The sequence below is a fragment of the Eucalyptus grandis genome, chromosome 7 (genome assembly GCF_016545825.1).
Source record: "Eucalyptus grandis isolate ANBG69807.140 chromosome 7, ASM1654582v1, whole genome shotgun sequence".
Taxonomy (NCBI): Eukaryota; Viridiplantae; Streptophyta; class Magnoliopsida; order Myrtales; family Myrtaceae; genus Eucalyptus; species Eucalyptus grandis.
Genome location: NC_052618.1, coordinates 41,778,255 through 41,839,202, shown reverse-complemented (window position 1 = coordinate 41,839,202; position 60,948 = coordinate 41,778,255). Strand labels below are relative to the sequence as shown.

Here is a 60,948-nt window from a genome sequence, read left to right as displayed (position 1 = left end):
ATACTAAATTAATTTTTAGACCACCAAAAAACCCTAAAAATAGTATATTTGTAACAAATTTACTCTCTATTAATTTCTGTCAAATTTTACCATTAAATTTGCTAATGTGGATATTATGGTGATGTGGCAAGTCCACGTGAAAATCCATAGGTTTAATTCCACAAAAAAAATTCAAATTTGTCATAGTTGTACTTTAAATTTATTGCATGAGTGTCATTAAATTTGTCATGGATATACCGGTTTGAGATTTTTCGTAATATTTACCCTATAAACTTCCACGTGGACTTGCCACATCACCATAATATGTTACCATGTGTCATCTAGGTTAACAAATTTTACCTTTAAATTTGACAGAAACTAATGAAGGATAAATTATCACAGGTATACCGGTTTGAGATTTTTTATCTTCAAAAAATTAGTTTGGGATAAATTTATTGTAGGTGTATTAGTTTGGGATTTTTGATGGTAAAAAATTTAGTTTGCGGTAAATTTGTCAAAGATGTATAAGATTTCTAGTGGTCAAAGAACTAGTTTAGGTAAATTTGTCATAAATATACAAATTTGAAGTTTTTTTAGAATATTTACGCTAAATAAATAGACTTGATATGTATTGCAGACTAATGAAATTAATTAAAAAGTTCACTAACAAAGGGAGCTTTTGAGATAAATGGGATAACAAATAAATAAGTTGTTATAAAAATTAATAATAAAAAAAGAGACTTGTCAGTTTTATACTATATCAAATAATGTCTTTTTTTTTCTTACCACTAGCTAAATGATTTTACTTGAAGTATGTAAAACATTATGAGAATATTCAAGAATGCAATTTTCTTTAATATGCTAAATATAAAACATGTGAAATACTTAATTATGGTAACTATTGTAAATAATAAAAAGAATGAATTGAGCCATCACTTTAAATTGTAATTGTAGTAAGAAGGGCAGGTTTGTCTTTTTGATGTAAATGGGAGTGGATATAGTAATATATGGGGTGAAAATAGCGTTGTCCCGACAAAAAGGTCAAAAAAAAAAATTGAGTACTAATTATTTGTTTTCATATGGTTGATTCAACACACAAATTGATTGATCACTGAAAAGTATTTAAGAAAAACGCTTTGGATTTCGGTTAATCATTTGCTTTTATGGGTGAGGACATAATTTCTTTCAAAAAATTATAAAATATTTTTTAATAAATCATTATTTACATTAGTTAACCTTATATATGTAATTAATGAGTAACCGATTTTTGCCGTTTGAACTTTTAGTTAGTGAGGCCTTTTCCCTTTTATTAAATATGTGCTTATTCTATTTCTTGAAATATCTTATTGAATATTGTGGAGTGGTTATATTTATCGAAATTTTACAAATTTTAATTGTTTCAGGCTCTGATTGTTTCACTAAAAATTATTTTTTTAACATTTTCTTATAAATAATCATATCTCTCTCTCTCTCTCTCTCGGATGCGATCATCTCTCTCAACTTGATGTCGCTTGTCGTGTTGTGGACACCCATTGGGACGGAATTGAACTAGAGCTTGTGTGATGTTTCTGGCTCGTGGATGTCGGTGGATTTTAGCCTAAGTGGTGATATATTGTTGTTTTGTGGACGAGAGTCTACGGAGTCATGCCATTATTGGTAAAAAGGTGTAGACTTTGCAAGCGATGAATATTGTCATACCCCGGTTCTTATAAAAAAAAGGGGAGTGATAGAGCTGTCCTTCCACCTCAAACACAACTAATATCCCGTTGTCAATACATATCCATTTTTCTACTGAACAAGGTCCGAGTTCACTTATGTTCTCAATTCTAAAATCCACTATGCCTGATATATTCTTGTGCGCAATCAATTCAAATACATTGGTCTTAGTGATTCCAAACTTGAAGGGATTTCTATTTAACACGTGCAAGAATTCAATTAGAGTGACCTAAGACCAGTCAAACAAGAAAAATAAGGTGGAAAGGATGCGATTGAGATACCATGTAAGTCTGGACTCTGGATCTTTGGATAGACAATAAAAAGTTATTTAAAATCCATCAAATTGTAATTTCTTTGCACAAGCAACGTTGAAAGATTTGTGTAATTTGATGTTGCCGATAAATTGCATAAGTCATTATCCATCGAGAAATTAAAGTTGTAGATGCTCATTGTAGATGCTCATTCTTATTCTTCTTCTGTGGGCCCTCCTTTATCCCCTTGCGTGCAATTGTCAAGAACTCATTTTAGGGCTTGTGATGAATCTCCTCATCGTACTCGTTTTAACAAAGATACATTAAACGGATCATATGATATGTTGTGTCCTTTATCTTGAGCATCTCCAAACTCATCAATATTGTGGAAAAATCCCTCTCCTTCTAACATCCATCAAATAATTCACAAGTACATCATAGTTTTTGGGGACAATGCTCTATATAGAAAGCACACCTTTTTGATCTCCCTTCTAAATCGTCGACATAATTGAAAACTATCGTGGCCATCCATTCAACCCGATTCTTAAAATTCACAATCCCGACACTATTTTCTGAAAATAGGATCACATTTTTTAAAATATTGGGTCAATGGTTTCTCGTAGGTACAAAAATTGAGTCAATAAGACATTAGATGGAAAAGTTATGCTCGTCAAAGTTTCATCAAATTTGGATGCAAAAATATATAAATATCAATTTCAAAATTTTTCGAATTAGATGATGTGAAATACTTAACCTAGTTTTTCAATTATCTAAATTTACTTATGTTCAGTTAGCAAACTTGAAGATGTGATTACCTGGTTGAATGGCTTGTGCTTTTTATAGTAGCTGTAAGCAATTTAGTAATATAACTAGCTAATATGACTTGGTTTTGAGAATAATTTTTGTTAGCAAATATCCTAGAGAGCTGTCAGGGTACTGGTTAACTAAAAAATAGAAAGAACATTTTTTTCAAAATATTATGAGAATGAAAGAAATACGTGTTTTAATGACTTAACTTATTTTGATCGGTAAATTTTGAATTTCCAAAACACATTTAATAAGGCTTGACAAATGCTGCAGAGATACATTTTTACATTTTCCTTTGAAATTTTATCCACCAATTAAATCGCTCTCATGAGCTTTCCTATTAAACTAGAGCGGTTGCCAAAGATTAGCGATTAGTTGTACGATTGTTGCTAACTTCCAAAGTCGCAATTGCAATTTACGGATGTTGCTAACTTCCAAAGGGGCAGTTGTAATTTGTTTCTACGTACGAGACGGCACAGGTGAACAACTACAGTGAGGAGGATGAGAAGGAGTGGAAAGAGATTTGTGTTTGAGCATTTGTGCGTCCCTTGCGCAATTTATCTAGAAGTGCGCAATATTTTGCAAGAATAAATTGAATATATCATGTGGTAGAATTTTTGATCTTTTAGAGAGTGAATTATCCTCTATTTTTTTTTTAAATTTATCATCTAATTTCGAGGAATTTCCTTTTCTCAGGATGATAACTTTCCCTGAGTTCATATCTCTCTCTCTCCAGTGAAATACTAAAAACACGCTAGAAGATGTCTCGAAATCTTAAAATCACCAGAAAACTTACAATTTTATCTAAGATTAATACAATAAGAATTTTAAACTTATACACTTGTATCATATTTATCCTAAACTAATTTTTATTTAACAAAAACTCTCTAAGTAGTACATATATACCATATTTATTCCAAATTGATGTACTCTCGCTACATTTATCTCAAACAAATTTTTATATCACACAATATCTTAAATCGGTACACTTGTGCTACATTCACTCAAAAAAGTTTTAGGGTTGAGATTTTTGTGATAGAAAAAGAAATTTGAGGTAAATGTAACATAGGTGCACTAGTTTTCGGGGGTTTTTTTTTTTTTTTTTTAATATACTAACGTGGATAAATATGTCATGGGCATATTAATGTGAGATTTTGGATGGTAGTAGGCCTTTTGTTTTTTAAACCCAATCTAGATCTATCCCACTTCTCAGCTGAATTACTTATTCTGGATTTTTATCCCTGTTTGTCCCATCCGGGGACACCGGATAGTAGGAATTCTATTTGCATCATGCCTCTTATCCGGGTGTTAAATAAGGCCTAAGGAATCCGAACGAGAGAAATTACCAGTTGAGCAAAGCCTCAAGTCCAATCCTGACAATCCCATGTACTCTGAAGAACTGCAGCGCTTGAATCTGTGTGTGATTGCCCAACTTCACCAACTTGAGGGTATGTAGGAGCCCTTATCCCAGATTGCCCAACTTCACCAACTTGAGGGTATGTAGGAACCCTTATCCCAGATTGCCCAACCTAAAGATAAAACCAAACTCAGGCACGCCGTTGCAAGAGCTAGATGAGCCTATTCAACTCAACTCGTTGCCCCAGTTCCTAACGGAAACTAGGGCAATTGCAAGAGTATCGAGTTGGCCCTTTGAAGAAGCGGTAACATGTAAAATTACCAAATCACGACGTCATGACGTCAATTAATTCAATCAAGATTACATGAATAACAACGGTCAACTTAACATTTAAGCACGAGAGCAGAATCAATCATTAAGTTCTTGTTTTAAGATTAGGGTAAATAGTTATCTTACTTAGCATTAATTTAATTATGATTAAGTTATTTTTGAGAAGATGTTTCTTGATAATTAAGACCTTCCCTAGAGACAACCCAATTTCCAAGAAATTAACAAAAGAGCCTCGTGTTTACATAGGTAGTCATGTTATGAACTTCCTTAAAGTACGAGTTTTTCTCTTCGTATCCCCTTTCAAATTCTATAATTTACTCGATTTGACCTAGGAAGGAAGATCAAGAATGGTATGAGTCTTGGCGAGAAGTGTCCCGGAATACTTGTTAAGGATTTTTTGTTTGGAATAATTCAATTTTTAAACCATTAATCGTGCATAAAGTGCGAGAGGAGAATCGATGCCCTTGAGCAAATTGAGAAATCAGAATGAGAAGAGAATGCAATACTCGTTATTTTGGTTGATCTTCCAAGGACCAAAACCATCAAGAAGCGACCCACGCAACGTTCCAACTTCCAAGTATCCTGGGATAACCTTCACACGACAAAGAAAAAATGCCACGTGCGGTTGTAATTGAATTGTAACCCAAGAGACACCTCAAAGTAATCCTAAATAATTAGAACTTTTCCGTTGATTAAACAAAATCATCTCGAGTCATGGATTAATTCATCAATATTTTGAGTTAGGAAAGATACGGCACAAACCTTGATGAATGATAATATGAAATTTGAATCGTTTGTGTTCGGAATGTGATTTTCTTTTCACCTTACGGGGCCTTGAAATTCGAAAAGAATAGTCTTGTGAACGTGACATATAGTGCGACACGTGCATATTGGAGGGGTTTAATTGAATTCATCTCAAATCAAATTGCCAATTAGATGAGTGGCTAAAGGAGAAAACTGTATAATTGATGAACCCCTTTTTGTTTTCCCACTATCTGAATTGACTAATTACGTGGCAAAAAGATTCATTTGCGCGACTTGTTCCTCTGTTAAGTAATCTGCGTGCCATCGAAACCGATCGAGATACTTTTCACCAACGTGTAGCGAAATTCCCAATAGTGAAGGACAACGACTTATCACAAATTCAAATTTGGCCACGTCTTGAGCAATTACTTGACACAATCACCTTCGTGTCCCATTATTGGGTGACGACTTTTCTTTTAGAGATTTAGTCAAGGTCGGTTCAATCGAACGGGTGAAAGAGCAACCTACAGATCCAAGTCTAGACAACGCATATCACTCGTGATAAGTTCAAGCAATCATAATAAAAAAAGAAATTTAAAATCAGAACAATGGGAGCTCTAACGTAAAAGAAGCTTAAAAACATGTTAATATCAAAACGTACCAAAGTTATCAAAGTTATCGGTAGAATTTGTAAAACTCGTTGTATAAGACTGATCCCGCCTCTTCGTTCAACTTCGAAAAGTTGTGGAACTCTTTTTTCCCAACTCTCTCAGCAAATAATCTTTGACACAAGTATAGATTTTTGCTTCTATTTTACGTGTTAAACAATCTACAACCGCTAATTCGAAGTACCGCTAAGTTAAGCTACATACCACACGATCTAAATACCACTTCATGTATTTTTCAGTCACTTATTATACTATGATACAGAATGTTCAATCAAGGACAATAATCTAGAAAAATCTAGGTTAGTGAAGAAAATTATGGAAAGAGAGAGAGAGAGAGAGGCGGTGTTTCTCAATACTCCCCCTCACCGACTCCCCTCTCTTAACGTAGACCTTGCAACCATGCCAATGTCGCTTCTGAATTCTCTGGCTATCTTCCTCTATTTCATGCCTTGCGAAGCTTCTTCATATGCAGATGGCTTAGTGACTCTATCTTCAGTTGCTTCTACGGCTCAACTTTCCACTGGGCTTTGTAAATCTTGGATTTAGCAATGCCTCTTTTTCCTTTACCTCAGTCAACATACTCATGTGGTCAAAAGTCTTCTATCCATAATTTTCATTTCGTGCTTCAGTTGCTTTGGCTTCGTCTGCAACCATTTGATTCCTTTTCTTAATGTTCTAATGACACTTGTACCACAAGTGCTTTTTCTCTGGGCAATATTTCTTTTTCTCCATCTCAAGTTTCTTGTGTCTCCCATACTTGAATTCCTTGATCTTTCACAAAATATTGAGCTCATGTCTAAATTTCTTATGCTTTCTTTCCTTTGCCTAAAGCTCTTTCTCCTTCTTCCTAAGCATTTCATCCCTCTTCTTCAACATCTCTCCATCTTCACATTCTTGATTCTCAGCTTCTTCATCATCTCCTACATCTCTTGTAGTTTCTTCTCGCAATTACTTGTTGGCATTAGTACTTGCTTCTTCAAATTCTCTCTTGACTTGGTCTTCTTTGTGGATGTGACAAGGGCCATTAAATTATATTACTCAATGATATAGACGGTTTCGAGTTCTTCTCGTTCCTTTACTATAGTAGTAGCTTAGAACTCTCATTCTTCTTTGATTTTAGTCTCCTCATTGATAAAAGTTGCAGCATTTCCTTCCTCTCACCTGAACCAACAAACTCTAGCAATATGTTCTACCTTGCCACAGATGTAGTAGCATCATATGCTACGCCTTTTGTTGCTCTCATCTTCATCGTTATCCTCATTGCAATATCAACAAGCTCTCCCATAGTGAGCGCTTCACCATTCCCGTCGCCACTTCCATTTTCCACAAGTATTTGTTTTCCATCTTCAGTGCCAGCACCATTTCTCATTTGGCTCATGAAGTCTCTTATATTACTAAAGAATGCAATTTTATCATCCTTAGCCAAGACATTAGACATCTGTTGTTTCAAAGCCTCTCGATTGGCCAATTAGGGCCTGTTTGTTTGTATTTCTTTTTTTCTGTTTTTAAACACTTTTTCTGTTTTTTGTTCTCGGGAACAAAAAGGAACAAACGCGTTTGGGTGCGTTTTGTTCCTTTTTGTTCTTTTGTTCCAGCAAACAAAAGAACAGAAATAAGAAACAACAAAAAGTTGTTTCTTATTTCTAAAACAAAACTTAAAAACACTTTTATTTTTTCTTTTTTTCTTCTTCTTTTTCTTTCGCCGGTTGTCGGCCTCGGCCATGGCCGGCGACCGGCCGACGAGGACCGGCGGCCTCGCCCAGCCACGGCGAGGCCAAGCCTCGCCGGCCTCACCTTGGCTGGGCGAGGGTCGGCCGCGCCGGCTGGGCGAGCTCGATCTCGCCTAGATCCGGCGAGGCCGGTCGGCCATGGCCGAGGCCGGCGACTAGCCAAAAGAAGAAAAAAGAAAAAAAGGAAAAATAAGAAAAAAATAAAAAAAATAGAAAAAAATAAAAATATTAAAAAATAAAAGAAATAAAAAAGTTATACAAATTTACCAAACGTGTTTCCGTTTATTTTTGTTCGAACAAATTTACCAAACGCATTTTTTTGTTCAAAATTGTTCCCGGAACAGAAATACTTTTTCTATTTATGTTTCCTGAACAATTTTTAAACGTAAACACAAACAAACGCACCCTTATATTCTCTAACTTGATCAAAGTTCGTTCTTCACTACATCCATACTCATTTTTTGTCTCAGAGATGGCATTTTGAGAATCTAATTTTGTAATTTCTTCACACAAAGATCTAACTTCGACTATACTATCATATCTTGTTACAAGATTGAGAGGATCTCATTTTCTAACCTTTGTAGCTTGGCAACGCTCGTCCTTGCGAACAATACCGCCAAGTTATCCGATGCCTATTTTGGGGTTTTTATGCTTATGGTAACAACAAGAGCATAAGAGCCTCACCTGCTTTGATGTTTTATTTTCTTTACTTGTCATTGTTTGTGGTTAGTGTGGTGTTGCCGCCACCAACAATTTCTCATTATCCTATTACCATAATTGGAGTTGTTGAGCTTCTTGACATTGCCTGCCAAACTTGAAATGTCCATCATCGTGACTTGGTTGTAATGCTCGACATTAAACAAAGTAAGCTTGATCCCAAATAAACCGACTTTACAATCTTTGACTTGTAAACTAGTAGAACTCCAGCATACTCCGATCTTTTATCGTCTACTCACGTATAATGGTCCCTGACCATTGTCTTCGCATACTACGACTTTTGATTGCTTGGTTTACAGTCCCCAATTGCCTTGTTCCGATGCCACTTGTTGAGAATTGAGTGGATGCCTAATTAAAATAAGAGTTAATACCATGAAAAACCCAAAATCGGTGCATTTATGATAAATCTACCTTTCGTTAATTTTTGTGAAACCTTACAATTAAATTGCTAAGTTTGGTGACGCATGACAATTGATAGGAGTATTAATTTGGGATTTTACCCTTTGTTTGTCATAGGTCTACTCGTTTATGATTTTTCATGATATCAATCTAAATATACGTAGATTAATGAAGTATAAATCTATCATAGATGTACCAGTTTGGGGTTTCTAGTAATTAAAAAATTGTTTAAGTAAATTTATCAAAAATTCATTAGTTTGAGGTTTTTTACGATAAAAAAATTAGTTTGAAATAAATTATCACAAGTATACTGATTAGGGGGTTTCATTGTATTAACCCTTAAAATAAACGTTCTTAATATTATAAGAGGACCCAACACCACTCACACACTGCTCAACACTTCTCTTTATATGTTTCTATCTTTGGGCGTGTACACAAATGGAGAAGGCCAGCCCATTTACAGCCTTCATCCACCGATTCTCTAAGCAAATTATCTCTAACAGAAGTGGAAATTTTGCTTCTGTTGCAGTGCAGGGATATTTCTGTGCCGGTTCTTTCCTCTAACGCGGATTGTTTCTCTTGGTGTGGAAATTCTTCTGGCATTTTTTTGGTGGGCTCAGCTTGGGAGACCATTAGAAGTAAGAAGAACCGAGTATTGTGGGCTTCTTTTGTTTGGGATAATGCTCTAGCCCCCTAGATTTCAATTTCATCTTTGGCTTATCGTGAAGAATTGCTTGCCTACTCAGGTGTCTCTTCTCTCGTATGGAAGAATTGATCATGCCTTATGTGTGTTTTGTAATGTTACGCCAGATTCCATAGACCACCTTGATATTGCTAGTATAAACACCTAGAGGGGGGGTGAATAGGCGCACAAACAATTTGTCGATATACGGAAGCAATTCTTAACAAATTGAAATACGATCAAGGTAGGAAGAGAGAAATTGGAACACGTGGATTTATAGTGGTTCAGCTTTTCCAAGCCTACGTCCACTTTTCCGCACCGACAGCCCACCGGCCTGGATTTCACTATGATCAAAAGAGTAGTTACAGACGCCTTTGCCTTGATTCCACAGTGTAGATGTACCGCCACACCTCCTCAAGGTCTCTCACAAATATAGACTCTCTTTTGTATACAAGTATTCGCTCAAAGGATTTATCTAAACAAATAGGAGCTTCAGACTTTGAAATTTTTCTATCGCGCACTCCCTCGAACAACTAAGGACGTCTTCCTTATATACTCCTTTATGCCATCATACCGTTGGCACTTTCCAAAGGAATTCCTCCAATCTACCCGTTGGACGGAATCAATTAGGAAGATCGTTCGAGCTATTAAAGGAACGTGTTGATAGCCCATCAATCCCGTTCGCCCATACAATCGGGATCTCGGTTTCCATAAGCGTAACCTTCCAATAATATTTAGACAATCATCGAATCTTCAGTCATTGAATCAATCTTGATCAATCAAAGGATTACGATACGTCTTCTCCAAACCCACGAGATCTTCTCAGGATGATAAGGTTAAATCCCGAACAAAACATCTAGTTCGGGATAACCTTTCTTCAACGGATCGTAGACTGCCAATGAGGATAGACTTTGAGTCTTGAGTCAGGCTGTCCGAAAGTCTTCGGACTTTAACCAACGAGTCCGCCGACCTTCGGACTAGATCGATGGAAACGTTTTGTCAACTTCAAAACTCTTCACGAGGATTTCTCCAACAATCTCCCCCTTTTTGATGGTGACAAAACCTTCCTGCAGATTTGGATAACTTTGACCTACAAAACATTTCTCAACCACATATGCATATCTTATAGAAATAAATGGCTAATAGAATAACACTAGAATCTCGCAACCACGTAAAATAGGTTAGTCCAGTATATGATTAAGCCATTCATAAGATATCAATATTGATCAATAAAAGCAAGAAAGTCAAGTCCAAGTCTAGGTTCTTGTCCGGACACAAAACAAAGTCAAAGTCCGTCAAAAACAAAAGACAGTTAAACACAATCCAACAAACGGTTAAAAAAGATTGAAAGTTTTCAAATCATGCATCTCTCCCCCTTTTTGTCATCATTTAAAAGGATGAGATGAAATCAAGATTGCTTGGGAACGCGGACAAGCTGAAAATCTTCCATAGACCGAACAATACCTTCCAAACCTTTTAAAGTCTTCCTTCAAGTGTACAACCTCCTCACTCTTGGCATTGGCCCGATTCGAATAGAGAGGGCTTGCATCTTTTCATTTAATGAACAGGAAGAAGCTTGACCTTCATTCTTCAAGCTTTGAACTTCGCATCCCAAGGCATAAATCTGACCTTTCATCTCCGAGAGAATATCCATGATTCGCGAAAATCTGCTCCATTATCACCCGAGTACTTGCTTCGCTCGTTCGATGGAGTAAAAGCGATGATGGTGGATCAGCATAATCTCGCAGGATGGGCGATGAAGCTTCATGACCTTCTTCCGGAAATTGAGATGCATAAACATCTTCGGGTCCGGCAGCGAGCGATCGACTCCTTCACTTGCATCTAGATGTGAAGACGTCACTCCTTTCTCCCGATCTCCCCCGTTTCCATGCTTTATGTGTGGAGAAGAGATTTCCTCGTGTTCTCCTTCTTCTCTTCTTTCTTCTTCAGATCTTTCTTTCTCGCTTCTTGCTCGCTTCTCTTTCTCCTTCTTCCTTCTCCTCTCGCTTCTTTCGTCTTTTGTTCCGATTCTTTCGTAGAACAGACGACCTAAATTCCTCAAAGCCATTGCAGAGATTGTGATGTCTTCGTCATCATCTTCATCCTCAACAAGGAGAGCTCTTCTTTTCTTTTGATGAAGCGTGACCATGGGCTCCTTCCTTTTCTCTTAGCAGAAGAGAATTGATGAGATTTGGTAGGAGTCTTCCTTGAATTTCTCCAATTCCTTGCTCGGTTCCTTCGACGCATTTTGGTTACCATTTTCAGTCCTACCACCATATGATCGCATGATCGAACACAAAAGATTTGCGGAGGCTGAATATTCGATGATGTCCGAATAACTTCGTAATAAGGCTTGGGTAAGGAGTTGACCTCGTCCTTCATCACCGCTCTATACATATGAAACATAACAGTATGAGGGAGAGAAAACTTACCACAGAGGATGGCATACATCAACTTTGCCTCAGAACTTGACACATCAGTTTTGGAAGTTGATTTCGGCCGAAGGCAATTGATCACAATTTTATGAAGCAAAATGTTGAATGCATTCATCCGTGAGTAAGTGATCTTCTCATCGTTTCTCCCGTCCTTCACCAAGTTCAAGTGTAGCCCCAAGAATGGAAACTTTGATTGGTTGATATCCGCCTCTCAACTTCTAGCACATCTACCAAAGATATTCATATCCACAACATAATCTTGTTCTTTAACACGAAGGAGAATCTATTCGCATCCAAAAAGCTAAGATTTGAATAGAAATATGCAAATAATTCAAGTATAAGCCTCGTAGAGTCGAGCAAAACTTTTCAAGTTGAAGATAACCGAACTTTTCCCTCAAGTTCACTTTCAAAGATCCGTAAAATCAAAGTCCACACTTCTAGGGTTTATTACCCCACGCTTCAAAGAATTTCGAGTACGGATCCTTTTGTTCCTTTGATCTGAACAAATCTCCCCTTTTTTCCTTGAATTTCAGCCGCAATATCCATTTTCGGTTGAAATAGACCGAACAGCATTGTCATCATCATTCCCATCTACTGATTTGGCCCCGGCCACGAGGATCACTTGGGATATTCGCAAAGGGTTTCTCACCACCCCTTTACGAGCGATTCCCAAACTTTCCATTCTTTTCAAAAAGATATATTCGTTCCTATATCCTTTTTCTTTAACAAAATCATCAACATAGTTCAAAGGAGTACGAATTCCTTTTTAAAGCACGATATAGCTTATAGATAAAAGCGGGCTTTTGAACTCTTACTGGGTCCGCTCCTCGATGATTTCTTCCGATGCCGATCAACAACGCTTGAGGACTAGATGGTGGAGAATGACGCCGCGAGAATGTTGTGGGCTCGGTTGCCGATCCGGGAGTAACTTCATCTTCAGTAAGATCGAAGTGCGTAGGCCCCTCACTCATTCTCTCGTGGTCCCCCTCGCTTGCTATTCTTGACGACTTTCGTGAAGAAGACATCTTTAAAAGTGTTTGGAAGTTTCCTTGCTTGACTTTCCTTAAAAGATGACAACTTTTTGAAGATTTAGCGAAGAAGACAAACGGAATGGAGGATCGATGCTTTCTAGGGTTTTTGAGAGAGTAGAAAAGTGAAGAGAAATCGACAGTGCTCATTTCGGTTAAAAAGAAGAGTAAACAAACCGTCACAAAGGAAATAAAAATATGCCTTTTCAAAATAACCTGTCTTTATCCGCAAAAATAGTTATTTCAAAAATAACTTCCCTTTTGGAAATGAATCGATGCAATATTTATGTTAATTAAATATAGCAACAATTTAAACACAATCTGATGATCGTACATTTTCAAGATAAGATTGGAGAGAGAAAGACTTACGGTCAAGGTCGAGCCAAGACAAGTAGATAAAGTCTTGTAAGCTCGAGTCCGAAAGTCTTTAGACTTTGATATCCTCATACCTCAAAATGTTGAGTCCGGACCGTATAGACTCAAATTGATTTTTCTCCAAAGGCTTTGTGAATATATCCGCCGCTGATTCTTTGAGTCAACAAATTGAATTGAAACATCTCCATTTTGAACATGGTCTCTTATAAAGTGATGTCAAATCTCTATATGCTTTGCTCTTGAGTGGAGAATTGAATTTTTGGTAAGGTTGATAGCGCTGGTGTTGTCGCAATTAATCTTCGTGCATGAGTCTTCAATTTCAAAGTCTCTTAGCTGTTGTTTTATCCATAGAATTTGCGAACAGCAGCTTCCAAGAGCTACATACTCGCTTCGTTGTTGAAAGAGACACAAGTGCTTTGTTTCCTTGAAAACCAAGACACGGGCCCCGCTTCCAAGCAACCGGCAAGTTCTTGAAGTGCTCTTTCTATCAACTCGCAACCGGCCAAATCTGCGTCTCGAATATCCTAAGATTAAAGTCTCCCTTCTTAGGATACCAAAGACCGATGCTTGATGATGAAGCGACGTATTTAATGATGCGTTTGGCAGACGAGATGGGATTCTCTAGATCGATTGAAACCTAGCACAGATGCAAACACTCAACAAAATATCGTGTCTAGAGGCGGTAAGATAAAGAAGTGATCCAATAATGCTCCTGTACATGCTTTTGATCAACTTTCTTCCCTTCTTCATCTTTGTCTATCTTTAAAGAACTTGACATTGGAATGTCGACCTTTTGCAATTCTCCGGTCAAACCTTTTGACAAGATCATTCACATATTTTTCTTGATAAATAAAAGTTCCTTCCTTCAATTGTTTTATTTGAAGACCAAGAAAGAATGTTAATTCTCCCATCATACTCATTTCAAACTCATCCCGCATAGACTTAGAAAATTTCTTGCCTGAGATTCTCATTAGAGGATCCGAAAATAATGTCATCCACATATATTTGAACAAGTAAGAAACTTTTGTTTTCCTTCTTGATAAATAAGGTCGTATCTACTTTACCTTTGACAAAACCATTTTGAATTAAAAACTTACTCAATCTGTCGTACCAAGCCCGAGGTGCTTGCTTTAAACCATACAAAGTCTTTTCGGTCCGAAGACGAGTCGGCTTCTTTGGGTCTTCAAACCCGGCGGTTGTTCCACATAAACTTCCTCATGGATAAATCCATTTAGGAAGGCGCTTTTGACGTCCATTTGGAATAACCCGAAATTCTTATAACAAGCAAACGCAAGTAATAGTCGAATAGCTTCTAACCTTGCCACCGGAGCGTAAGTCTCATCATAGTCTATTCCTTCTTCTTGCGTATATCCCTTGGCCACGAGTCTTGCTTTATTTCGTACGACTTTTCCTTTCTCGTTCATCTTGTTTCGAAACCCATTTAGCTCCAATAACAGTTTTACCTTTAGGTTTGGATGTCAATTTCCGGACATCATTTATGCTGAACTGTTCGAGCTCTTCTTGCATAGCTTCAATCCAGCTTTCATCGATGAAGCTTCTTCTATGCTCTTTGGTTCAATTTCAGAAACGAGTGCCACAAAGACTAGACTCTTCTCGCCTTTTGGATCTGGTGCGATTCCTCTTTCCCGAATACATGGTGTGCATGAATCAGTCTTTTGGTATGGCAATGGGTAGTCCTCGAACAAGCTGTTTTGAAGAAATTTTGGCTAATTGCTTCATGTTGACATGACCAAGCTTTTGTGCCATAAGCTTGCTTCGTCTTGGATTGAGATAAGGCATTGCGATTCATTTGGTTTCACATCCGTAAGATAGATATTTCCATGTCTTCGACCCATGAAAGATTGAGTAGAGTCTTTCCGATTCGTAACATGTTCCTTCTTGAAAGAAGATCTTGAAACCAAGTATCACACAATTGACTAATCTTTGAGAAGATTGTAATTGAGTCCTTCCACTAGGGAGACATTACTTATTGTGAGAGTACCAATTTTCATGGTTCCAAATCCCACAATACTTCCTTTGCTATTTCCTTCAAATGAAACTTTTCCACCATTTACTTGAGCAAGCTTTATAAAACAATTTGAGTCTCCGTCATGTGTCTTGAGCATCCGCCGTCAAGATACCACTTTACTGTTTCTTGAGAGACCTGCATTTAAAATAAAGTCTCAAGCTTTCTTTACTCAAACTTTCTTGGGTCCTTTGGTGTTAGTAATATAAACAGAATTAGCCCATACTTTCTTAACAGGTTTCCATACCATAGGACACTCTTTTCAAAGTGATCCGGACTATTACACTTTGAACATTTGAGAGCATTTCTTCCTACGGGTTTAACAAAAACTCTTTTGAAGTGATTTTTGTAAACTTCACTCGAAAACCTTTTCTTGATTCTTTCTTTTACTTTAGGAAAATCAATCAAGGGAATTGTTTCTTCGTCATACCTAGACCGGACTTATTGAAGTAAGGTCTTTGCGCTGAAAGAATTTTCTCAAGTTTTTCAGACCCCATAGAAAATTTCTTTGATATATTAGATAAGTCTGTTTTTAAACAAGCATTTTCTTTCAAAAGATTGGAAACAGACATGTCTAGACTTTTAACTCTTTCTTCTAAAACATTTTCTTTTAGTTTTAGAGCTGAGTTTTCTTTTTTTCAGTTTGGAAATTCTTTTGAGAGAAATCTTAAGACTAAATCATAGTTCATCAATATATTTAGAAACTTTGACAGAATTTTAAAATTACTTGCCTCAAATTCACTGTTCGAGTCTCGATCCGAGTCCGATCCAGTCCGAACTGATTGTGCCATCGAACATAGATTGGCATATTCATTATCACTTTCTTCACACTCAGTATCACTCCAGGTTTCAGCTTTGAGAGCTTTTCGAAATTTTTTAGCTTTTCCTTTCTTCTTCTTCAAAAGAGGACAGTTAGGTCTGATGTGTCCCTTTTTCTTGCATTCAAAGCAGACTACATCTTTATTTGGTTCCTCATCATCACCGACTTGGTCTCGCTGTCTTTGAAAGCCTTGTTTCTTTGAGTTGAACCTTCTTCCTTTTCTGTTTAGTTTTCCGAATCTTCTTATCATGAGAGCAAGCTCCTCATCGTCCATATCATCTTCAGAATCAGTATCATCAGAATCATCATTTGATTTTAATGCAATGGATTTCTTACCTTTTGGATCTTCATCTTCATTGATCCTTTCCACTTCATAGGACCGAAGAGTTCCAATCGCCCGCTCGTCGATGATAGTGGCATAATTCTCTCGCGTCTCTTATCGAAGTTTTTATGTGATTCCAATCCCTTGAGAGTCCACGCAGTAGCTTGTTTACCTTCATGGGATCAGAAGTTGGTTGACCTTGATTTTCAAGACCATTCACAATATCGTAAAACGACTAAACATGTCGATATTGATTCTCCCGGTTTCATTCTCAAGGCTTCGTATTGACCAAGAAGAATGTTGATTCTTGTTTCCTTCACTCGACCGTTCCTTCATAGGTGATATGCAACTGTCCCAAACTTCTTTTGCTGTACCACAAGAAGATATTCTATTATATTCGGTTGGTGATAAAGCACAATATAAGGAGTAAATTGCTTTTGCATCGAGTGTACGTCTCTTGGTTTTTTCTTCTTGAGACATTCCGCATTTGGATTCTTCGTTTCTTTTCCTCTTTTAGAGACCGATGCAAAGTGGTAGGAGTAATTCCTTTTCTACAACGTCCCATTCCGCAGGATCCTTTGATCGTAGGAAAGCTTTCATTTTGTTCTTCCGATGTTGTAATCCTTTCCATCAAAGTAGGGTGGTCTGGTATTACTTTGCCCTTCCATCAGCTCTGGTGCTAACATACTAGCCATGGATCTTTTACTATGAAGTAAAACACTTCAAATAAAGTAAGTACACGGGCTCTGATACCAATTGATATTGCTAGTATAAACACCTAGAGGGGGGGTGAATAGGCGCACAAACAATTTGTCGATATACGGAAGCAATTCTTAACAAATTGAAATACGATCAAGGTAGGAAGAGAGAAATTGGAACACGGGATTTATAGTGGTTCAGCTTTTCCAAGCCTACGTCCACTCTTCCGCACCGACGATGCCCCACCGGCTGGATTTCACTATGATCAAAAGAGTAGTTACAGCACGGCTTTGCCTTGATTCCACAAAGTGTAGATGTACCGCCACACCTCCTCAAGGTCTCTCACAAATATAGACTCTCTTTGTATACAAGTATTCGCTCAAAGGATTTATCTAAACAAATAGGAGCTTCAGACTTTGGAATTTTTCTATCGCGCACTCCCTCGAACAACTAAGGACGTCTTCCTTATATACTCCTTTATGCCATCATACCCGTTGGCACTTTCCAAAGGAATTCCTCCAATCTACCCGTTGGACGGAATCAATTAGGAAGATCGTTCGAGCTATTAAAGGAACGTGTTGATAGCCCATCAATCCGTTCGCCCATACAATCGGGATCTCGGTTTCCATAAGCAGAACCTTCCAATAATATTTAGACAATCATCGAATCTTCGGTCATTGAATCAATCTTGATCAATCAAAGGATTACGATACGTCTTCTCCAACCCACGAGATCTTCTCTAGATGATAAGATTAAATCCCGAACAAAACATCTAGTTCGGGATAACTTTTCTTCAACGGATCGTAGATGTCAATGAGGATAGACTTTGAGTCTTGAGTCTAGCTGTCCGAAAGTCTTCAGACTTTAACCAACAGAGTCTGCTGACCTTCAGACTAGACTGATGGAAACGTTTTGTCAACTTCAAAACTCTTCACGAGGATTTCTCCAACACACCTGTTTTTTGATTGCCATGTTTCAGTTACGATTGCTCATTTTTGGGCCTCAAGATGTAACATTCCTTGGCGTAATAGGCCTTGGGCGGACAATCTCGCTTGGGCGATGAAGCTTTTATTGGGTAAGGACTTCTACCATAGCATCGCTCAGTTTTCTTTTGGAGCGATTTGCCACCTTATTTGGAAGAAAAGGAATAGCTTAATATTCCGTGGTGAAACGTTGGAGATTTCGGCTATGAAAAACCATATCATTAAGGTAGTCAGAGATAAGGCACTCACTTTTACCAATGTGCCTAACAATGCAAGGAATAGGAGACTCCATAGATCTTGGTGTCTCGACCCCTCCATCTTCTCCAATGCCTTGTCGGCCTAATGCATCCTACTGGTGTTTCTTTGCCTGGCGTTTTCCTGCATCAACCTTCTCTCGGCTTCCACTCCATACATTCGCTTTGATTGTTGGCATTCATAGTTGGGTCGTCGTTGGTTGTTGTAATGGTGTTTCTGTGTGGTCAACTGTTGTTGGCCTTCCATTTTTGTTCTTATTGCTGTAAGTTGTTTTGTGCCGGCGTCCTTCCACTCATTAACTTTTGTTATTTGAGTGCAAGTTTTCGGTGCCGGTTTTTGTATAGTTGGTTCAAGCTATTATATTCTTACCTTTTATAAAAAAGAAAGAAAAGAAAGCAATCTACAGCCACTAGTTCCAACGACCACTAGCTGAAGCTACACACCACAAAGCCCAACTACCTCCTCATGCATTTTTCAGCTACTTATTATACTTCTGATGTACAATGTCCGAGAAAGGACAGTAATCCAGAAACAAATGTGGGCTAATGAAGACAATTCTGGAAAAGGGAAGAGAGAGGGGCGATGTTTCTAAATATAAGATTATATTGGTAGACATGCAATAGATTTATGACTTTTTGAACAATATTCCCACATAGTAATGTCAAATCTGCATGATTGCCAACTTCACTAACTTGAGATATCATTCATGGATGTATCAGTTTGACCAGATGTAGGAAGTCTATCCAGGACTGCCCAACGGGAAGATAAAACCAAATTTAGGCAAGTCGGGCAAGAACCAAATGAGCTAATGCCATTCAACTTGTTGCCCCGGTTCTTAATGGAACTAGGGCAATTGCGGAAAGTGCTGGGCCGGCTCTTAGAAGAAGCCGTACAAAGTACAAACTACTCTATCGTTGAGAGGAGTTGGGGAAAAAAGAACATAGAAATAATCTCTCTCTCTCTAGGAGTAGTGTAAATGGTAATCTTACTTAGTATTATTTTATTACAGATTTTGCTGTACCGCATCCGTAAGTTGTTTTAGAGAAGACGTTTCTTGATAATGAAGGCCTTGCCTAGATAAAAGCCAGTTTCCGAGAAACTACCAAAAACAGCTTCTTGTTCATCATCCTCTTGTGAATTCACAGAAAATTTTTCCAGGCTCAATTGCACCTCAAGAGTGTTTTACTTTGACCAAGCAAGGAAGACCAACAATGGATATCACATTAGACTCTTGCTGTCGACAAGTGCCTGGGTCACTTGTTAAGCATTTTTTAAATAGAATAATTCAATTACGAAAAGTATAGGCTATGCGTAACATACACGAGAACAATCGGCGTATTGAAAATCTTAAAATCTCCTTAATTAGTTTCTTAACACACCTTTAGAGCACTCATAAAATCCATAGTGTTATTTGCGCCCTCAGCAAGCAAGAGAGAGAAAAAAAGGAATGAGTCGGATGGCTAAGAACTAGAAGAGAATGGAATATTCGTTGTTTTGATTGATCTTCCAAGGACCAAAACCATCAAGAAGATGATGAACAATGCAATACTCCAAGTATTGTGGCCAACTGTCACACGACAAAGAAAAAATTGCCCCGTGCGCTTGTAGTTGAATTGTAACCTTAAGAGACCCCCGAAAGCTATCCTAAATTCAACTTACTTTTCAAACATATGTTTTTTTTTTTTTTTTAAATCAAGAAAAGTCCGTCATTGATTAAAAATAATTATCCCACGTCACGGATTAGCTCGTTAGGATTTTGAGCTAGGAAAGACACGGGCACAAGTCTCGGTCGAATGATCTAAATATGAGGTTCCTATTGTTTGTGCTCAGTCATGTTTGGATTGCGATTTTCCTTTGGCTGTGCTTCGGATCACGGGATCGTCAAAGCTTAAAAGTAATAGTCTCGCGAACATTACATGAAGTACGTTACGTGCCTATAAAAAGAACTGCCAATTCAAGGAGTGGCCAAAAAAATAAATTGTCAAATTTATGAACTCTTCGTCTTCTTTTCTCCACGAACTCAATTGAGTAATCACGTGGAAAAAGTTTGATTTGCGCAACTCGTTTCTCTTTTCAAGAAATTTGCGTGCCAATCCAATCAATCGAGAGCATTCAATTTTGTTCTTTTCACTAACGTGACGAAATTCTCTCCCAATGGTAAGGGACAAATGACTCATCATGAATTGAAAGTTGGTTACCTCCCCGATTGACCGCTGGACACCGTCACTTTCGTGTCTCCTTATCCGGCGAATACTTTTCTCCTAGAGGTCCAGTCAGGATGGGTCTCTTTGTCACAAGCTTGGGCGACGATGGTTCTAAAAACTTTAAAATAAAAAGAGATAATGACACGGATCATTTTTGAATTTTAGCTTAAAAACTTTAAAATAAAAAAGATAATGACACGAATCATTTTTGAATTTTAGCTTAATATGTAATATGATCTCCGAATTTTCACTCAATATATAGTATGACCCCTAAAATTTTAATTTGTTTAACTTGAACTTTGTTGTATATATATAATTTAATAATTTAGTTCTTAAATTATATGTAAATGTTCAAAATTGTCATTCCATTAATTAAAGTTCAAGGATAATATTAAATATTTTCAAATAGTTCAAAAACTAAATTAAAGATGTACCAAAAGTTCAGGGGTCGTATTACAAATTAGGTTAAAATTCAGAAATCATATTAAACATATTAAAAAAAATTATGGATCATTTATCTTATTTTCTCAAATAAAAATGATGAGAACTTTGAAGTAAAATTACATAAATCAAAGTCAACGGTAGCATTAGCAAAACTATTAACTGATCCCACGTCTTCGTTTGACTTCAAATGGTGGGAGAAGCCGAATTAAAAACCTCTAAGCTACTCTTTCGTCTCGAGAGCTATATATTATGTGGGCTACAAGTCAAACTAAGAAATAAGTTCTCTCTATATATGTATAAATATTGGTAGCTTTAACGATTTCCCAACAAGGCATACGGACAAACATCCCAGTCCTCTCCATGCAAGGACAAGCCATCCACGCCACCATGATGTCCTCAAAGATCACTCTCCATTTTCTTCTCCTCACCTTCGCGTCCTTCTTGTTGTCCTCCGCGGGCCGGGTCCATGGCGAAGCCGCTCGTCGTCCTTGTCCGATCGACGCCATATACCAGTTTGGGGACTCGACCTCCGACACCGGCAACCTCATCCGCATCGTGGGACCAAACGGCTCTGGCTCCCAGGCTGCTCGTCTCCCTTACGGCGAGACTTTCGGCAGGCCCACTGGTCGCTTCTCCGACGGCCGCCTCATAGTCGACTACTTCGGTACAAAGATCAAAATAGCCCGATAACCTAATAACCCTCCCTGGAAAATGGATATCATGTAAACCTATGATACTGATGATCACCTAGGGTTTAAAATGATCCCTTTCATTCTGCAGCCATAGCTCTTGGCCTCCCTCTTGTGAATCCCTCGTTGGGCAAGAATCTTTCCTTTGAGCATGGAGTCAACTTCGCCGTCGCCGGAAGCACGGTCCTCAACTCTTCGTTCTATGCTGCAAGAAACGTCAGCGTGTCGGCTTCTGATGTTCCCTTGCGCCTCCAGCTCAACTGGTTCAGAAATTATCTCAACTCAACCTGCAGGTCGAAAACTGGTACGTTGCAACTCTCCTTTCCATGTCCAGTGACTTTGCCTGATCTGTGCCCTATTATTTGATTACTGTATGACTGGTGCTGCTGCGATCACTATCTTGATCTGGACATGCGATTTTGTGGCAGAGTGTGGAGAGAAGTTGAAGAGATCTCTTGTGATTGTTGGGGAGATGGGAAGCAATGACTTCCTCTATTCTTTCCTCAATGGGAAATCTATTCAAGAAGTCATGACTTATGTGCCTCCCGTGGTTGAAGAAACCATAAATGTCACAAGGGTAAGATTCATCTAGAACGCGGTGTTCTCTTTTCCCCCTATTGACGAACACCTATCTTAAATGGGTAAACCCCAAATTCATGAAATACCCGATTAAACTAGCAAACTACGTATTTTCTTTGTTGAACTGCCTTTGCCTGCATGATTTACCCAAATTTTTCAGCACAAGTCTCATAAAACTAACTTCCCCTAATGTCTAATGAAATTTATACACGGAATAGAACTAAGAATTTGGTATAAATTTAGTTATGACTAGACATCTCTTCTAAGTGCAGGAGCTCATTAAAATGGGTGCATCCAAAGTAGTGGTGTTCGGAGACTTTGCCATCGGTTGTTCCCCAATATACCTGACCCTTTTCAAGAGCAACGATTCAGACGCATATGACGAGAAAGGTTGCCTAAAAGCGTACAATGCCTTTTCACAATTCCGCAACACTCACGTTCAAGTCGCACTTGCTAAGCTTAGACGCGAATTACCTCAAGCTACAATACTCTATGGAGACTACTACAATGGCTATAAGTATGTGCTAGACCAAGCCTCCCATCTAGGTAAAAACATCCGCTTTCGCCATCTTTGCTTCGCCGTGTACTCTCATAGACTTTATCGCTTTGGCTATGCTGTCAACCTCCATTCTTAACAGGGATGGGATGATTTCTTGCTTTGTCGTTGTAGGATTCGACCCGGAATCGGCTCTGAAAGCTTGTTGCGGAACTGGTGGGTCATACAACTTCAACTTCTCCCAAATGTGCGGATCAACGGGTGTCACGGCTTGCCCCAACCCAAATGAGTTCATAAGCTGGGATGGTATACATCTGACACAGGAGGCGCATCGCCACATTACAGAGTACAACACCAACAAAATTTTCCCAGAATTGTCTTGTGCCCCATAGAGTCAAGGGCAACACTAGCTCCCACATACATAATTAACAATTGATCTTGAATATAGATCGAATCTCTTTTCCCTGTACTCAGAATAAAGGATTATCTGCTCAAATAAAGCGGGAGCTGGTTGAATTATAAAGTACACAATAAACTACTTTTGCTATTACAAATGTCGAGATGGCATCTTCCTTCTGGAGACAGCTCTACTGATTTAATATCTAGCAGTGGAAATTCTCTCAACATCTTAACTGTTTTTATGTTACAAATCCTGGTATATACTGAGGGCAAAAATTCATCTAGACCTGCGCTGATTCACGTCAGGCAGAAGCGGAACATGAATGAAAGAGGGTACAAATCAATGTTCTTCTAACTATTCTGATGGACAGCTCACATTCGATGCAATAAGAGTAACAGAACCATATAAAGTATACATGACTTGTTCACTGTAAAAAATGTTTCCCATGACAATATGCTTTGTTTCTCTATCTGTTCCCAGCATTCTCCAGGGGAGCATACAATCCCGGAAATGATCACTGTTCTTCAGTAAACCACTTAATGCTGAACCACCGCATCTTATTCTGATCCTTCAGAGGTTACCAACACATCAAAGTATCCATGAATTTGGACTTTAGATGCATAAGACAAATCTATTCTTTAACATGACAAAAACTTCCTAAGGTAGCAACTTGCCATATAATGTGGGGACCTCGAGCAACGAGATGCCCTTTCCAGCAACTTGCAATGTGTCATCCTTTGAGTTTGTTTTGAAGGGCCACTGATAATCAATGTCCACAGATATATTGTCCAGAGGAGAAAATAACAGTAGAGAGCTGTGTACCTCAAGAACGTTCTCTTCTCTTTTTTGGATACACTGTGTCAAAAACAATCCTTGCCAATGTACGACGAACCTCTTCCAAGCTCCCCGATGACAGGGAATCATAGTCAATTTTTAACTGCCTAGGCACAGTTCCCCGCTCCATGCCCCTACGGACACAATCAAATATCCTGCATGTCCTTTGTAGCAAGGCCTCCGGAACAAAAACCTTAATTGTAAAACAGATACCGAGAATTTTAAGTTAGTTGACAAATATTAAAGAAAGAGAAAAGTAAGGGATGCTGTTAGATAAGGACCCCTAATATTGCAATAACTGAAATAACACAGACTATAAACAGCAAAATGATAAGAGGGAAATTATATGAGATCTCATGAAAGATTACATTTTCCCCAGATGGTTTAGACAAACCAAAGTGCCGCAATAGATTAACATCTCACCCGGTGCATTTATTTGTTTTATCTAAACTGGGAGATTTTTGCAACAACTAATATTTAACACCCACTTTGAATGACAAATTGGGTTCTTACCAAATCAGTGCGAGGTGCCTGGGGGTACATGCTCATTGCTTGGGAAACATAACGTACACTAGTCATCTTGAATAATATGTCCTTGATTGATGCAGCAAGATCAACAACTTCATCCCTCATTGCAAGTTTTGAGAGAAGCACCGGAGATTCCTGAAGCTCCATATAACTGGAGTCATGTGGTTGATTGATTCCTCTGGCTATTTCTATAGCTTCCAACAAAGAACCACTGCTATGGAGAGCAATGCTGAATGCAGCAACAATCAAAGGGTCCCGTGGTTTATCAACAAGAGCCTTATGAAATGCCAATATAGCTAACCTGCAACAGCGACACAAATAGTACATTGTAGGCAGCTCGAAATAATTCATTCTTGTGTCCAAGCAATCAAGCTAACTAGAAATATATGTTATACATCACAAGAAAAATAATGCAATGAAGTACAAAAACAAACGGTGATCTGGAAGCTCGCCTGTCAACTAGCACAATATCAGCTAAAGCATATTCATATTAGAATCACCAAGTCATACTGTCCATGAGAGAGAGAGAGAGAGAGAGAGAGAGAGAGAGAGAGAGAGAGAGAGAGAGAGAGCTAACAGGTGCTAAATCTCCTTTATCTTAAAAAAAGGAGATTTAGCATTCAGAGCCAAAAGATTAGGGAAGAAACTCAAGCATTCATGCAGTGCAATCACGTTTCAGTCATGTTCACTAAAGCAGTGACATATGATGATGATAAGCAGCTAAAATTGCCTAATTGAAGGTGCAAACAATAAGTTTTCTAAGAAGCAGCTTCTGTGAGTCCTTAGCTTTATGCTACAAGTTCCTCATATATTAGACTGAATTGCTGAAACACCTTACCATAAGCTACTATGACATGGTCGATCGGGTCCTACCACTTTATCAAGGCTGGCAAAGAGTGACTGCAATAGAGACAAAGTGACAATGACTGTGAGATGAAAATGAGTATATATAAGGGTTAATTATCATGAAAAAACCCCAAATTGATACACCTGTGATATATTTATCTAAAACTAATTTTTTAACCACCAAAAACCTAAAACTAGTACATTTATGACAAATTTACCCTCCGTTAGTTTTTGATAAATTTGATTAATATTATGAAAAATTACAAACTGGTACACCTATAACAAATGGAGGGTAAAACCCAAAACTAACACACTCATCAACTGTCACTTATCATCCATCTCAGCAATTTGATGGTAAAATTTAACTAAAAGTAATGGTTGGTAAATTTGTCACAGGTGTACTAATTTAGGGTTTTTGGTGGTCAAAAAATTAGTTTGTGATAAATTTGTCACAAGTGTACCAGTTTGAGGTTTTACGTGATATTAATCCTATACTCAAACTCTAATTAGGAGGATATATGATTTCCAAATACAAGATTTTGTCTTGTAGTTGACTGTTAGATTAAAAGGATACTATATGACAAAACATCTAAAGCATGTTGGCTGTGTGAAAAAAACAAGGGAACAGTGCAGACCCAGACTAACCAGGAGCAAGTTTGATCCTTTATCGCGTCTCTTGAAACGTTGGGAAACAAAGTACGATGCCTGTATGATTGAGCTGATTAGAACATCATTACAAGGAGAGATGTGAAAAAGGATTCGTTCTTGAAGATTAACAAAACCTTGAGAGAGACTGCATACTTGGAAGGGTAAAAGCAATTCTAGAAGTCCAAATCTCCATAACAATCTCAAAGAAGCTTCCCCTGATCCAAATGCCAACATATAATTCACCTCCATGAGAATTCTGCCCTGGAGAAATGGATGCCAGAGAGCATGAGATTCAAGTAACAGTAGCTAAACCATGGAAGACAAGAAACTGATATACCTTGTCAAGTCTCAACACAGAACGGTATAAGACCCTCAGAGAAAGAGCTATTTCTCTAGTAAAACGAAATCCCAAACGGGAAGCGACTCTAAATGCACGTAAAATGCGAGCTGTACAAAATGGTAAAGAAGTCAGATATCTCTCTTGAGGTTACAGTCAACTACAACTTCCAAACCAGCAATTTGAACATCACAAAAAGGATGAAGACTTACCACAGTCTTCCACAAATGAAAGATTTGCAGGTATTACTGTTCGCACCTACAAGCAAGGACTCCTTATGAGATTCACCAGTTTAGTGATTTTTAACATAAGTAACGCAGATTAAAATAACTTCTGGCCACTTGCATACTTTAGCTTTCTTAATATCTTCCATTCCCCCAACATAATCATATATTATCTTCGCATAGGGATCAAAGAATAATCTGCATAAAGAAAATGATATCTTAAATAAATTTCTTAGGAATTAATCTCATCAATAGAAGTGACATCATAGATCATCTACATGTACTGCCAAAGCAATAACATAATTGACTCCAAGTCAGATTCAAGCAACAAACCCATTGACCGTGAAATCCCGCTTAAGGCAATTCTTCCATCGCATAAAATCCCGTTCACCACAGCCGGGAGGTCTCTTGACATTGTTTCTGAGCCCCCCAAAAGAGTTTCTTCCAGAGGTGCTAAAGCTGGAAACCTATCCCAAAATAATCAATAGAAAAAGATGCATATAGTACTCCACTTTGCTGACAAAGGATGGTACAAACAAAATTTAACCCAGTATTACCTCAATGATAGTTTCATCGACATGCACATGGCATATTGGAAACCGTCGGCCAATAACTTCACATCTTGAAAAGGTATTTCGTACCTAAGTCAGTTGAGGAATGAACTTTAAATAACCATCTTAACATTTTTAGCAATGAAAAATTAGCATGAAGTAACCAAATTAACAATAATTACCACTAGAAGTAAAGTCCTAAGCCTTTTAATTTGCACAAAGTAATTTGAAATTGTTTTAAAAATTTCAAACGTAACCCCTTACATCATTTTCATCCCAATCCGGCACCCATTACAAGATGCCATGCAGAAAACATCAAGGACGTTGATGATGGGAGGTCTAAATTGCAAATTCTAAACAAGATTTATAACTACATTTTAGAAATTAAAAAGGTTTAAGAGTCAACTACATCTCTAGCAAAAGGTTTAGGACTTAAGTGTAATTTTCCCTCTAAAATTGCCCCTAATAATGGAGGAAAAACCAACACCCCATCATGGCCACAAAGACATTTCATCCTTAGGCAGGCTAAGCAGTCCTAACATTTTCCAAGTGGCTGGAATTTTAACCGAAAGCATAAGAGGACAATTGGTAGTTTCATTTTTACACAAAAACCATAAGATTACCGACATTATCCTCAATCACGCTTATGAGAATATAACTCCATATTAGCAGTCTGTATTGCATAAATGAACATATTATACACTATTTGGATCCAATCCTCTAGCAAGTCTTCGTAACAAACCTCAAAGCCTATGGATTGCCAAGCTACCAAAGTTGTACGCCTACGGATCTACATTATCTCTGAGTCATCCATTTGGATACCCTACAATAGATATATTTATGAATCCCATTAAGACATGCGTTAATTTTCAGTCACTATTACAACATAGATTAGAACTCAGTTATGTTGGTCAAAGAGATACAACTAAGTTTTTTAACACTTAAAAAATATCACAATTTGTCCAGACTTAATAGGTTAAGATCGCGAAGTGACTGGGTCATCAAAAGTTGACCTTGGTTGAAAATGTTTAAGAAGTAATACAGAAGTTTGTGCTTGTTGCATGCTCAATACAGTTTGGATGCTCTCTGTTTCTCTCTCTCTAAAAAAAGAAAACTTGGTCTAAAGATCTTACTTTTTGTCAATGTTGGAGTTTGTATCAAAGGTTTTAACACTTTAAGCTCATCATGAGCACATTAAGAAACCATCCAACAAAATATTGTATTATCATCAAATGAACCTTTGCCCATTAAGTGGAATAACAGAATACACAGTAAACAAGGTTTACGAAAATTAGGGACATGACAGAAAGAAGAACAGAGATTAAAGATAGGGCAACGCCGTAAGAATGGGAGGGTATGACTCTTATCGTATATTAATATCAAAGCAAAGAAGACATGAATGGTGATTAGGCAAGTGTCCAACACTCTTATGCAATTTAATTTAGCAAGACCGTGTTCGATCAATAGTTTCTAAAGCACAGCCTTTAGTATCATCTTCCAGGCATACACAGTCTCGCAGCTGCCGTGCAGTGCTTAATCAACCAATTATCCAAAAAGATAACCTGCTTGAGCTCAGCTGAGGTTATAATGTCAAAGTCTTTTGGAGTTCTCTTCAAAATAAGATCCCGTACGCAGCCTCCGACCAGATATACCTCATAACCTACAACAAAATGTGAGATCATGTCCATGCACAAACCAACGGCCTGTGTGCAACTTTCACAATCAGGAAATACGCAAAATTTATGCTGCCCTAGTAGAAATTGTACATTGCCTTGCCATCATTCTTCTATCAACTAATCATTTGCAGCATAGGAACAGATACATTGATGCCGGCTACTTACATTACACCACCTTTAACAACTAAAGCTACTTCAAACAACCAACATATTGAATTGCGCATGAAGTTGAGAACATCCCCACAAAGCCTTTACCTTTTTTCTTTAACGCATTCAGAACTACTCTCGTGGGCTTCGAAATCATCGAACTCCTGATGCCAAGCTCCACAGAACTCAGCTTCTTCCATTGAGGTGCCTGGCTGCTGTCCCTGTCTACTAAACAAAACAACAGCATACAATTACCACATAAAGTACACAGAACTTCAACTTCCCCAAAAGAAAAAATGAACCCAACGAGCTCACACTGACCCTCTCCTATCAAATGACCAGCATTTTCCGTCCCCTTCTCCTCTACAAAGCCCGACGGTTCGACTGCAACGGAGCAGCTGCTGCTGCTGCTTCCCACCTGCAGACTCCCACAGCAATCCTCTTTTCCTAACTATCGCCATGGAAAAAGGGCAAAGGGAGAAGCTCAAAAAAGAGAGAAGTACCGACCTTGGAGATGCAGAAGATGAGAGGGCGATGGCGGTAGAGCGAAACGCGCGAGATGGTGCAGGCGAAGCCGAGGGCAGCGAGCGCCATCGATGAGTGCCGAGTGGGCAATTCACCATGTCATGGACGTTGCCCCGGGGGGGTCTTTCGCCGATCGAAAAATCGGTGGCCCGACGCCGGAGAGAGGAGCGAGCGAGGGCGAAGCAGCGGTGGCGGCTTTTTGGTAGGATTGAAAACCAGAGGATTGTCCAGAGGTTGAAGATGATCTTGCAGTGGATAATGTCAATGGGCCGAGATGGGCTTAAAGCCCATGCGGTGGCTCTAAAGTTGGGCTTCTTTTAGGGTCCAAGAGGCAATTTATTTGGAAAGCTTCGAACCAAATTAAAAGTAATTAATTATAAAATACACCGACAATAACCAAAAATTCCAAGCAGTCTTAATCCACCATTGATTTAGTGGTTAATGAGAAATATCGTAGTCTAAATATTGATATCAATAATGGATAAGATTGTTCATGTGAAATTCTCTACTATACATGCTCTAATTTTCTTCCCAATTAATGGGGCGCAAAATTCATTGTCTTCTCTGTACTTTGGGTTTTTAAAACAAACTTGCAAATTTGAACGGTATAAACATGGTGTTCAAAAATGCTTTTTTAAGGGTTGTGTGACCCCACCAATTTTGTCATGAGAGTCGCAAGACCTTTCAAGATTAGTAAAGATACGAGGCATGAGCTTCAAATTACTTGATCTATAAGCAAATATCACTAGAGCCGTTAGCGTAGCCTAATCTTATCTTGTTGGGTGATTATCTTTTGTTGTTCTTTAGGCGACTGGTGATTTAGGGCGTGTGCGGTAGTACTCTTGTTTTTATGTTATTTTGTTCTTCGAAATAGATATAGAACATAAATCTATCTATTTACGTTTATGTTTCGAGGAACAACTCAAGAATCAAGCCCAAACCATTTTCTTTTTTCTTTCTTTCTTTTTCTCTTCCTCCTCTTCTTCCCCTAGTTGGTCCTCGATCTTGGCCAAGGCCACCCAAACGAAGTCCAACGACCTCACCGGAGCCTCATCAGCCCCCACTGAGGTCGCCTCGAGCCTCGCTATGGTTGGGTGAGGCTCGGCCTTGCCCAAATCTAAGGAGGCTGAGCTTGCCTTGCCATTGCAAGGCCAGCATTGCTTGGCCAAGTGATGCCAACCTATGGTGGCTAGGCGAGCTCGACTTCGCCTTGGTTGGGCAAGGCCTCCTCGAGGTCAAGGACCTCGCTGGCTCTTGTCTAGCTGGTTGTCAGCTAGCTATGACCGAGGCCAATGATTATGTAGAAAAATAAGAAGAAAAGGTAAAAAGAAAATAAAAAAAGAGAAAAATGTAATAAAATTATTTAAAAATTAAAAGAAATTTTAAGTCACAAAAATATTTGGAGGTCGTACTAAATACATTTTTATTCTAGGAATAGAAATTTTGTACAGTTACAAAATGTATTTTTCTGCTCAAAAACTTATTTAGGAAACATAATAGAAATAATTATTTATGGACATAATTTGTTTCCGTGAACAAAAACATAACCATACGCACCCTTATAGGGCATGCTCATTTTCTTACCGACATGTGGCAATGGATTGTTGTTATTAGCTTAGGAAGGCTAACGATATTTGAATAGGTTATTTAACAAATCCTAACAAACTATTACGGAAATTAGTGTCAAGATGAATATGGTCAAGGACAAGTAAAATAAAATATGAATATTTTTAGATTATGAATATATCCAAGTTATCGAGTGTAGTGTTTCTATCGAGCAATAAATAAATATGAATAGAGAGATAAAAAGAAAACTTTACACACGGAGCTTTATAGTTTTTTGGCTTAATATAAGCCTACATCCCCCTTCTACGGTAATAATCTACTGACTAGATTTCACTATTTATCAATAAAAAGCTACAGTAGCAAGTCCTGCTTGAACTTAAGCACTTCTCTTCAAAGTAGGTGCTACTTTTACTCAAGCTGATAGGACTTACTAACTCCTAACACAAAATATCACTTACAATTGAATGCTTCTCAAAAAATTATAGTTGAATGCTCATGAAAGACAAAATAAGAATATATGAAGCTCTCTTAGATTTTGGAATTTTGTTGATCCATCTCTCTCTTTCTCTCTAATGCCTTAATCTTTTTTTCTACTCTTTAGTATCTAGAACTTTTAGTATGGACAATTTTCAAGAGGCAAAAGTACGATTCAAGTGCCAAAAGTTGGCACAAATGGACATTTAAGTGCCAAAAGTTACGAAAGTGACACTTAAGTGCCAAAATTAGAAAGAAATGGATTACTTAAGTGCTAATCTAGTCAAAATGCCGACGTGCGCAATTTTCGGCGAAGTAAGTGCAAAACGGCGTCATTTTGCATGTTGACGTAGCCAGACAATGCAAAAAGGACATCGTTTTGGAACGATGTGGTAAAAAAATAATATTAAATTTTATTAAATTAAATTTAAAACTAAATTTATTTAAAACATTTAAAAATACAAATACAAATATTAAGAAAATTAAAAAAATTAAAAATATATATTTAAAAAAAAAGCCCTCAGCCGCCTCCCTTTTTATTTTTAAATATTTTTTTAAATTTTTAAATTTTTAAATTTTGTAATATTTTTAATACTTTTTAATATTTGTATTTGTATTTTAAAATTTTTAAATAAATTTAAATTTAAATTTAAATTAATTAATTTTTATATTAATTTTTTACCACGTTAGCACTAAAACAATGCCGTTTTTGCACTTGTTTATTTGGAAAATTGACACGTCAACGTTTTGGTCGGATTTTGGCTAGATTGGCATTTAAGTGATCCATTTTGCTCCGATTTTGACATTTAAGTATCACTTTCGTAACTTTGACACTTAATTAACACTTAAGTGTCTCTTTGTGCTAACTTTTGGCACTCCAAGGTCTAGGTGTCATTTTCAAGAGGATCAATCTCCAAGCTAGCTATTGGACAATTGTTGAGAAGATTAGGGTAGCTACTAAGGTTGAATAGTCAAAGATTCCGATTTGGTTGCTCATACAAACAAATCTTGATTTTCATAAGTGATGTACTTTACCTAATGAAAGAATCTTGCCTCTAGGTTGATAGTCAATCAATCAAGATATTTCATGTGATTAAATATTCTACGAAGATAAATTTTAGATCGATAGTCCATCAAGATCTTCCAAGTAAAAATCTGTACCCGATCATAAGTTATCAATGGATGATAAAAATATCTCAAAATATTAATCTTGTAAACCATGACAAGAACTTTGTAGTAAGTAGCATAGATATTTTGCTATTATTCAACTATCTCAGTATTTTGATGATATTCAGCGCTTTGCTGATATCTAGCTTTTGCTTTTGTCGATATCCAATGTTTATCTTGATAATATCCATGCAATTACCTTGTTGATATCCATACAGTTCGTTACTTCTAGATTCTTGGATATGATCAACTATTAGTTGTTCTTATGATTCTACTTTAACGCGATGGTTATATGGATACTATAGACATAAAATATTGACACTTCCAAATCAATATAAACTTTCCATATTCTAAACTTGTTTATGTAGGTTTTTCCGTCATAAAGAATTCTCTTAATGTGAATATTACTTGAAACATAAACATTTCTTGCATTTATCAAGATTGGAATAAGTCATGGATAATTTTGTCAACTTTAAAATATATTAGAAGGTTTTCTCGATACTAGCAACGGTGTCAATCTCTTGTTGATTTCTTGTTTTTGCCATCTCGATCTCATCAAATAAACAAAATAGTCACATTGAGTGTGTCAAAAGAATGTTTCACCTAAAAAGTGAAAATCTCAAAATATAAGTCTATTATGGGTCTACGCTGCTCTTTTATGGGTTAGGTTGTCTTATTAGTTGAACAATATTTTTACCCACATGACACTTCAAATTATCATTACTAGATCCTACATCATCATTGATATTATGATGTGTGGCGTCAATATCCTTATCAATACATAAATCTCGTGCAACATTCCATATGATTTCTCCATAGCAACCGTATCTCCAAACATTCTATATAACAACACTTCAAGATTAGGAGGTATGCCTTTCGTCCTAAAAATGTTAACGTTAAGATTGGTCTATAAAGCATTTAAGTAAGTTGTATCACTGAAAATGAACCAAAGAAAAAAGTAAATGAAAAAGTAATAATAAATCGAATTTTACTCTCCCACTATTCATTACTTGCATCAATAACTTTTTTTCTTGGATCCCATCCTAGTCCCATTTCACTTAAAACTAATGTTCTCTATCTTTTCCATTCTTTCTTAATATTATCCCACTTAGGCTGCGTTTGGTAGTCAGGATAAAATTTAGGATAGGACATGATTTATTATATCCTACATTTAGTGCTCACTCAAGATAGGATAAAGTCAAATATAACGGGGATATAAGTAGGATAAAATTATCCGAGGTAAGAACACTATCAGTGCCAAAACTTGTATATGGCGCTCACTTTGGTGCTAAAAGTTTTCGTCGGATAACTTAAATGCCAAATTAGAGAAAAAACGATTATTTTGGTGCCACGGTGAGAGATTTCAGCCAGATTAATTACATGGCTTTTATATTATTTAAAAAAAGTTACGGTGGCTTTAAAACGACGTCATTTTCTATCATCCTCAAAAAATGACGTCGTTTTGCCGTTATACGTGGACATCCTCATAGAAACGACGCCGTATAGCTCATATGGGAATTGAAGTTAGGGTTTCCGCTGCTCGGCCACCGTCGTTCGCCGCCATCGCTCGGCCACCATTGTAATTGCTCAACCAGGTGAGTGAGGAGAGACTGAGATTGTTGCTCAAGCAAGAAGTGGCAGGAAGAATAGGAGGCAGGGGCGGAGGAGAAGGAGGAAGAAGAGAGGTCGAAGGTGTTCTGGTGCGCTGCAAGGGCAGAGGAGGAGGAGGAGGAAGAAGAGGGGTTGAAGGTGCTGCTGGTGCGCTGCGAGGGCGGAGGAGGAGGAAGAAGATGAGTCGAAGGTGCCGCTAGTACATTGCTGCTGCGGCTGGTGTGCTGCTAGTGTTGGTCTGCGAGGAAGAAGAAGATGACATGCCTTCTCTCTCTTTCAATTTGGGGATTTAGGGTTTCGATTTAGGGGAAAGATGTTAAACGACGTCGTTTTGTGGTTTAGATGCTGACTGTACTCTCCAACAAGCCACATCGGCTTCAAAAATTAATAAAAAAAATGCTACATCGGATTTCCGGTCAATCTGATCGGAGTTAGCACTAAAATGATCATTTTCAAATTTTTTGGCATTTAAGTGATCCGTTAAAAAATTTTGGCATCAAAGTGAACGCGTACACAAGTTTTGGCATTAATAGTGTACTTATCCCAAATTATCCCATGCGGGAGGTGGGATAAATGTGAATATGATGTCTAATGTCCATAATAGGCAAGTTATTTTTCTTAAATAAAAAACTTATTGAATTAACAAAATTGAAATTATATTTCAATATAGATAATATTTGAATTCTAATTTAAGAAATTAAAAAATAGAAATTTATTTATAATTAATCTTATTTTAACTTATATTCAACTTTGATTCTATCTTATAATAAACATTTAATCTATAAATTAAATATTTATATTTTAGGTATTTTTGTATTTTAGGTATTTAGGTAAAATAATGATGAAAGGGGAAAAAAGAAATAATAAAGAAAATAATATAAAAAGAGGAAAAATAAAATAAAAATAAATTAAGGAATATTGTTACGAGAGATTTTCACAATCTCTGTTTATGAACATTTAGGTTCATTTATAATGATATGCCATTTATATCAAAAAAATGTACATGATATGATGAATATATCCGACTTTAATACTATGATTCACCAAACAATTGACATAATATAAAAAAATCACAGGATTTCATATCCTATCTTATCAAGTCTTATCCTAATTAGAAATCCAGACGACCAAATGTAGCCTTAGGGTGCATTTAGGAGTGGCATTTAGAAGGAACTTCGGACATCCGAAGCCCTTTGGGCAAAAGAGAGGGTGTTTGGTATTATTTTTTTTTAAACCTCATTTGGGAAATGTGAGCCTTCTCGGCATTCTAAGCTGAGTGGGTTTAATAAAAAAAAATTATTCCCAAATTATCCTCGCTAATTTTTCTTTTTTTGGTTTTGCCATTGATGACTATTCATCTTCTTCTTCTCCGTTGAATAGGACTAGCATGGCTGTGAGTGGATGCCGGGAAGGGCAAGTAGTCAAGCGACCCCGACAAGGGTCGCACGACCCTTTGGTGAGGGTTATGGCCCCGCCAAACTACCTACCCTTGTCAAACTACCTACAATGGACCGCTTGCTTCTCGTTGGCGACTACCTATCCTTAGCCGGCGAACTCTTCATTTTTTTTCTTTTTTTTTTAATAACAAAAGTCTTTTGTAAATATAATTTCTTCAAACACTATTTTGCTCAAAAGTACTTTACAATTGACTTTTATAATATAATTTACCAAATACAATTTGTATTTTGGAAAACCCCTTTAACTCAATGGTCTTTGCATTTCTCCGAAGACTTTCTCGAAAAGCCTTCCTAAATGTACCCATACTCTTCCTTTGAGTTTTATCATATTTTTTGCCCATCAACTCCTCAAACTTATCATTTATGACTATCTATCCATCCCTATTGTTGGTTGTAAGACGATTGTCTTTTTCAACAAATTCCACATCTTCGGCGGTCTAATATGCATTTTCTTTGATGAACTTGCCATCATTTAATAATATAAACATGAACAGATTTGAGAGGTACAAAAAAATGACATGAAAACAGCAAACTAATCAACATAAAACAATAAGCCTACATTAACTTGGCAAAGCATGAACCATCAAACTAAAAGTAATTGTTACATAAGTAGCATCTAACATGAGGAAACTAGCAAACTAATCAAGAGAAAATAACAAACATACATTAGTTTATTCCAAAGTTCATAATCTCAGACATGATCTTTGGATGCTATATGGTAGGTCTTGAACTTCGATCTAATTTGTATTGCCATGATGCCTTGCAGTTAAAAGTTTGCTTTTTTGTTTGTTTTACAACTAAGTGTAAAGAAGCAAGCAGAGATGGACATGCATACAAGAATAAGATTTGGTTCTCATCCTACAACAAATCAAAAATATAAGTAAGCTACTTAAGATAGGTTCAAGTTATCCATCAAAAACTCTAAAACTAGCGAACCTTCATTAACTTGGCAGAGCATGAACCAAAAAAATGAAGTGATTGCAGTGATATGGGGTTATTTAGAAATTAAAGTGAAGCCTAATCAAGACAAATCAACAAAACACAAATCAAAGTGATATCGTAAAAACTATCATTCTCAACATGAAGTTAAAATTGTAAAAACTAGTAAACCAAGTTGTATATAAATTGTAGAGCTGTGAGGGAAGAGAGGCAAAGTGGCTAGCAACATTGAGAGTGGGCATGAGGGAAGAGAAGGAAGCAATGTTGTGAGAAAAGAGGCGAAGTGAGATAGGCTCGTCAAGAGCAAAGAGGTGAGATTGAAAGAGAGAGGAGCGTCTCTTTAAGGTTTATCTAAGAATGGGTAAAAATGGAAGTATACTAGATGAATGAGGATAAAATGGGAAATTTCGACAGTTTCATTAAACCATGGCTCAACATTCTAAAATGCAACTTCTCAAGACACCTCCAACCTTACGTTCAGCTAAAGTCCTTGAGAAAGCCTTAGAGATACAATTGTAACTTTGCAAAATGAGTAAAAAAAAAAAGTATCCATCTACCATTTCATTTGGCTAAGAGACTTTAAAGCCCCAACACTCAATTTAAATGCTGAATTAAATGCACTCAAAGTGTATCTTTGACCCAAATGCTATATTCTTATATCCATGCTACATAGCAGAACCAACTTTTCTTTTAGATCTATTAAAAAACTTCTTATCATCACGATCTTTCTTCTCTTCTAGACGATTGCCGAAGTCATCCAAATCAATGTTTTCAAATGCAGAAATAAAGATAATCACTAGACTTGTTACAACTTTTGGTGTGGTTTTTGCCATAGTAGGAGCAAAGAAATTTTAAACATTTTTTTTGCCTTTCCTAGATGACATAATCATAATATCCTCTATTCACATGGCTCTAATAGGTCTAGCCAATACATTTTCAATTTTCGCCTCGAACTCGAAACCTAAGTCTTTTGCATAATAATTGATTGTTTCTTTCGAAGCACCCCTATTTCTAAAGAATGCTATAGTGTTCTTAACAAACTTGACATTTACAATTCTAGAATTCTCAAGAGGAGGTAGAAGCTATTCAGATCAATGAGTATCATGATTGTCTTTGAGACTATGCTCCGAGATCCTTGCTGAGCTAGAGTAGATTGAGTATCATTTGAAAATCTTTTCTTTCTCAATCATGAATCAACATACTACCCTAACTTTCGATGTCTGATTTAGGCTTATCTAGAATGTCAATGTAACTCAGTCCTCTAACCGCCTTAAAAAGCCATGACTGAGCTATACTATGATTGCAAGGGCTGTTTTTTTTTTTTTTTTTTTTTGGGTGCCATTGGATGATTTGAGAATGATTTGATAAAAAAAAAATTTAAAACTTTGAAGTGTCGCAACTCGATCTTGCCGCCCCTCGAAATGTCCAAGGAGGGGAAAGGTCGGGTTTAGGGGTACTTTAATCACGAGAGTTTCCTCACGAGATCATGAGCTCTCCTAAGCTCATACCCCGCGCGACATCGGATTTATTTATACGATCTAAGTATTTAACAACCTAAAAAATATATAGGAGTCGCCACTAACCTCATTTTGGGGATCGGCTAGAAACCCAATCGAGGGTCGGGAGTGTTCCCTCGATTCCTACGTAACCAGATATCTAGGTTCGGGGAGTTGGGTTATGCTAATATTACTATTAGTGCCCTTTCGGTACCTAAATAATATGTTGTGTTTTTCCTAACATGTTCATGCATTTTTTTTATATTTTTAGGATCGTCAATTCTATACTAAATGATCATGCGTGGTGGATTACTTTCATTCTATTATATTCCTAAGAAATAAAAGGAAAACAAATAATCAAAATGAAATTTGCATGACATGAAGTAAACAATCAAGAAAAGCAGTTAAACCTAATCATGCGGGAAAACAAACAATCAAAATGAAATTTGCATGACATGAAGTGAACAATCCAGAAAAGCAGTTAAACTAACTCTAAAAAATATAAAAGAGAAAACAATTGGAAAAGAAAGAAAACCCGCAACTCGTTGGGTTTTATACAATGCATGGAACTCGAGACATATGTCGGGAAAACAAATAGTACAAGACAATGGTCAGAATGGACATCGACCTCCACCATCTTCACGCTTTATCCATGTTCAGGATCCTATTCTAAACCTAATCTAAGAAATTTGGACGACTAGATGCATACAAATGAAAGAAATAAATTTCTCAATCAAATGATATGTAAACGATGCAAAACTAACATCATCTGAAAGATTAAGATGAATCTTAAGACTTCCTAATAGGGTTCAAGTCCAATCAAGATCTAATTGATGATCAAAAATGATATTTGTGAAATTGCGCATGTCAGCCACAAACAAGACAAAATACAATGCATGTTTAATGGTTCGTAAGACCACCTAGACAATGCACAAAAATGTGAAATTTGCACATGACATAAGGTTGAATGCGAAAAAAAAGGTTTGGGTAAACATTTAACCCTAAATCAGAATGCAAAGAAGTCACACAAGTCATTAACATTGCAAAGTGACTTGGAACTAAGAATGTCATGCTTGACAAATTTCAATTACAATTAGCCAAATGGGTACATGATATTCACATCAAATAAGATTCAAATATGATATGCCATGCATTAATGCGAAATTTGTAACACATGTTTCAAATGTCAAGCAGACAATGAAGCACAAGTTTCATGCAGACAACTTCATAAAAAAATCATCATAGAAATCATAGCACGAATGAAAATCAGTCTAATCTATCCTCTGAATTTCCAGAATCAAACATTGATATGGTAACATTCATTAGGCAGGGCAAACGATAGTCAAATTGCACATATAATATGTCTATGGAAAGCTTGAGAAGTCTATTACAAATCTCTAGAAGACATTAAGTCCTAATAACATCATCTACTAGCTCGTTCCAGTTAAAACAGAAAATTGCAGTAGGTCAAAACAGCAAATCAACCTAAAAACTACTGCAGAATTGACAGACTTTGTCGGTATTTTTCGATGACCGAATGATGTCCGTTCAAGGCGTGCAACATATCAAATCAAAGCTCAAATGATGTAGGCCATGCATCCTTTCTGAACAAACATTTACAAAAATGCATGTCATCGATAACTTTGCTAACTCTACCTGTGAAAAAGTAGTAGTTTTGGTATCGGCACTATTCGTTCCATTTAATGTCAAGAAAAACAATTGTAACAGGGCTCAACCAATATATTTGAAGTATTCCATAGCACATAGATCACAAAAACAACATGGTAATACTTCCAGCGACATAACAAGTAACTAATAGAACCCATTATAGACAAAGATGAACAAGAGGGTAATTAACAAATTGAAGAATCAAAATGCACCTATGTTGTAATCCTCTTGTCCATGGAAATATAGAAACAATGCTATTGGTACTAGTTTCTTGATCCTTCTGATGTAAACGAAGATAATGATGTATAGTCTCATGAGTAGCCTCAGCTTCCAATGCCTTACCATTGGAGGATAACAAGACCGAGCTCATGAGACCCTTTACTTTTTCCAATAATCATTCCCTCAATAGAAAAAAAAAACGAACAACAGGAGTTTCCTCTCATTGACTAAACATGCAGAATGCTGAAGCAGAATAGGTATGAATTAAATTCAAATATGCTCAGCAGAAGTTGACCAAGTACTCTGTACATGTTTACTCATCCATGTACAGTGAGAGCGAAACAAGAAATAGAAGCACGCATACAAATCATGTTCATACGTGAAAAGTCATTACTCTTTTCTTCTACCCACCAACAGGCCCACAATTGATTGACTAAAAAAACTATCACAAGGATCAAATGCAGCATCACCGGATATGTGTCTAATCTGAAAATTTCAAGAACAAATCCCCAAACGTATAGCTACTAAATTTGAAATGAAAAGAAACAAAACAAAAGTAAATTTTATACGACATATAAAATGAATTGATTAAGTGGTGGAAAGCCCTATGTCAGAATCTGAATCAAAACATACACTGATCTAGTTCAGGAATTTTATCGAACAGGTGCTAGACACTTCGACCAAAGGATCTAGATGCGGAAATAAGAGAGAAGTCATATTCAAACTTATCACAGAGGCTCGAACGTCATTGGATTTCATGCAGGAGTAATCGAGCATTCGATCTCTACCCTCAGCAGAAACAGAGCATGTGAATTAAACACCTCACCTGACTTCACCAGTCGCCGGGAACCACGACCTATAGAAGAGAGCGTTCCTTCTGACGTCGTAGAACAAACTCGTGCTCTGCGACGGGCATGGCGATTCCAATGGTTTCGTCTCGCTTCGGGAAGATGCCGGGTTCGGTCGGTTCAATGGCTGAATCGACAAGAGGAGGATCCTCCATCGTCCGTCGGCGTGAAAAAAGCACATGTTCGAAGGGAACAAAGAAAACGAGAGCTGAGAAGGAAAATCCTCGGAAATGACTTAATCGAGAGAAAAATCGTTGGCAAACCTTCTCCGAACTCAACGCAGATCTGAGCCTCGCACCTCCAACTCCTCAATCGGCAGTTGCTCAAACCAGCCAGATCGAGAGATTTCGATTCTCAGAGACAGAGTCGAGAGAAAAACCCCGACGGTAGATGATGAACAGGAAGATGATCGGAAGCCGCTGTCGTCACCACCGTTGATCGAGCTTTGGATCTCTATCCTCGAAGCTCGGAGCACGGAGTCAGCGCCGAGGCGAGCAGGTAGTTGATAACGAACGGAAGAGGTCGAATCAAGCTCCGCCGCTTCTGCCGTCGCTGCTACCGACGCCGATCGGTTTCGAAAAACGGATCCTCGAGCAAACTCCTCGCCGAATAGAGGACACACCTCCAATCGCGCATCGGCGGAGGAAACCCTAGCCTTTGACGAGAACCGCAGAGAGAGAGAGAGAGAACCCTCGATCGAGAGAGAGTCCCCGAAAGAGAGAATCCGAGAGAGCCTCCGAGAGAGCGATAATCCCTTTAGCAAGAGAATACGTCCCGGAGCGTCCCGCGCGAACGATTTTTAGAGAGAGAGAGACCTCCTCGGGAGAGAAAAAAAACCGTCAAATGGCCTCCCCTTTTGCACGAGCATTTCCCCTTTTTCATTCATTTTTTTTTCTTTTCCCCCTTTTTTTTGGTTTTGTTTTCTTCTCTTTTTTTTTTTATATTTGTATTCATTCACCATTTTTTTGTCTTTTTTTTGTTTTTTATTTCTTTTTCTTCTTTCTCTCGTTTTCTTTTTCGTTTTCCTTTTATTTCTATTTTTTTCATTTCATTTCATTTTTTTCTTTTTGTTTTGTTTTGTTTTGTTTTCTTCTTCTTTTTTTCTTTTTGTTTTGTTTTCTTTGTTTTCTTTTTGGCTCTTTATTATTATTTTTTATATTTTTGTAAACAATGGATGATTAAAATGTCGACGAAAATTTCGGGTGTCGACAACTGGCCCTCTTTGGGTGGGAGCTCAAAGAGGTTCCACTCAAAGACAAAATTGATACCTGAAATTTTTAGTCGACTCGGCTTTGAAAAATAGAAAACGACAAAAGCAATGATGGTTGGTTAGGGACGTACCTGATACTTACCTTTGATCATCAAGGTATCTGAACTCTTGTTGGGGTTTATTTGCTCTATTTATGTTTCTCTCTCTCGTGGAATGGAATGAAGACAATGAAATCACTAAATGGAAAAGGAATGGTTTAAGGATAACCTACGAACCATATGGTTTAGACTGGGAGAAAGGTCTCACCGTGTAAAAACGGATTTCGACTGGATGTGATGCCTCACCGTGTAAAAACGGGTTTCGACTGGATGTGATGTCTCACCGTGTAAAAACGGGTTTTGACCGGATGTGATGTCTCACCGTGTAAAAACGGGTTTCGACCGGATGTGATGTCTCACCGTGTAATAACGGGCTTTGACCGGGAAAAAGGGTCTTAACGTGTAATAATGGGCTTTGACCAAGAGAAAGGTCTTACCGTGTAATAACGGGCTTTGACCGAGAGAAAGGTCTTACCGTGTAATAACATGTTTCGACCATGTATGATTTTCAAAATTGCTGAAGAACCAATCTTGCGAAATAACATTGATTGTCAAATCCTTTCAGAGAAGATTTTAACAAAATGAGATTTAATTAACCATCTAAAGGTTAAATCAAATATGCCAAGTGGAAATATTCTAATCAAAATAGGTCTTTCACACTAGCTCTCAAAAAGGGCTTTTGTTCCCAACCATTGATATGGGAAAACTGTTTAAATCTCACTAGAGAAGTCTCACTCAACCTATGTCTATGGCTTTCGGAAACGTTCACAGTAAATACAATCCATTAATCAAAAGGTCTTTCGAAGGGACCATAATGATGGCTTGGTCATGGGCTTACACAAAAGGTATGCACTTTGAGGTCAAGAAATGAATATTCAATCAATTATCTTCGTCAGGCTTACAAGTCAGGAACCTTGAAGATAAGATAAGATAGGATTGCTCCTACTAGGATTGCTCCTACTCCTTCTAGTAGTAGCTCCTATGTGATATTCTTATTTCAACTCGAACCATCCCAATCGGAAGAGACTTCGGATAAGGGTTGTAGTGTTGGTTCGGGTGAGGCTTAGAAAGGCTTGAAAGACTTTCAAATATCAAAGGGTTAAAAGTGAGTGATTATCTTGGCATCATTACCATCACACGACTTTTCAAAAATTCAACTCTTGAATTTTAACCTATCTCGAGAGTCCTTTTGGTAATTTTTCTTGAGACATGAGAGCTTCGCTCTTTGTTCTAATGATATTTCTTGCAATACATGTTTTTTCTTGCAAGACATTTCTTTTGTTTTTCAACAAATGATCCTTTGCATAATCATGGATTTCGCTTTTCTTTGCATTCTTGCTTTTCTTTGCATTTTTTCATGGGCATTGGCCTTGCTTTTACTAGGCACACTGCTTTTTCATGCCCCCTAGTTTTCATTCTCTTTTGAGCATCTAGGACTCTTGAGTGGCATTTACAAACATTACCAATATTCTCAATTTTGTTGGTAAATCATGTGCCTTGCCCCAGTGTGGGGAGATAATCATCACCTGGGGTTATGAAAGAATTGTATAAGGCTCAAATTGGCTAAGCAATGGATAATTGTGTTTGTGGTAGTGAATGAATGCTCTTCGTCACTTGGGATGCTTCGAGTTTCGATAAGAAATAACTGAAGCCAGCACAAGAAGATTGATGCAAGTGAAAGCAATAAAATCTTTCTTAATCTTTTGCTCCGTAATTTTCAACCAAAACCCCCTATTTTGCCCCAATGTGGGGTTGTTCTTGACAGGGTTATTTTGGAAATGCTCCCTATTTGGCTCAAAGTGGCTTGCAAGGGATATTAATAGTGTTTGGGATTAAGAAATGAAGTGCCTTTATCATTTCAAATCATGTATTCACCGTGAATGAAGTCTCTTCCACTCAAGACATGGTTCTTTCCACTCAATTCTCTCAAAGAGTGTATGAGGACGTGTTTGGTAAAGGAGTTGCCTCTCATCATTTTAGGCACTACCACCTGGCATATTTAACAATCCTTTTCAGGTTTTCCAAAGCACACTTTGGTTAAATTCAATTTCTTGGGGAAATGAAAATATAATGAAATTTTGTCTGAAAGGACCTGTTTCCTTGACCCTACTGGGGAGATTTTTGGAAGTAAGGTTTGATAAAATTTGTAGACAAAACAGGCTTTGCTTAGCACATGGGTTCATTGCTAGAGTTCTAACTGTACTTCTAGAGTTCTAACCGACTCTAAAGTTTAAACTTACTTTTTGGCATTCTAAGGCACGTGGTCACTTCTAAGTTCTAAAGAAAAATGGACACTTTTGAAAGTTTTGCACTCTTGAAATGAACCTCTTGCGGACAGGTAGAATCTTCGTCAAAGATCCTGCAAAATGAACAAACATGCAGATGCAATATGTATGCATGAAAATGCCTGATGCAAACATCCTAAAATGGCTCAGATTCAATCCAAAAATGGCTCAAAGGCCTTTCACTTTATTCATGGATAATACTTCTTGACAACATTAGCATTTACAGGTCTTGGCAATTCATGACCATCCATTTCTATAAGGATTAGTGCCCCACCATGTAGCACTTTCTTTACAATATATGGACCTTCATAGTTTGGAGTTGCGAGGATCTGGAATGATAGGTAAAACCTTCCTCAAGACAAGATCGTTAATCTCGAAATGCCTTGGCCTAACCTTGCGGTTAAATGACCTAGCTACTCTCTTCTGATAGCTTTGTCCATGGCATAAGGCTTTTACCCTCTTTTCATCAATCATATTAAGTTGTTCAAATCTTTGTTGAACCCATTCAGCTTCAGAGAGTTTGATTTGAGAAAGTATCCTTAGTGAAGGAATTTCCACTTCCACGGGTAATACAGCTTCCATCCCATAAACCAATGAGAACGGTGTTGCCCCAATCGAAGTACGAATTGAAGTTCGATAAGCAAACAAAGCATATGGCAACCGATCATGCCAATCACGATAATTTTCTGCCGTTTTGGCTAAAACCTTCTTGATATTCTTATTTGCCGCTTCCACAGCTCCATTCATTTGTGGGCGGTAAGGAGAAGAATTCAAATGGCGAATGTGGAATTCTCCAAGTAAATCATCCACTATTTTATTGTTCAAGTTTGATCCATTATTTGTGATGATCGCTTCAGGAACTCCATATCGGGCGATGATATCACGACGGATGAACTTTGCTACGCTTTTTGCAGTAACATGGGCATAAGAATTGGCTTCAATCCATTTGGTGAAGTAATCAATTGCTACTAAGATAAAACGATGTCCATTCGATGCTTTAGGATTAATTGGTCCAATGATGTCGATGCCCCCGCATTGAAAAAGGCCAGGACTCAGACATTTGATGTAACTCATTAGGAGGAGCATTGATTTTGTCTCCATAAACTTGGCATTGATGATAGCACCTCACATGTTGAATACAATCGGCTTCCATGGTCAACCAATAGTAACCGAATCTCATAATTTTTCTAGCCAAGAGATGATCGTTCATATGTGGACCACACTCTCCTTCATGTATTTCTTTCATCAAGAGCTTAGCTTCTTGTGCGTCCACACATTTCAATAAAACTGAATCAAAAGACCTTTTATAGAGGGCTCCTCCACTGAGGAAGAATTTGGATGCCAAGTTCATCAAGTATTTTCGATCATTGGTTTGACTACCTTGGGGGAATTTGCCTTCTCGAATGTAATTCATGATGTCATAATACCAGGGTTGACCATCAGGTTCTTCTTCTATCATCAGGTAATAAGCAAGCTTTTTCAAAACGTCGATTTGCAAATGATCAACGCTTAAACCATTAGTTACTTGCAACATCGAAGATAAAGTTGCCAAGGCATCAGCAAACTGATTTTGTGATCTCGGCAAATAATCAAAAGAGATCTCGTCAAATTCCTTGACCAAGTCTTCGAGATATTCATGGTAAGGGATTAATTTTACATCCCGTGTTTGCTATTCACCTTCCGTCTGGTGGATGATGAGTGCAAAATCACCATAAACTTGAAGCTTTCTGACTTTCATATCGATGGCTAATTGCAAGCCAAGGATGCACGCTTCATATTTAGAAATATTGTTGGTACAAGGGAATACCAATTTTGCAGCTACTGGATAATGTTGACCTTCCGGGGATATTAAAACTGCCCCAGTGCCAGAATCGGAAAGGTTAACTGCACCATCAAAATACATGGTCCACTTGTCAGGCGAGACCAAATAAATCCGTTCATCGATTTCATCCCAGTCATTAGACTTCCCGGGGTTTTCGGCTAACATATCAGCTATGGCTCGCCCTTTGATGGACTTTTTGCCATGCTTTGAATATCAAACTCGAGAGTAATATTTGCCATTTAGCGAGCCTTCCAACCAATGCAGGCTTTTCCAAAAGATATTTGATCGGGTCATTCTCGGTCACCAAAAGGATGCGGTGATGCAAAGTGTATTGTCTCAGTCGGTGTAAAACCCAAATCAAGGCTACACAAGTCTTTTCCACCTTAAGATATCGAATCTCGGAAGTAGTAAACTTCTTACTGAGGTAATATATGGCACGTTCTATTCCATCCCTTGGTCCTTTTTGTGCTAACATGGCTCCTAAAGACTCCTCATGAATGGTGAGATACAAGATCAGAGGCACGCCTTGGATAGGTGGTACAAGTACAGGAGATTGCGAAAGATATTGCTTCAGTTCTTCAAATGATTTCTGACATTCTTCATCCCAATTGACCTTAGCGTTCTTCTTTAATAGCTTGAAGAATGGCTTAGCAGTTTCTGACAATTGAGAGATAAATCTTGCAACATAATTCAATCTTCCCAATAAGCTTCGAACTTCTTTAACAATAGAAGGAGGTTTCAAATCGCATATGGCCTTCACCTTAGAGGGATCTATCTCGATACCCTTGTTACTAACCATAAATCCAAGAAGCTTTCCAGACTTTGCCCCAAATATGCATTTTACGGGGTTAAGCCTCAGCTTGAATTTCCTCAAACGGTCAAATAATCTTCTTAAGATTTCAACATGATCTTCACCTTGTCTTGACTTTGCATAAACTTCAATCTCCTTATGCATCATGTCATGGAATAGTGTCACCATGGCTCTTTGATATGCTGCCTCCACGTTCTTTAAACCAAAGGGCATAACTTTGTAGCAAAATGTTCCCCATGGGGTGATAAATGAAGTTTTAGTCTTATCATCCTCTTTCATTTGGATTTGGTTATAACCAGAAAATCCATCCATGAAGGAGAACAATTTAAATCCAACAGTACTGTCAACTAAAACATCAATGTGCGGCAAAGGAAAATCGTCCTTAAGGCTTGCCTTATTCAGATCACGGTAATCAACACATACTCGGACTCGTCCATCCTTTTTCATAACCGGGACTATATTAGCTATCCAATCCGCATATTGGGTGACTTCAATGAAACCAACATTTAAGAGCTTCATGACTTCTTCTTCAATCTTTTTCGACAATTCAGGTTTCGTCCTTCTGAGCTTTTGCTTTTTCGGCAGAATATTAGGATCAAGTGGTAACGCATGTTCCACGATCTCAGGATCTAAACCCGGCATATCGGCATACGACCAAGCAAAAATATCTCGATATTCTTTCAAAAGCCCAATTAGTCTATTGGCATCTACTTGAGAGAGACCTGCCCCAATCTTGGTTTCTTTAGGGTTGTCTAAATCTCCCAAATTTACAGTGACTGGCTATTCGGTGGTAGGAGGTTTGGACTCTTCATGTCTGAGCCATTCTTTTTCAATGTCTCGAGGATCATCTTCATTCTCTGAGTCGGAATAATCGGGTTCGTCAAAATCTTTTGAATGCAAATCCGAGCCATGTAAATGACTATCGTGATGTGAAATGTTATGCCTGAGATGTAATTGAAAAAAAATGGTTAGTATATGTACATCTAAATGAATACAATGTATGTAAATGTCATGAAAAACTTATTTTCAAATTCAATTTTTTTTTTTTTTTTGGAAAATTTATCGGGAACTAGTCCTCATGTCATTGGACGTCCTCGTTCCACTAAAACATGTAGAAACTATAGATCGTGTGGAGGCTCAGGCCTCAAAGCATCATCATAGAACTGATTTGGGCCCCACACGTCTATTAACAAAACATGAATTTTATTGATATGCGAAAATTGCATTACAACGTATATCATCTTGGATCTAGAAAGTTTATGATCCAGATTATTAAAAGCACAAGCGAATGAAATGAATAGAATTCCCTCAGGGAGAAATGAATGAAACTCCCTCGGGGGAGAAATGAATAGAATTCCCTCGCGGGGAGAAATGAATCGAATACAACTAAAAATTAATGCAAGAACTAGAAACATCCCTTACACAGTGGGAATTGTAGGCTCTTCATCTTTACCAATTGTGCCAACCAAACCATCTTCAAACAAATCAGCAAAGCGATAAACATTGGCCTCCTCTTCTTGCAAGAGCTTCGGTGGTCCAAGAAAGAAATCTTTCAAAGGTGGAGGCAAGAGACGTTGGTAGCTTTTACTTTTGATATTTGGGCCTTTGCGATTACCTTGATGCTTACGGTCACCTTGATAGCCCAAGCCTTCACGCTTGTTGATTTTGAGCACTTTAATAGGATCTGGCATGCCTTGGGCTAACTTACCCAAACCTTTCCCCATAGCAAAACCATTCTTGAGCAGTTCTCTACTTGCCATCAGGGAGGCCTTTGAGAACCGAGGCTTTCTGATAATCGACCCAACAGGCACATGAGTGACAAACACTATCTCAAACGAGTGATAGCTCGACTCTCCCTTGACCTCAGGCTCAATAAAATGTATGGCCGTGTTATGGAAAATCTCTACATCTCTTTCACGTCGGATAGTCACAATCTTTCCATCGATAGGAAGTTTCATCATTTGATGAAAACTAGAAGGAATGATCCCTGCAGCATGGATCCAAGGTCGTCCCAATAGCAGGCTAAAGTTGCTCGGGATATCCAATACTTGAAACTTTTGAGTCATGGTAATAGGGCCAATTGTCAGTAGTAAATCGATTTCCCCTATTGTTTCTCTCTTCATTCCATCAAAGGCTCGAACAGGAATTATTGGAGAAGAGACATTTTCCATTCCTATCCCCAATTTACGAAGGGTGGATAAAGGGCAAATGTTCAAGGCAGAGCCATTATCGATTAGGACCTTCGAAATCTTTGTCTCAAAATGTTGAGCGGACACATATAACGCCTTAGTGTGTGCTTGGCCCTCAGGAGGGAGGTCTCTCTCAGAGAAAGTAATTTGATCTCTTAGAAGTATTGCACCCACAAACTCCTCCAACTGTACTTCTCCAATGGCCTCGGGTACATGAACTTCATTTAAAATTTTGAGGAGAGCATTTCTATGCTTTTTAGAGGTCTTGAAGAGCTCCAATAGAGAAATCTGCACAGGCATCTTGCGCAATTGATCAATCACTTCAGCCTCACTTGTCTTGAGTGTTTTGAGGAGTTGTTCAGCTTCCTCATCAATTACGACCTTCTTTTCCTCACCTTCACGTAGTGGGTAGATTCGATCCGATCGGGTGACGGCGTCGATTTCATTTGTATTATAATTCCAAGGGACCGCCCTAGTGTCAAAAGTAGGAATCACTTTAGTGTTGGAACATTCACCTAATTCTGGTGGCAACTCGATCACAATGGGACCAAAACCCGTGTTTGAGATCTTGATTGCTCCAAAATTATCAACCAATGAGCTGACTTCAATAACATTCTTGGCAATTGTATCACTCCCACATGGGATTTTCCCTTTAGTCAGATCAATCACAACAGGTTCAATCATAGCCATGAAATCATCTTCGAATTCCTCTCCCCATCCATTAGGGACGATGTCTTTAGGGTTTTGAAAATAACTTGGAGGAGGAGTATACTTGACCATAAAGTCGTATTTTCCACTTGGTTGTCCCAAGGTGTCTACCACTTCACCCTTCTCACGGACTTTCTTCACAAATTCACGGTCTGAATGGAAAGTTTTGTATTCATCCTCCTCTGCGTTATATGAGTAGAACTCTTTATCCTTTGGCAAAATTGAAATAAAGTCTTCTTCATCATGAACGATGTGACCTTTCAACTGGTGATCATTGAATGGCATGTTTTGTTCTATCTCTTGGATATTCATCAGGAGTATATCCTCGTCAACATCCCCATAAATCATGTTGACATCTTCAGAATGCTTTGGAAGGGGATTTTGTTGGACATTCGGTGCTGAATCCTTGAAGGCGAGCAGCTTTTTATCCAGCAAATTCTGGATTTTATAACGGAGTACAAAACAATTATCTACATGATGACATTTTTCACCCATATGATACTCACATGTCTTATTAAGGTCGAATCCGGCAAACTTTGGTGGATTATTCCTCGGGATCTCTTTTGCGATAAGATGATTTTCGATTAGCATTGGAAGTAGTTGGGACATGGGCCTAGGCAGTGGAGTAAATTGCCTTTGAGGGGCTTTTCCTTTGTGCTCAAAATTTCTAGAAGAACCCCCTACTTCCATGGCAGGTTTATGAATTTGAGGATTATACGGCTTATGAGAAGAGGAATTTTGTACATAGGCGATCTCCACAGTCGATTCTTTATCCCTCTTCGGGGTATATCGACAATTTGTGTTCTCAGACAACCTTCCTTCTCGCATGATCCCCTCGATGCGTTCTCCCAACTCTACAAATGTAGCAAAGTTCATACAAGTATGGTTGTACATCTTCTCAAAAAGATCACGAGGCATAGCCTGAAGCAGCAATTTCATGGTCTCTTTCTCAGACAATGGCGGTTTTACTTGAGACGCGGTGACCCTCCATCTTTGGGTGTAGGCCCTAAATGATTCAGTTCTCCTTTTCTCGGCCCGGACTAATTCCTCCCGAGTCGGAGCAATTTCAGTATTGAATTTGTATTGCTGAAGGAATTCATCAACGAGATCTTCCCAAGTACGGATTTTCTCCATGTCCAACTCTATGAACCAGGTTAACGTAGGACCAACCAGGCTGTCCTGAAATGAATTGATCAAGAGTGGGGGATTATCTGAATAACGGGCCATCTTGCCCAGGTAGTACTTCAAATGTGTCTTAGGACAGCCGATGCCGTCATATTTTCTTGTGAACTCTGGCTCCTTATAGAATTCAGGGACCGTAACTTTGGCAAAGGGCGACAATTTATCAAACCCTTGCAACTGATAGCCTTGCAGCACACAAAGGTGCTCTTCGATCTTTGCTAGGCGCCTTGAATTCTCTTCATCGAAGTGCGGAGTCGAAATCTCTTTAGATGAAGGCTCTGGACCGATAACTATCGGGATTGCAGTGAGAATCTCTTCCGCATGCATTTTTGCCACGGGCTCTACTACCAGCACTTTAGGAGGCGCGGTAGGAATATTCATGGTAGAAGAAGCAGAATTTACAGACGTCAAGTTTTTGACTTGGCTAGAGAGATCGGCCAATAACGTCATCATTTGTGCCATTTGATTCTCCATATTAATGACACGGGCTCGGGTATCTTCGTTTTCCATCTTTATTTGGCGGCGAGTTCGTATAACAAATCTTTCTTCAGCCGTTTTTTTCAAAACCTCCTGTAAAAGAAAATGATTCGGATTAGTACCAATCAAAAGAAACCATTAAAGTACAAACCCTAGTCAATTTTATATTTTCTTGAGATGAAATAATGATAAGAAGTATATATGATCCCAGTATCATATAACATCCTCTTATCAAAATTTCCTCGAAAGAAATTATACAATTGAAAAGGAACGACGACAAATATTTAATCAGAATGCCCCTTTTCTAAAAGTTACATGAAAATGCTCATGAATTTCATTCATTTCATCGAACAATTACAAGGGAAACATAATCTTGCTTTCTTGAGGCTTACAAAGTAGTTCGATTTTACAAGGGATGTTTACATGGGATATGAAAATGAATACAAGTAAACCTCAATATAAAGGAGGGAAACACAAATGAAATCCCTTTACAAGAAAAGCATATGAAATGAAAACCTAAGTACTAGGCAAGATCGTGCGGAGACGCTTGTTTTCATGGGCCAATCATTCCTCAATGAACAGGACACTGTTTTCTTGCTCCTGAATATGAGCTTGCTGAAGTCTTTGAGGCTCGGGAATATTCGGCAACTGAACCTTGAGCTCAAGTTCTACTTGACGGTATATGTAATCGATGGTAGCTTGATGAGTCTTCATCTCTCCTTCCAAATCAGCTTCATCGATGGCAACCACATGATGCGAGGAATGGGAGTACCAAATCCCAATAGCAGCTTGAATTGCGGCCTTGATATGGTCAATTTGGTTTTCCTTGATGACTTTATCGTGATAATCAATACGATATAACCCCAACTTGAGGATTGGCGGGATCGTTTGAAGCGCGCGATATTGGTGGAGTACCCTTAAAGGGTAATATGACGTTAAACCTGTCAGTCCCATGAGGGGAAGTGGATTCTCAACTCCACTAAAAAGGCGCACCTCGAGATTCCCAAGCCACCGAGCATGCCATTGAATTAAGCTATGGTTGAGATTTTTGAGGAAATGGAACCACATAGAGAAAGACCATGATGGAAAGAATTCGTTTTGTTGGGAAAATCTAAGAATTGGATGATGATGTTTTGTGACATCAATAATCTTCATGTGAGGGGCAAACTCTTTGATATGTGAAAAGAGCCAAATTTGGAGAAGTCCTAATGGGGCTCTAAGAGTTCCTCGACCATTTGCTTTAAACCGATTAAGATACACAAAAGTTTCGGCAAGGATCATATGTGTGAAACAATTAAATGCGCACACTTGGTTGACAATGTGTGTGACTAAAGGATCCATTGTTTTTCGGGTATATGGGAATATCACAAAACCAAATAATATGAGTAGGAAGACATGAGGAATTTGGTTCCCAGATTTAGGTTTAAGGCTATGGAAATGTTCTTCAAGGAAATTATAAGGCATGGCATGAGAGTTTCCATTAAGAATATCATCAATTTTATCATAAGGGATATTGAGGAATTGACTTAGAAGAGAGATTGGATTTTGGCCAATAGAAGGAGTGACAAAACCTAAAGAAGCTTTACCTAATCCAATGGCTTTCTAGAACTCCTCAATTGTAGGGGTCAATTCATATTGATTAAACACTGTCGCGACCAAATTTTTCGAGGTGTGAACCACCTAGGGTTTGGCTAATGGATTATTAAGCTTAGACTTAACTCGGGCTCTCCCAAGCCCATACCAATTCGCGACTTTCGGTTCAAGTTCTTAACATGCAATTTTTTTTAATTAGGAGTCGCCACTAATCTATTTTTGGTGAGTCGATTAGAAACCCAAGTAAAGTAACGAGAGTTTTACTTTACTTCTACGAACCAGAGATTTGGGTACGGGGACTTGATTACGCTAGATTTCTCTAACGCCCTTTCGGTACCATTTCTTTTATTTAAAAAAAAGGTTTTGCAGGGAGCTTGAATTGATTTTAAACTAATTCCCTAACCTATGAGGTGTTCATGCAGATGCGCAAACCACCAATTTAACACTCAAGTAAAGCGGAAAATAAATTGCAGGGCTTACTTTAAAGCAACGAAAGCATCTGCAATGTTAGATCAGAATTCACATCAACAACCCTAGATATGATTTCTAATTAACACACAATTTCTTTTTTTTTATTTTCACTTAATTAATGAGAATCATGCTTTATGCAATGCATGCCACTAATTCAACATAAAATGATATAACATGGCAACATGACTTAGCTATATGACCTAAGCAATATGACATAGCTAAGCATGTAGTCTATCCTAAGCATGAGATGATTTATTCTAAATAATTTTTTTTGTATTTTCTATGAGATTCGAAATTAAAGAAATGCAACATTTAAATATGCAATCTAAATTAATCTAACGACTGGCAATTTCTAATTAAATGGACCTAACAAAAATCACTAAATGACGTGCATTGTATGAGCATAATTCTATATGACGTGCACATGGTTTTTATTCTAAATAAGCATGCAATTTATTCTAGTATGCAGTGACATGCAAAAGATGCATTAATTTTACATGACATATGCATAATGACTTTTTTTTTTGTGTTTTTCCTTTTTTTCCCTTTTTTTTTTAAAAAATTTCAAAATTAATAATTGCCAAATAATTCAACATGCAATCCAAATTTAAAACTAACATCCTATGTATTTTTGGATTTTTATTTAAAAATTCGAAATAAGATTGCAATCCTAAATATTCAAGATAACAACAAACCTAATCCTAATTAAAAAAAAATTTGGATTTTTTCTTTTCTTATGAAAATAAAATTGATTTAAACACCACGACATCAAATCAAGCAAGATAATGTTGATATCCAAAATTGGCGAACCATATCTCGCGCATGAGATCGGGTTGACCAATTTTAAAATTAAATCGCGAATCGAATCTCGGGCTTGAGATTAGATTGTCAATTTTTATAAGAGATTGCGAGTCGGATTTCGGGCGCGAAAATCGGACTGTCAATCCCTAGCTTGAAGGACTATTTCATGTTGGGATATCAATATAGTAAGGAACAATTCCACTAAAACAGAATATTAAAGAAATAATAATAACAATAAAAAATAAAAGAAAAACTACCTAATCTGATTTTTCTTTTTTTTTCTTTTGCGTTTTGCTTTCCAACCGAGGATAGTGCTCGTGGTGGCTGGTCACCAAAGGTGATAGGTCGCCGATGTTCGAAGCTCCGGCGAGGACCGGCAACGGGTGGATCGGGTGGCGGTCCGTGGCAGCAGCGGGACGCGGGTGGCGTCGCGGTGTCGGCGACGGGAGGTGCAGGCAGAGGAAGACGCGCGGTCGTCGGCACTCGAGTTGCAGCGTGGCCCGGTATTGCGGTGGCGTCGGCACGAGCTCGCTTGGTGCGGAGGATTCCGGCGGCGTGGTGGGCGGATTGCGGACGGGGCAAGGAAGTAGCGTCGTCGCGGATCGGCTCGGCGGTGGCTTCGTCGGGTTAGTGGAGCGGTATGGCAGCAGCGTCGGAATCGTGGGTCGGCGCGGCATGGGGAGGAAAGCGGTAGCTTCACTTGGACTCCGGGCTAGGTAGATTCGCGGTCGGATCAAGGGCGAGAGGAGATGCGTGCGGCAGCAGCTTGGACCACCGGCGAAGGACGTCGCGGGCCGAGAAAATTCAGGTGCAGGTGTAGATTGGAAGCGGGGCCATATGGTGTGGTGGCGCGGTGAGGCGCCGCCGGCTGTCGCAAGGAGGGCGAGTCGAGAATCGGATCCGGTAGGAGGGAGGCAGGAGTGGAAACAGTAGAAGGAATGGGGTGATGAACAGTAAATGTCCAATCACCTTTACCCCTTTTACTTTTTTCTTCACTTTTTCCCTTTCTTCCCTGTTTGTGCTTCTCTCCTTCTCTCGAGGACTCCACGGACGGCTCCCTAAAGCACCAAAATTCTCTTCCCTTTCAATGGATTTTGACTTCAAAACCAAGAAAAGCCCCCTTTTCTCTCATCGTACGCGGCTCCCTTTATAGGCAAATAAGATATAATCTTCGTGAGATATTTCATCCAACAAAAGGATTGCCGGTAACCTCTTGATCAAAGAATATTTTTATTCTTCTTATCTCCCGAATATCTCTAATGATTTTATCGCCTATTGATAAAGATGAGATTGCAATACAGTTTTCTCAATTTTCAAAAATCATTAGAATATCGCATCAAATCTTAATTTTTTTCACAAGATTATTGATTAAAAAAACAACGGGCTTGGGCTAATTTGCTCCTTTCGTGGGCTTAGTCCGACTTGTCAATTTAAGCTCAGAAACGTTAATTCGAACCTGTCCACCATCGGTCCAATAAATAAAATGTACCTAAATTTATATGCTATGCAATTAATATTTTTTTCAGGAATAAAATTAACCCCTAATTTTTATGTAATAAATGACTAAATGGATTGTCAAAATTTAGGTGTCAACAAACACGAAAGTAGTCGCAGGATTCCAAAAATGAGCCAATGCTTTGACCATTGCAATACGTGGTTCGACTTTTAATAAAGTCGGGAGGAAGCCTATGCGCTTTTCCACGTAGTCTTGAGATTCCCAGGCACAGGGATCACGTCCACTTCAGGTCCACCCATCTAATCTAAACTTAAAGGGGCATACATGATTAAAACATATCGTCGCTGAAATATAAAATTGCATAATTGAAATATGGAAAGTAAAAGATAAGCACAATGAAGAAGGAACGATATCTTACCCACCAGACACATGACAAACACATCACATGTCGCATGAAACTGTGAGGTTTTGACGCCTAAGGTGAGGGTACTAAAAGGCTCAAGGTTCTCATCCCAAAGGATAAAAATAGTTTACCCACCGCTACTATCGTCGGTCAGTGCTATCTTTATCGGTTGGGATGAGCAGGTTTATGTAAGTAATGGATTACCACGAGCATCCACTCGCAGATTCCACCCATAAACCCTCCTAAGGTCCTAAATTGGGCGATTGGGGTTTTAGACCGCGGTTGTGTGTGCGGTGTCGTGCTAAAGCTGGTAAACATGCATTTAAATTTAAAAATCCAGCACTTCAATATAAACCCACATACATTCATTCATCTTTACACCACCTGCAAAACAAAGGGTTTACAAGCACGCCTCCCCTTATAACTTCCACCTACAAAACCATTTAACACGAGATTAACGACTAACCTGATTTTCCACGCGACTTTGACATGCAGACGATCCTACATAAGACATGTTAGTCAAAACACAACAACCATTTTTAAACGGCTTCAAGTCCTCTTAACCTAGTAACCAGTTCCCAGTGGAGTCGCCAAGCCTGTTGCGACCCGATCTCGCCGCCCCTCGAAATGTCCAAGGAGGGGAAAGGTCGGGTTTAGGGGTACTTTAATCACAAGAGTTTCCTCACGAGATCACGAGCTCTCCCAAGCTCGTACCCCGCGCGACATCGGATTTATTTATACGATTTAAGTATTTAACAACCTAAAAAATATATAGGAGTCGCCACTAACCTCATTTTGGGGGTCGGCTAGAAACCTAATCGAGGGTCGGGAGTGTTCCCTCGATTCCTACGTAACCAGATATTTAGGTTCGGGGACTTGTGTTATGTTAATATTACTATTAGCGCAATTTCGGTACCTAAATAGTATGTGGTGTTTTTCCTAACATGTTAATGCATTTCTTTTTATATTTTTAGAATCGTCAATTCTATACTAAATTATCATGCGTGGTGGATTACTTTCATTCTATTCTATTCCTAAGAAATGAAAGGAAAACAAACAATCAAAATGAAATTTGCATGACATAAAGTAAACAATCAAGAAAAGCAGTTAAACCTAATCATGCGGGAAAACAAACAATCAAAATGAAATTTGCATGACATGAAGTAAACAATCAAGAAAAGCAGTTAAACCTAATCATGCAACTCTAAAAAATATAAAAGAGAAAACAATTGGGAAAGAAAGAAAACCTGCAACTCGTCGGGTTTTATACAATACATGGAACCCGAAACATATGTTAGGAAAACAAATAGTACAAGACAATGGTCGGAATGGACATCGACCTCCACCATCTTCAGGCTTTATCCATGTTCATGATCCTATTCTAAACCTAATCTAAGAAATTTGGATGACTAGATGCATACAAATGAAAGAAATAAATTTCTAAATCAAATGATATGTAAACGATGCAAAACTAACATCATCTGAAAGATTAAGATGAATCTTAAGACTTCCTAATAGGGTTCAAGTCCAATCAAGATCTAATTGATGATCAAAAATGATATTTGTGAAAATGCGCATGTCAACCACAAATAAGACAAAATACAATGCATGTTTAATGGTTCATAAGACCACCTAGACAATGCACAAAAATGTGAAACTTGCACATGACATACGGTTGAATGCGAAAAAAAAATGTTTTGGTAAACATTTAACCCTAAATCAGAATGTAAAGAAGTCACACAAGTCATTAACATCGCAAAGTGACTTGGAACTAAGAATATCATGCTTGACAAATTTCAATTGCAATTAGCTAAATGGGTGCATGATATTCACATCAAATAAGATTCAAATATGATATGCTATGCATTAATGCAAAACTTGTAATACATGTTTCAAATGTCAAGCAGACAATGAAGCACAAGTTTCATGCAGACAACTTCATCAAAAAATCATCATAGATTTCATAGCACGAATGAAAATCAGTCTAATCTATCCTCTGAATTTCCAGAATCAAACATTGATATGGTAACATTCATTAGGCAAGGCAAACGATAGTCAAATTGCACATATAATATGTCTATGGAAAGCTTGAAAAGTCTATTACAAATCTCTAGAAGACGTTAAGTCCTAATAATATCATCTACCAGCTTGTTCCAGTTAAAACAAAAAATTGTAGTAGGTCAAAACAACAAATCAACCTAAAAACTACTGCAGAATTGACAGACTTTGTCGGTATTTTTCGATGACCGAATGATGTCCATTCAAGGCGTGCAACATATCAAATCAAAGCTCAAATGATGTAGGCCATGCATCCTTTCTAAACAAACATTTACAAAAATGCATGTCACCGATAACTTTGCTAACTCTACTTGTGAAAAAATAGTAGTTTTGGTATTGGCACTATTCATTCTATTAATGTCAAGAAAAACAATTGCAGCCGGGCTCAACCAATATATTTGAAGTATTCCATAGCACATAGATCACAAAAACAACATGGTAATACTTCCAGCGACATAGCAAGTAACTAATAGAACCCATTATAGACAAAGATGAACAAGAGGGTAATTAACAAATTGAAGTATCAAAATGCACCTATGTTGTAATCCTCTTATCCATGGAAATATAGAAACAATGCTATTGGTACTAGTTTCTTAATCCTTCTGATGTAAACGAAGATAATGATGTATAGTCTCATGAGTAGCCTCAGCTTCCAATGCCTTACCATCGGAGGATAACAAGACCGAGCTCATGAGACCCTTCACTTTTTCCAATAATCATTCCCTCAATAGAAAAAAAAACGAACAACATGAGTTTCCTCTCATTGACTAAACATGCAGAATGCTGAAGCAGAATAGGTATGAATCAAATTCAAATATGCTCAGCAGAAGTTGACCAAGTACTCTGTACATGTTTACTCATCCATGTACAGTGAGAGGGAAACAAGAAATAGAAGCACGCATACAAATCCTGTTCATACGTGAAAAGTCATTACTTTTTTCTTCTACCCACCAACAGGCCCACAATTGATTGACTAAAAAAACTATCACAATGATCAAATGCATCATCACTAGATATGTGTCTAATATGAAAATTTCAAGAACAAATCCCCAAACGTATAGCTACTAAATTTGAAATGAAAAGAAACAAAACAAAAGCAAATTTTATACGACATATAAAATGAATTGATTAAGTGGTGGAAAGCCCTATGTCAGAATCTGAATCAAAACATACACTGATCTAGTTCAGGAATTTTATTGAACAAGTGTTAGACACTTCGGCCAAAGGATCTAGATGCGGAAATAAGAGAGAAGTCATATTCAAACTTATCACAGAGGCTCGAACGTCATTGGATTTCATGCAGGAGTAATCGAGCATTCGATCTCTCCCCTCAGCAGAAACAGCGCATGCGAATTAAACACCTCACCTGACTTCACCGGTCGCTGGGAACCACGACCTATAGAAGAGAGCGTTCCTTCTGACGTCGTAGAACAAACTCGTGCTCTACTGACAGGCGTGGCGATTCCAATGGTTTTCAGTCTCGCTTCAAGAAGATGCTAGGTTCGGTCGGTTCAATGGCTGAATCGACAAGAGGAGGATCCTCCATCGTCCGTCGGCGTGAAAAAAGCACATGTTCAAAGGGAACAAAGAAAATGAGAGCTGAGAAGGAAAACCCTTGGAAATGACTTAATCGAGAGAAAAATCGTTGGCGAACCTTCTCCGGACTCAGCGCAGATCTGAGCCTCGCACCTCCAACTCCTCAACCGGCAGTTGCTCAAACCAGCTGGATCGAGAGATTCCGATCCTCAAAGATAGAGTCGAGAGAAAAACCCCAACGGTAGATGATGAACAGGAAGATGATCGGAAGCCACTATCGTCACCGCTATTGATCGAGCTTCGGATCTCTATCCTCGGAGCTCGGAGCACGGAGTCAGCGCCGAGGCGAGCAGGCGGTTGATAACAAACGGAAGAGGTCGAACCAAGCTCCGCCGCTTCCGCCGTCGCTGCTACCGACGCCAATCAGTTTCGAAAATTGAATCCTCGAGCAAACTCCTCGCCGAATAGATGACACACCTCCAATCGCGCACTGGCGGAGGAAAACTCTAGCCTTTGACGAGAACCGCAGAGAAAGAGGGAGAGAGAACCCTCGATCAAGAGAGAGTCCCCAAAAGAGAGAATCCGAGAGAGCCTTCGAGAGAGCGATAATCCCCTCAGCAAGAGAATACGTCCCAGAGCGTCCGCGCGCGAACAATTTTTTTAGAGAGAGAGAGACCTCCCCGGGAGAGAAAAAAAAATCGTCAAATGGCCTCCCCTTTTGCACGAGCATTTCCCCTTTTTATTCATTTTTTTTCTTTTTTTTTTCCTTTTCCTCCTTTTTTTTTTTTTGGTTTTGTTTTCTTCTCTTTTGTTTTTTTTTTTTTTATATTTGTATTCATTCACCATTTTTTTTGTCTTTTTATTTCTTTTTCTTCTTTTCTCTCTTTTTTTTTTTTCATTTTCCTTTTATTTCTAATTTTTTTCTTTTCATTTCATTTCATTTTTTTCTTTT

The 60,948-nt window shown here is 38.1% G+C and overlaps 2 protein-coding genes across 3 annotated transcripts; one reads left to right on the top strand and one right to left on the bottom strand.

Annotated features, from left to right (window-relative positions):
• Positions 1–21,280: 21,280 nt before the first annotated feature.
• LOC104453545 (acetylajmalan esterase) lies at positions 21,281–23,319 on the top strand. The gene is made up of 5 exons (XM_010068132.3): positions 21,281–21,635; positions 21,752–21,964; positions 22,089–22,237; positions 22,512–22,785; positions 22,910–23,319. The coding sequence occupies exons 1-5, from the start codon at positions 21,332–21,334 to the stop codon at positions 23,125–23,127; spliced, it is 1,158 nt and encodes a 385-aa protein (XP_010066434.1). The 5' UTR covers positions 21,281–21,331; the 3' UTR covers positions 23,128–23,319.
• Positions 23,309–29,664, bottom strand: LOC104453547 (poly(A) polymerase I). 2 transcript variants are annotated; one of them, XM_010068135.3, is made up of 14 exons: positions 29,434–29,664; positions 29,248–29,344; positions 29,035–29,154; positions 28,666–28,763; positions 27,110–27,193; positions 26,886–27,019; positions 26,678–26,750; positions 26,541–26,586; positions 26,329–26,438; positions 26,145–26,252; positions 25,989–26,048; positions 25,336–25,397; positions 24,483–24,798; positions 23,309–24,162 (listed from the first exon to the last, which is right to left on the bottom strand). In XM_010068135.3, exons 1-14 carry the CDS (start codon positions 29,518–29,520, stop codon positions 23,959–23,961), a joined length of 1,599 nt encoding a protein of 532 aa, XP_010066437.1. In that variant the 5' UTR covers positions 29,521–29,664; the 3' UTR covers positions 23,309–23,958. The 2 variants fall into 2 exon arrangements, with proteins under 2 accessions (XP_010066437.1, XP_018715242.1); XM_018859697.2 differs by having other exon boundaries at positions 29,035–29,151.
• Positions 29,665–60,948: the final 31,284 nt, after the last annotated feature.

Bases quoted from the DNA above. Each gene is read 5' to 3' on its own strand.
- LOC104453545 (XM_010068132.3), top strand. From the start codon at position 21,332: ATGCAAGGACAAGCCATCCACGCCACCATGATGTCCTCAAAGATCACT. The intron at 21,965-22,088 runs GTACGTTGCAAC...ATTTTGTGGCAG, and splicing joins AACCTGCAGGTCGAAAACTG to AGTGTGGAGAGAAGTTGAAG. The intron at 22,238-22,511 runs GTAAGATTCATC...TTCTAAGTGCAG, and splicing joins AAACCATAAATGTCACAAGG to GAGCTCATTAAAATGGGTGC.
- LOC104453547 (XM_010068135.3), bottom strand. From the start codon at position 29,520: ATGGCGCTCGCTGCCCTCGGCTTCGCCTGCACCATCTCGCGCGTTTCG. The intron at 26,751-26,885 runs GTTTGTTGCTTG...TTCTTTATGCAG, and splicing joins CGGGATTTCACGGTCAATGG to ATTATTCTTTGATCCCTATG. The intron at 26,587-26,677 runs GTATGCAAGTGG...CCTTGCTTGTAG, and splicing joins AAGATATTAAGAAAGCTAAA to GTGCGAACAGTAATACCTGC.